This window comes from Neodiprion fabricii, chromosome 6 (genome assembly GCF_021155785.1).
Source record: "Neodiprion fabricii isolate iyNeoFabr1 chromosome 6, iyNeoFabr1.1, whole genome shotgun sequence".
Classification (NCBI taxonomy): Eukaryota; Metazoa; Arthropoda; class Insecta; order Hymenoptera; family Diprionidae; genus Neodiprion; species Neodiprion fabricii.
The window spans coordinates 18,185,635-18,257,723 of NC_060244.1; the positions used below are offsets into that span (position 1 = coordinate 18,185,635).

General features: G+C 39.6%; 4 protein-coding genes across 7 annotated transcripts; 3 read left to right on the top strand and 1 right to left on the bottom strand.

Annotated features, from left to right (window-relative positions):
* Positions 1-12,479: 12,479 nt before the first annotated feature.
* Positions 12,480-17,999, top strand: LOC124185237 (probable methylmalonate-semialdehyde dehydrogenase [acylating], mitochondrial). Of its 2 annotated transcripts, XM_046575790.1 has the most exons (7): positions 12,480-12,621; positions 13,727-13,808; positions 14,141-14,340; positions 14,419-14,497; positions 14,601-14,968; positions 15,815-16,522; positions 17,250-17,999. In XM_046575790.1, the coding sequence occupies exons 1-7, from the start codon at positions 12,589-12,591 to the stop codon at positions 17,349-17,351; spliced, it is 1,572 nt and encodes a 523-aa protein (XP_046431746.1). In that variant the 5' UTR covers positions 12,480-12,588; the 3' UTR covers positions 17,352-17,999. The 2 variants fall into 2 exon arrangements, with proteins under 2 accessions (XP_046431746.1, XP_046431747.1); XM_046575791.1 differs by lacking the exon at positions 13,727-13,808 and having other exon boundaries at positions 12,502-12,621.
* A 273-nt stretch (positions 18,000-18,272) lies between these two features.
* Positions 18,273-24,821, top strand: LOC124185239. The gene is made up of 3 exons (XM_046575793.1): positions 18,273-18,369; positions 19,295-20,058; positions 22,498-24,821. The coding sequence occupies exons 2-3, from the start codon at positions 19,324-19,326 to the stop codon at positions 22,708-22,710; spliced, it is 948 nt and encodes a 315-aa protein (XP_046431749.1). The 5' UTR covers positions 18,273-18,369; positions 19,295-19,323; the 3' UTR covers positions 22,711-24,821.
* A 1,930-nt stretch (positions 24,822-26,751) lies between these two features.
* Positions 26,752-44,958, top strand: LOC124185235 (pyruvate carboxylase, mitochondrial). Of its 2 annotated transcripts, XM_046575786.1 has the most exons (14): positions 26,752-26,894; positions 36,699-36,949; positions 37,788-38,107; positions 38,196-38,346; positions 38,424-38,635; positions 38,711-38,913; positions 39,057-39,318; positions 39,395-39,713; positions 40,232-40,282; positions 40,413-40,880; positions 41,249-41,638; positions 41,719-42,154; positions 42,277-42,673; positions 42,882-44,958. In XM_046575786.1, exons 2-14 carry the CDS (start codon positions 36,814-36,816, stop codon positions 43,128-43,130), a joined length of 3,594 nt encoding a protein of 1,197 aa, XP_046431742.1. In that variant the 5' UTR covers positions 26,752-26,894; positions 36,699-36,813; the 3' UTR covers positions 43,131-44,958. The 2 variants fall into 2 exon arrangements, with proteins under 2 accessions (XP_046431742.1, XP_046431743.1); XM_046575787.1 differs by lacking the exon at positions 40,232-40,282.
* On the bottom strand, positions 44,298-50,949 carry LOC124185236 (zinc finger protein 84-like). 2 transcript variants are annotated; one of them, XM_046575788.1, is made up of 3 exons: positions 50,600-50,949; positions 50,005-50,226; positions 44,298-49,324 (listed from the first exon to the last, which is right to left on the bottom strand). In XM_046575788.1, exons 1-3 carry the CDS (start codon positions 50,609-50,611, stop codon positions 47,735-47,737), a joined length of 1,824 nt encoding a protein of 607 aa, XP_046431744.1. In that variant the 5' UTR covers positions 50,612-50,949; the 3' UTR covers positions 44,298-47,734. The 2 variants fall into 2 exon arrangements, with proteins under 2 accessions (XP_046431744.1, XP_046431745.1); XM_046575789.1 differs by lacking the exon at positions 50,600-50,949 and having other exon boundaries at positions 49,967-50,135.
* Between the last annotated feature and the right edge of the window lie 21,140 nt (positions 50,950-72,089).

A 72,089-nucleotide genomic window follows, 5' to 3' on the forward strand; every position in this document is an offset into this window, starting at 1 on the left:
TTCCTTCCTTCCTCAATTTGTTGATTTCTCATTTCGCTACTTGTATACGACTCGCGTTGCTTTCGGACTTCGTCGTTAAATCCGCTAACAATTCGATGCAAATACCAGGCTGATACCTGTGCCTACATTCGCCAACCGTTTCCGGTTCTGCAATCAATTAGAGAAATTTCTCTTGCCTCAACTGCACTCCGCCGTTTGTTTATAAGGCTTGCCGCTACGTTTCTTGTAACATTTTCGGCCTTCCTTCGTTTGATTCGTATTGGAAAGTTCACATGGCTTTGGGCCAAAACTGTGTACCTACATTGGAAAAAGTATCCTGCAAAATATTTGTCAATTTTTTTTTAAAACCGTACGTACGAAAATAATTCAACGCACATCTTAAACTAGATGACGAAATTTATTATTTCAAAATCTATCTTTGGATGTTTGAGATTAAGAAAGATATCGAGTTTTTCGTTAGACTCTTAGGTCAAATTTACAGAGAATTTTTAAGTGATTTCAAACAGAGTAATTATACCTCAGTGGCTTTGAAAAAAAAAAAATTATCTCTGAAGCGTGTCCATTGTTAATTCACAAATTTTTCAGGTATACTAACACGTTATTTTTCCCCTCATTCTTGGCTCCTGGTTCTTCAGTGTCATTCATTTCTGTTGATTTTTTTCTTAAAGTAAAAAAATAATCCGCCGACCACGTCTAATTGTAAAGCAAGCAAGGCTTCTTCAATATTTTATTCTCTCACAGTTTTTACGTCACTATTTAAAAAAACCTTGTCCTCTCTCTTTTTTGAAACTTTCTTCCATCTTTCAAATTCATCTCCACAAAAGCGACAATATCGTATATTCGTCTTCTCATTTAGAGAAAGTAATATTTCTACAATTAATTGAAACCCACGATACTTGGCCGAAACCTCGCTTATATACCGATCCTTATACGTCGTGTGGTTAAATTTTCATTTCCTTCCCTCCTTTGCTCCTGCAAAAAATATCGGTCCTCGGATAATATCCGCTGGTACGCGATAACCAGGACGAGAACGAACAGGTTGAGCGTGTGCTTTGGATATAATTTATTGTACATAAATAATTTATGACAACAGCTGCTGGAATATGTAATCAATATAAGTTGGATCCTGCTGACAGTCAGCTAAAGCGTTTGCCCGAACGGTAAATATTATCACGTGCGTATACATGTTGGTGAAAAAAATTAACGATAATAACGTATGAATAGAAATTTGTTCGGATAATTACGATTAATTAATCACCTGAGAATATTAGAATAACATTTAGAATATTGAAAGTGATATTTCATTTCAATGAAGTTATTACCGAAACGGCGACAACTGAATAATTTATAAGTTGTACCCAAATGACTTTTTTCCATTATTTTTTCACTCTCCTATAAATATTACTTAATAGCTGGTCGATTAATAAGCGTTTTTTTTCTTTTCCCCCCTTCCAGTCCCGGAATAAATTGTCCCAGCTTCGTTATATCCATTGAATAAATAATTCCACAGGGTGTGTAACTCGTCGAATGAAAAAGAAACGAATAATAATCGGCTAAAAATAAACTCGTAGATTCATTTGCGCGCGTACGAAGGATGATTTTTCAAGTCACGTTTTCACTCGTCAAAAGACTCGAATCGAATATCAAACCTACGAGTTATTTACACCGATTCTAAACCGCCGATGCATCAACGTGAGAATTGTCTCCCGATGATTTTACCCCTTATTCCACTTTCTTCATCCCCATTTTCCGCACGATTCTCGCTTTCCTTCACGCCAAGAATATCCCGGTGCCGCGTAAATTCCTACGGAATGATGACGGAGCGTAGTAAACAATACAACGCGGACGAAATGGAAAGTCCGGCACCGTTTCTGCCGTTACAATTGAAAGTAGGCGGTTTACGCTGTGCTCTATGAAGGTATGCACAGTACATACCTACATACAAATACAGTACCGTGCCATTTGCACTCTAGTGAAAATCTGTAGTAACACGTGGTAACTCGTGAAAAAACCGTAGCTTTTATGGTTTTAAAAGTTGCGGCAAAAGTGTCTTCAACAAGGTTCGAAAGAGGGCGTTTGAAGTGGCGTAAGACATTTTTAAAAATTTTTCTTCCCGTCTATGGTGGTTGGTTCCAATGGGGATGCTGAATTGAAAATAATGTGATTTGACGTGCTTGGGATTGACGAAGACGGCAAAAGAAATAGAACGGGAGAAACTGTGATACGAAAGACTGAAAGATTGAAAATATGGAAAAGCTTTTCGAAATAGTTGTAATGAAGCTTATTGTTCGTACAATCTCTCGAGAATGGTCGTTTCTCTTTAGTTCGTATTTGATTGATCGATTTCAAAGCGAGTATGCGATTTGTCGTAACTTTAACTGATAATCTGTCAAAGTGAAAATGTAAAATCGGTTTATTTTGAACACTTAAACTACACGTGTTTTAATCGGGAAATAAACGATTGGGGTATTTATCACTTAGTGACTTAAACAATTAATTGAAGTAACTAAATAACGTGTCATTATGCACTCGTGCTTAGGAAAATAACGTACGAAACACTTGGCCAATGTATCCTTGTGTCCATTTTTACACATAATCGAACAATAAAATACATACGCCATAATTGCAGTTGTGGACTTTTCTGTCATTGGGGCAGTTAATTATCGCACATGCAACGCGATAGTGAATCAATGACCGAGATGAAATTTCTGTTACTAGAAAAATATAGTCAAATATTACTAAAAAACATATGGCAAATGATGATTCATCGTAAATGTACGTACATGCATTGTCTTGTTTCTAACAATGTGTTGTCCGTTGATTACTATATGAAACTACATTGCGCTTAAGGCAATTTCAACTCTTATTGTCAACCAATCGAATGATTCCGCAATACTCATAGTTGAGATTACCTTCGGTACCATACTTTGTTTTCCCGTATTCCGAATAAACTTTATCCACCGATTGTGAAACAGCAAAGGAAATTTCTCGCTCACTTCCCAGTTTTCGTCCAACTTAATAAACTTATACTGGAAAGTCTCGGAGAAATGAAAAAATGTATCAATCAACTGCCTAGAAATATGTATTCATTTGCCGGACTTTACAATATAATTTGCAATAACTTCGGTGTGAAAATATCCTGCAGGCTGTAAAACTATTTCCCAGTGATAAGTAAGTAAATTAAAAATTTGTTGCGATGAAGGTAGAAAATTTCCGGCCATTTTTTGGTAAAACAAAAATCATGCTGTATGATTTCACGCTCTTCGTTGTATTGCGGCAGTGTGGGGGATTAAAAAAAAAGGAGGAGGAACACAGCCAAGGATTGATTCGTCTCCGAGAAAAGATTAACGCACATTCGTCCGGGACTCCATCAGCTTTCGAAAGTCACGAGGAGCTTTATTTATGCCCATTGCTATAATACCGCGAAGTGAGCGATCCGTTAAATTGGCGGATATGACCGAAGAACGGCCATTTCCGGTGAAGGTGAAGGCCTGCCGGTTCAGTAAACGAAGGAGGTGCGTTAGAGCTATCTCTTGGAACGAAAAGAGGAGAATGCATGGCTCGTTAGTCTGTCGCGACTTGCACGATCGGCGTAAGTCGTGATTTCATCATTTCTGAGATGTTGTTCAGCCGGCAAGATTTCGAGCCAGCCAAGTTTTCCACTTTTCTCACTTCGTCTCAGACACAGGCGTGTTTTTCTTCTTCGCACGCAGGCTGCATAGAACGACCGACAAGAAGTTACAAATAAGTTTTCAACCTGAGAAATTTTTATCGTAACCAGTTAGTCGTTCGTAAAAATACTGCCCAGTAAATTGGAGAAACGAATACGAGCATAACGTTATACGTTAGGCAGTTCTGAAATTGAAAATATCAGTTCATATTACGCTGAAAATATTTTTCCCTTGGAAAATTATACTGGATTTAGAATTGTGCAACGTCACGAGAATGGTTGGGAAAAACCAGATAAAGAACTAAAAATACTTTATCCTGCTTAAATTTTATCAACCATTATACACGCAGGGAACTGATGAAAAAAATTACTCCAGCTTGCAGATGACGGTTCGAGTAATGTTTGAATTAAGCTGTTTATTCATGTCCACCATTCGGGTAAGTGTAAAAATAGCTTTACAGAATTTCTTTACATACAATATAATACAGGCAAATCATCGCATGACGCGATGTTATTTCAACGAAAATAAATCAAGGGTATCCTAATGCATATTTATATAATCCATTGTACGTGTTTAATCCAATCACGCGGTATTACTCAATGCGGTCAATTTGCCGACACGGTAAATATGAGGATCTAGATTAAGTGTGTGGGAAAAGTGATTCGCTCGACCAGCCTCGAGACTTTTTTTTATAACAATTTATACGAGTACGGCAAACAATTTCTTCCACGTATATTAGCAACAATTTTACTGTTTTTATATTCCAGGATTTTTGTCAGATCTTGTCAAAATGTCAATAGTTTTTCTATTCTGGGGTAAACGATCTGCCGTAACAATTCTTAAATTTTTCGCTGTGATCGAATGCTCTATGTTCAGGCGCTGATTGTCAAGCTGAAAAGTCAGTCTTAAGAAACTGGGAATTCCGTGTCATTCACGAGTCTCCAAAGTTCCTTCTATTCTCCGTGTACGGTGCCGCGGTTAGATACGAAAGAAATTTCTAAGTATACCTATCCGTACTGAAAGCTTGTTTCATTAGCTTTTTTCCTCGTCATTTAAAGCCTCTTACCATTTACAAATGTGCAAGTTACTACTAAAATTTTAACGAGAAATGGATTCACTCCGAATCCAATTCTCAGCTCGTAACGTTTTACATATTATAAATGTTGCATAATTCTTTCGGCAAATTCGTTGGCTGATTTCTTAATCGTAGAAACATGTACCAAGCTTCGCTATTGTCGCTACATTTCATCCGCGAACAATATTTTCTGCAACAATCTGAACAGAGTTATTCGAACCTACGTGACGTTCTGCAATCAGCCCGAGTTTGGTAACGTTCGTTAGCGTGTTCGGTTATCTGGAAATACGACGGGATTACGTTATACGTAGGTGTAGTCTCACCCGATAGCGTTCTCCGGCAGATAAGACGCAAGTAGTCCACGTACATCTGGTCAGCCGGATCGCGTATGAGCACAAAACAGGGCGTAGAGCCTGCCACAGAGGCTCGTGAAGTGTCTAACGAGGCATTTACTTCCCGACCATATAGTCGAAATGTATTTTTCCCTCTCATCGCGCATCCAGACGCATCTGGTTCCCATCAATTTCCTTTAGCTGTAGCTTCTGTCTTGTAAAATAGGAACTAAGAATTGCGGTCGATATTTCAAGCTACAAATTTTTGTTTCCTCGCGTATAAAAATGTTTACGTATACGTGTATCCGCTGCCCATGCGTTGAAATTATTTCCGATCTAGGTGGTGTATAAATACGTGTGCCACGTCACAAATACCTGTGCTTACTCGCTATCTGCAACCTTCGTTGAAACAAATCGACTCTTATCGAGCTAACATCCGGCTGTCCGGCAAAACTTCCATCATTTACCGTGTTTCAGAGCTGGAAGTCGGCTACCTGCGCGTCTGTTGAATCTCAAAAATCGTGGCTCGAGTTACTTCGAGTCTCTGAAAAGTCGCCTTACTCCAGAGTCGGACGATGCCTGGTGATTCGGTGTCGTGATTAAAAATTCTGACTCCAACTGCGGCCGTGAGTCAACGATGATACGCGTGCTGCTGTAATTGCTCATCGGAATGGAGAAAAAGAGGAGAGCGAGAAATCGATTCGAATTATTACCCGTACAGTTACGAATGATATTTCGATACTTTGTGGCTATTCGTTTCTGCTCTGTATAACGACTCGAAATAATCGTCCCACATATTTTTCGGCGGTCGTCTGTTTCCGCGTTGTTATGCTTCGGATAACCGGAACCGTGATTTCCGGCAATTGTACCTGCAACAACAACAAAGCGTGGTTGTGACCTACAACGAAATTTATGCTGCATCCATACGCAACCCAGAGTCAGTGCATTGGGTTTCGATTATTTTATCAAGTCAGAATTGAATGGATATAATTTCACTTCCTTGTTGATTCCGAGTAATCATTTTGTTGTAGATAATTCGTAAATAACGAGCGTTGGTTTTTTTCCGTAAAGAAATAAAAGAGAATTTCATAATTATTCCACCGATTTCACGAGTCCTGGCTTTTACCAGCTGACTAAGACGAGTTTCTTTTCATCTGTAATCGCGGTGATAGATCTTTCCGCGGTGTGGAAAAACCTGACGTAAGTTCAATTCGCTAATGTTTCCCGCACCATAACTTCAAGGAATGCTTGACTTGGGTAAAACTGAATAAGCGTTATGTGCAAACGATCGGACAAATTTCTATACAGTTATACAAAGAACGCACAGTTTCTTTTCGGCATAGCTCGGGAAGATTCGATAGATCTGAAAATGTTCAAATGAGAGTGATTATTTTAAGGTCAAGGACGGAACCGGAGTAGCTTGAAAATGTAAAAAAAAAAACAAAAAAAGAAACCGACTCGCGTATACCAGTTGCGTGGAATACGTTACAAACGACCGTGACGTGTAGTTACAGGTGTGCGTTCCGTACGTTACGGATTTGAAGGCGGCGCAAAAACACGTGTCTACAGGACCTACTTAACCACCTGTAAATATAGCAACGATCGGGGAACAATGCTGGAGTTGACAATAATTCCGAGTCAGGTTGTAGATGCCCGGTTCGGTTTATAGAGTCGCGCTCGTTCGACCTTACAGAGCTCTGTACAGAGGTAATAGCCGATCGGATTGTCTGTCTGTATTTCTGGTACGTGTGACGAGCCAAGCCCGACTAGCCGTATCATTACGTAAATATTTTTAGAACGCGGAACAGGGAAACGCACCGGCGAAGGTTACACGCGACCACCGCGTAAGAACACCGACACAGGACATTGAACGTTAAGCCGGCTAATGATTCCTGCAGCCTTTACCTGCCCCGTTTTGGAAACAATCGTTCCATACATTTGCATAATTCGAGTCCAGCTTCGAGGCTTTATCTTTCGTTATACGTCTAACTGGCGGCCAGACGCGGCTCCGCCCTCGAATATTTTCAAACAGTTCTTGCGGCCAAGGTATTAGACGTGGTCGTACGCTCTCGCAAATTTTTTGCAGAGCTCGTCGGGACCTTGAAAACTTTTGAACGGAACTTTCATCTATCTGTGAGAGTTTAGTCGGCGTTCGCACGAGTGTGTGATCCCCTTCGGAATTGGCTTGCGAATATCGTCATGTCTCAAAAGTTATAACGATCAGGTTGTAACGAGATGTAGCCTGAAATCTTGCCAGACGTTTTAGCTATCCGCAGGAAAAAAAAGAATCGAAATCGGTTCGGTGGTAACGGAGTTACACGCCGAACATACGGACAAAGAGACGGAGAGACGTTGAGTCGTATACGGGAGTGGATTTCTAACGACTGCGCGCTCCGTCGTCTGCTAAAACTTAACGCGCACGCGAGAAAATCTGAATATCGTTGTTTGCCAGGGCGACCAACCGTTATAAATTCGGACGACAGTTCGGCGCGATGCATGTAACATGAAAAATTATTTTAACTCGCGTTTACGACGATTGGTCGTCCTGGCAAAGATCACTAGATAAAGAATCTCGTATTGTAGCGCGTGCGCGTCAAATTTTAGCGGAAGACGGACGATCCAGTCGTCAGGAATTTATTCTGCATGGATATGTAGAGGAGAGGAGAAGACGAGGAAGAAGATATGTAGAGAGGGAGAGGAGACACTCCGAGGCATATTGTACACCTTGAATATTCCTGAAGTGCCTAAGCGTGCTTTGCGTTCGCTATTCGTTCAATATTTGCCAGGATTTCCGATACCCCGGAGAAAATTGATGACGTGAAAAATTTCCAGAACAAAACTCGGATATATTTTCATTACCAACGTACCGGAGATGCGCCGATGGCGTCTATTGCCTGCATCTGATACAGGTAGGTATTTTACCTGGCGACACACGTGGGACGATGATTATAATCGTATTTTGATTTGTTTGTTATATTGTTATACCATATGTACGCAAGTTGAGCCGTAACTGCATCGAGACTTTCAACAGGCAGCTACGGCGCACGTCTCCATTAAATTGCTTACACACGTTCGAACGATCGCCGCGACGATTCAAAGCGGCTGCAGACGTAGTCGTCTCGTCGGTCGGGTATATTTCGTTTTGAGAATGCTAACGAGTCGAGTTGAAGCGACGCGAAGCACGGCCATAAGAGCAGGTAAAGCATGCGCAACTTACATGTATACCTCTGCTTGGAGGAACGAATGTAAATGTGTTGCGGAGGATCCAGCGTGCGCGTCGGAATACTCAAATACAATATACCTGTAGCTTCTTAAAGCGGCTGGATTGTAATGTCATTTTTACCAACATGGCCGGTTGTATAACATCGCTTATTCGGACGGACGAGAAGAAGCGGCGAGCCAAGAAATTGATTCAAATTTTACGAGTCGTTCGTTGTAATCAGGATCGACTCTTATCTTCAAAAAATCAACTCACTGCCGGAAGATAAAGTTATAATTAGCGAGTTTCGAGAATTTCCTCTCGAGTTGTACAATATTTACAGATTTTCTTTAAATTTTAGTCCGCGTGCGTTGAATTCTACGTAAAATCTGGGGAAAGTTACGTTTCTCCGTCAAAATTTGTATTTAATGTGATGAATATAATTTTTTCCAGATAAACAGAAAGAAACTTACATATAGCTGTAGTTTTGAGAAAATGGGTATAAATTTTGATGCAACATTTAGCCACAATTTTCTAGTAAAAATTTTCAAACGAAAACTTTTGAGGATTTTCTGGAGAGATTTTTTATATATATTCGAATTGCGTTTTTTTTTCTTTTAACAGCGAAACGGAATTGATTCAAAGTAAATGAAATACCCTTAAGTGAGTGTAATAATACGGTGGGTGAAATATGTAAGGAGGAGAATTTGAGGTGGGGTTATGCTATCCGGTACGACTGCTTGAGGCACTGTAACGAGTTTTGTAACGCGCGTATTGCCGCGTGGAATATTAAGCCAGATTACGTATGCGTGGAGTTTTACTTTATGCGTAGGTTACACTATGCGTGTATGACTACTGTAAATGCCAGGTAGTGTGTGTAATCGACACAAGCCTATCTGACTTTTATATATATATATATATTTTATACATGCATGTATATATATATATATATATATATATATATCAGCGACGTATAGACTTTGTACAAAATGAAAAGAGTCAGAGAGAGAGCGAGAGAATGGGAGAAACAAAAAAGGAGAGAAAGAAAGAAAGAAAGAAAAGACGACTCTCTATACCTATACATCGGTTAACGTTATAGGTGACACAACTTTCACAGTCATCTCCTTCACGCATCACCGCGTGTTTATAGATACAAGGTATGTATAGCACACGAGTGCCGAGAGACGTATGCAGATAAGGTGTAAAATTTTATCGTTTATCATACCCGCGACAATTTGACGTCGATTTAAGAAGCGAAAAATCAATTGCTTCTGAAATATCTTATTATTTATGATTTTTGCGGTGATACCGTGCACCTGAAACTGAAAATCTAGTACGAATGCGGATGCGAAAACGGATCTCACGTTCAATTGAAATCTGTAATGTCCAAGAGAGAAGGGATCCTATTCGAAATTTCATTTGATGCGAAATATTTAGAAACCGGATAGATAAATTCGTCTGTCTACTAGATCGTGGCAGGAGGTATATATAACGAGTTGTTTTTCTTAACGTTTGGAAAATGAAAGTGAGAGAGATCTCTGGCTAATTTTATATGTTTTTAGGACAACGTTGAACCTCATGGCGCAGTGTTTCTTGTTGGTTCAAGGTGGCTTGGCTTTTTAAAGTTGTATATATATATAATGCGCGTGATGCGCCGAAGACCGAGGCAAAAACGGAACGATATTTCACTGCCAGACTATACGGGGAATTGCCCGTGGCGTAAACAGGCGAAAACAGAGCTGTGTGCGCCGATTCGTAACTTCCAGATATAAAATTAAAGAGAAAAAGTTTAAATAAACATTCAAATCTGCGGCTCGTGTGGTCTGGACGCGAGGTTAATATTCCGGACTAATCGTAAGGAGTAACCGCATCGTGTTACAAAATGCATTGCGTGCATTAAACATTATTTATGCACACATGTATATCACATAGTCCGAGAAGTAAATGATTACGTCTTATCGCAATTATTCAAGATATTCCACATCGGTGAGCGATATAATTACTTTGTAATTCGTTCTCCCTCTCTCTCTCTCTTTCTTATTTCTCTCTCTCTCTTTCTCTTTCTCTCTCTTTCTCTGCTGGCCAATCGTTCGCAGGCCTTGAACACGCATGATAAACGCACTTGTGATATGAAAGTAGAAAGAATGAAAATGAATAATGAAAAGAAATAAATAAGTCGAATGAAACACGCTTGAACTTTAATCTCTCCCGAATGTATGCGCATGACGTTAATTTTCCAAATATCGACCCGCGTGTACTGCGTAATCTCATTTCACGATTTCTACCGAATTATAATTTGTACAATATTGGCCGCATCATGCGGGCATCGCGGGAGGCGTTAAACGCCGAATTACCAGTAAATAACAGCTGTTTCGTTATTTCGGCTCTATCAATCCCAAGGCGAGTCATTCAAGTCATTGGTCAAATATTCATCTACATGTGCGAAAAAAATTGTTATTCATAAACGAACTGAAGAGAATCGAAGTTGTTTCAAAAATCGGCAAAGCTTCGAGCGCAAAAGTCACCGCAAAAAACCTTTCTGCTGCAGCGCGTATTTCGAATATAAGCTTTTATCAAATCTATTTACGTATTCATCTATTTTTCACGGATTTCATCGTTTATTGAAGCTTTCTATACGGTTTCCATTAATTCGTAGTACTCATTAATGTATAATTAAACTTGTTTGTATTCGAAAGAGACTTTTTCTCAGACGATAAAAACGTTTGTATAAAGTACAAAGTAGAAGAAAAAAACAGAGCCGGCTGAGAGCGGAAGTAAAAGCTCGTATAGGAGACGTATGCGAAACGGATTTAAAAGCAACTTTCATCGTCTCTCTTTCTGACAGATATTATAGATATATGTGCGCGTGTGTGTGTGTGTGTGTGTATACATATGTATACACGTATATTTATTTTTTTCGGTATTGCAATTATAACCTGCGGTTACAAAACCGTTAGTTGTCAAATCTTGCGTGGAAAAGTTTGTACATACACAACGATGCACCTCGCGATAACGTCTATCAGCGGGTTCTTATAACAAACGGCCGAAACGGGTGATAATTTACCTGGAATTAAGGAAATATTTAGAATCTTACATTAATTATCGCGCCGGAACGGCGCCAAAAGGAGTGTGACTTGTGCATTGATACACGGCTCGTTTGTAGGCTTGTATACACATAAGTGTGTACACGAATAAATTCTTTCGTATTTTGTTGACACGAGACTGGTTCTTAACGCTAAAAATGTCAGCGTAATTATAGCGAGAGAGATTGACGAGAAGAAAAATGTCGCGCATTTGATACAATGTTGCAGCAGCGTCGTTGATCGAAGTGCAATTTCGTATCAATATTACCAATTTTTGAAAAAGCTTCGATTTATGAAGCACGTGTCCCCATCTGCCGTTCATTTTATTAGATTGACGAGTAACCGACAATGATTCTTTAACCGGAGGCCTCCGGTTCCATAAAAATTTATCCCACGTATTAAAAGTCTCGCGAAGAATATTCTATAATATCTTTGCTCCGGAAGTACGGCACTACAGAAAATATTTATCCTGAAATCATAATCATAATCTTTCATACAGTAATTCTTTTCTACAGAATGCGGTTTTACAGAAAGTGATGCCTAACTTATTCTAATCTTTGGGCTTACACAGTCACCTTCTGCGTTCTTATCAGGGGATCGTTTTCTATCGTTTCAGATATTACTTAACTTACCATCACAGTGCCACGAATCACTTGAACGCAGTTTCTGGACAAGTGGTTCTCAACTTATTTAGATAACTTTCCTATAGAGAGAAACGCTGTAGGATTAAGTTTCTGTAGAATAGATCCTGTACAATATTCTCCGTAGGATTTTACCTCGGTAAGATAGATTTCTGTAGAACCGGTCCATCCCTCCGTAGATAACTCGACGGATAAGTTACCATCGTCGTTGCTAACAGGCACGAACGGATCTAGTAAGAAACGTTGTTTCGACACGAAGTGACATCATTCACCTCGCTTGAATTGCAGATGAAATTATTAGCAATTGAGATTTTCTACCGGCTAAAAGCGGTCACGGCAAGCATTGTTTAAAATGTGTAAATACGGTGTTGGAAATGTACTTGGTTTTGTCGAACCTCAATCGGTTATCAGCGGCAATACGCGGCGTTATCGGTCCTGAAAACATCGGCCGTTCGTGACGTCAGCCGAGCGACGTACAACCCGGTTAACACAAACAGTGCCGCGCATTGATTAGACCAACAAGGCCAACCTGCTGCTCGACTCTATTCCAGTTGATCAGGCTTCACCAGAGGAATCACATCGCCGCGATGTCACGCCTCGCCAAAATATCAATATGTGAGGTAATTCGAACATACGCACTGAAATTAAACTCGCGTGTGAGGAAACGATCTTTATTTTTGTACCCGTTGCATCGTACGCAGAGTCAGTGTCGAGCGACCAACGTGAAGGTGGCTGTAAGCCTTGCAGTCTGCAATTTCATTGCATCGTTTCGAATTAATTAAGACGTGTGCGTGTATTTGAATCGATGCAATTTGCTCGCCGAGATTCGATCTCTCTACGTTTGCTTTCAGCCCTGCGAAATACGCGAGTCCGCGTGTCCGTCGGACCGGGTTATTTTCGTAATATCTTGTTGCAATCGCGAACACGTCATTTTGCTCGGTCGGCTGGTCGGTTTTCGCGGTATTTTTTTCACCTTCAAAGTTGGCGCAACGTGTGTCCACTATTGCGATTTCAAGTTCAGGGACAGCGATTTCAGATTAGAGAATTCAACGTTGATAATTCAATTCTCGTACACGTATCTCGCTCACAAGCGTTATGTAATATAATTTCTTGACATATCAGTTCTTGTTTGAGGATTTTTTTTTTGATACCTCACTATCTCATCATATACTATAGGTTTTAGAGCTATTGCAAGGATTTGTTATCAGTAGAAGAAAACTAAACTTGCCAAGCATAATATGCAAGGTGAACATTTGATACCAACTTATAAAACTTGTAAACTTGCCAAATATAATATGCAAGGTGAACATCTGATACCAACCTATATAATGTATAAACTTACCAAGTATAATATGAATGGTGAAAATTTGATATCAAGTCATATCTGCGTAAAAAAAAATCAGCCGTATCAATACAAAGTCCGATTTCTAAAAATCGTTCTCATTTCTCGATCATCGTCAATATTCTGATAATAATTACCTCTATCGAATATGCAGAAACTGTTTTTAAGCATTTAGGGTTGACTTATGTTAGTCTCTTTTCTCCCGAGACTTTGATTCGTTTATCATTTCATCGCCTCGTGTTGTTTTGTTGAGATGCTCGAGCTTGCCGCTAAAGCTCTGAGTGATAGCGGCGATCTCATTTAACCCTTGTAGCAATAATTGATAAAGAGACGTATTCACCGTGAGTCTTTATTAATTTTACGTAACGATTTTTTTCTTTTAGCTAAAGAACAATGCCAGGTCTTTCAGCTCCGGCGGTTCCCTCGCGCCGGCCGTCAAAATGTACCTAAATGGGAAATTCGTTGGTAAGAATACGACGATGCGACTACCGCATCTATCAACGCATTTGTACGATCGTACTCACAGTATTCTGACCAATAATGATCGATTATCGACGGCTTTAGAGATCAACCAGACTGCAATGAATTAACACATTCCCACCGGCAGTTGTCGGTTACAATTATCGAATTCCCAATTACTGGCTAATTCCTCTCGCGATTCGATGAAGGGTAAATGGAACTGGTGTGAAAATATGTTTGGGCTAAGGTCCTTTCGTCAGTTAGATGTTCGACTTCATTGCAAACTACGGTTAGAACATGTAGGACTGTAATTTATAATAATTTTTTTTTTTTGGCAGACTCTAAGACGTCGGAATTCATCGATGTCCACAACCCGGCTACAAACGAGGTTGTCTGCAGGACACCAAAATCGATGAAAACCGAAATGGAGAGCGCCGTCGAGTCGGCGAAAGCCGCTTACGAAAAGTGGCGATGGAGTAGCGTCGTTACGCGTCAACAGGTCATGCTCAAGTACCAAGCCCTTATCAGAGCGAACATGGTCTGTCACCGTCTTTCGTATTTTCAACCTTCGATTTTAAATTAATCGCATATCTAACGAGAGAACAAATGTTCGCAGAAAAGAATCGCCGAGAACATTGTCGAGGAGAATGGAAAGACGATGGTCGACGCGGAGGGTGACGTGCTGCGTGGACTCCGTGAGTAAAACTTGGAGGTCGAAACTGCCCTCCCTCCTCCCTTTCAGAAAACAATTCATGCCCCCGAGAACGGCGACTCTATCAAGAAACCCCCGACTTTCAGAGGTCGTTGAGAACTGCGCCGGGATCCCGTCTCTCCTCCTGGGGGAAAGCATGCCGAACATAGCCACGGACATGGACACGATTTCGTACCGGCTTCCTTTGGGCGTGACTGCGGCGATCTGCCCGTTCAATTTCCCCGCGATGATTCCATTGTGGTCAATACCGGTTTCCGTCGCCTGCGGCAACGCGGTTATCATAAAACCGTCCGAGAGAGTTCCCGGGGCCACGATGATCCTCGCCGAGTTATTCGCCGAGGCCGGAGCACCGCCGGGCATCCTCAACATCATTCACGGACAACACGAGGCCGTTGATTTTATATGCGAACATCCGGACATCAAAGCCATCTCCTTTGTCGGCTCGGACCAGGCCGTGAGTACAGGGCGATGGTTTTGCACATAATGGCTCATTATGCTCAGAGGTTGTAAACTCTCGTTAACATATTCTTGAGCTCATTGATTCCTCCGTCACTCGATACATCGTGTAGACCTTGTATACTGGCTCTAATATGATCAGCCATGACTGCTTCGTTTGTTCAAGTTCGTTTTACTTGTTTCCAGCAATCTCTGTTATGTAAATTGGCAGAGAGATATACCGTATCAGATACACTGGTTTAACTAATCCCGCAATTTATGATAGTTTAGTGTCGGACTAAACGTATCGCAAGTAAACTTGTAATATGTCGCTGAAGCAACAGTCTTTCGTAACTCCAATAAAAAGCCGTCAGCGAAACTCACAATCAGATGCGATCCATACGTCTGACATCAGGTTATACTGAAAAGAATGACGTCAAAGTATGAGCTTAGTGTCACTTTAGCTACACTGCTGAAGCAACGTTTATTACGAAACTGATTCAAAAAATTATGTCAATTTAAGGCACGGGAATAATTTCATGCGTTCATGGATAATGTTGTCAAAATCAATGAAATTTACATAAGCAATTGACAAAACGTGGATATTTTTGTCAAGTAGAATGTGTGAAGAAATCGCCGTCCGATACAATTTTATAATATTCAACAACTCCTTGGTTATTGTTAGACTGTAAAAATATTGATGATAAAACAGACCGAAAATTTGTCGTTGCGGAAGTGCTATGGAACAGTTTTTGTGTAAAATTCGGATATTCAAAATCAGATGGTGTAAAATCGAGACCAAATTACAGTCTACAGATATTCCTACTGTTTTTTTTCTTTGCCTACAGCGTGAAATTCCTTTCAGGGTAAATACATCTACAAGAAGGGTTCCGCCCACGGTAAGCGGGTGCAGTGTAACCTCGGGGCAAAAAACCACTGCGTGGTGATGCCGGATGCCAATAAGAACAAAACGATAAGTCAGATCGTCGGGGCAGCTTTCGGAGCGGCGGGTCAACGTTGCATGGCCCTGTCGACGGCGATTTTCGTGGGGAAGTCGCAGGAGTGGATCGCCGACATCGTCAGCGCTGCTAAGGGCCTCAAAGTGAACGCCGGGCATGTTCCAGGCGCCGATCTGGGCCCGGTGATATCGCCGCAGAGCAAGCAGCGCATCCTCGACATCATCGACGCCGACCTGAAGAAGGGCGCCTCGCTTCCGCTCGACGGAAGAGGCGTCGAGGTGCCGGGATTCGAGAAGGGCAACTTCGTCGGGCCGACCGTCATCACCGGCGTCAAACTCGACATGCGTTGCTACAAGGAGGAGATATTCGGACCTGTTCTTGTCTGCATCAACGCCGACACTCTGGACCAGGCCATCGACATCATCAACGCCAATCCGTATGGAAATGGAACAGCCATTTTCACCACCAACGGCGCAACTGCCAGGAGCTTCACTCATCGGGCTGACGTCGGTCAGGTCGGCGTCAACGTTCCAATTCCGGTACCGCTTCCGATGTTCAGCTTCACCGGCAGCAGGGCTTCATTCCTTGGAGATAATAATTTCTATGGGAAATACGTGAGTACATGAGATGTTTATCTGCTTTCTAAACGTACTCTTCATACTGTCTTTCACATTGTTATGCTTCAAGGATCAAAACTAGTCTCGAAGTATTTCGAGTTTGATTTGAATATACAAAGATACACGATCTTTTGCTAGTATCCATATTTTGGCTTTGGACTATTGAATATTTTTTGATTCGTAATATTATTCAAAATGTTCGAAATTTCGACTACAAATCATGCAAGGGAGTTTGCATTACGCTGAATTAGAAATATCCTTTTCATTCGTTCAGAATTTTTATGTCTTCATAAATTATTAAAGCTTTCAGAGACTTGAGGAATATTTAAAACGGCTAATAACCGTGAAATTTATCTATGGATACAATTCATGTTTTTTAGTAACCTTCATTCCCTTACGAATAAAATTTCAGTTCTGCTTGGTAAATCAATTGTACAGCAAGTTTTGCTGAAAATGAATAATTTCTCTGGTATATGATGCAATAGAAGGATGAATTATTTATTTTTAGCAAAGGAATGAAAAAAGCGACAAACCTTTTAACCTGTCTCATAGGAAGCAATAAATCGTGAATCCTGCAATACATTTTACATCTGTTGTGAGTCTATGCTTGAGGTTGAAATGAAAATGAATAAAAAAAGGTCCTCGTGACTAATAATCACTATCGGTGAAATTTAGCGAAGCATCGCGAAAGGAAACGGAGATAACTGTGATAACGTTTTCGCAGGGAATTAACTTCCTCACGCAGACGAAGACGATCACGCAGCTCTGGCCCTCGGCGGATGCGACACACGTAACATCGGCGACCGCAATGCCCACGATAAATTGAATTCGAAAATAAAAAATTGAAGAGAAAACAAGGCGACGATCTTCCGAAAAGGCTGATACTGTTGGGTACCGAATAAATTTTTTTTCCGATATACGGAGCGACCGACGTTTGTGTAAAATGGATTAATAACGCCGTCTGCGTGCAGACAATTGATTTATATTTACTAACGTGGATTGAAACAGGCACAGGTGTGGATAGGCGCAGCACTTGGTACCGAGTCGAACCACAACTAGCTTTTAGCCGGTCTGAGGCTGGTAGGTATTAAATCGATTCCGCATAAAGTTTAATTCTTTAACCAACGTTGAAAGGAGGCGGAAGATAAATGTGCAGAAAAACCGTATTCCGAGTAGGAGATCTGAAGGTCCTTTGAAAATCAATTCATACGAAATAAAACCCCAGTGCTGTCACAGATATACCAAAGATATGCACGCAAAGTACGGCCACGGTATAGAACTAAGTTCATTCATTTTATCACACGATAAGGTCTTCCATTTAGGTATACATACACAATGTACGTACGTATGCATGTAGGTATAACACGGAGTTGCGTATCGCCGAAAAATAACTCACGGATTTGATTCTCCGATATTTCCCAATGATGTAAAAACGTATTTTTGTTACACTAATAAATTTGTTGCAATAACGTTATTAACGAGATATTGATTTTTTTCCTCTGACATTAAATTATCTTCGTATCTGGTGTTTACTAAAAATTCGTCGGTATCCGCATCCCAACCTTGCGGTCGGATTTTATTCAAGATCAATTGTAATTCTCTACAATCTATTAACTCTCATGTACGCAGCTTACGTTATAAATTGAAAAGCGTAAATATAAGGAGGCTTGCAGAGGCGCAAGCGCGTTCGATTCCTCCCTTGAAGATCGAGTCTGCGCATTTTCGTGGCAGAATTTTCTCAGGCGAGGTTCAGCCTGTCCCGGAGAAGCACGTTCGTTTTGAGGACCAGTGTGGAAAATTTTTTTTACGAAGAAGAATCTCGCCACTCTTTGTTGAGACATACTGTAAGTTGTTCTTTCGATACACAATTCTTCATTTCGAGATTCGCACCGAGAACTTTGCCCCAATCCTTGCATTTATTATCAAAATAGCATTCAGCTATCGCTCTGTCAGTTTTGCGACGAATATCTCTTACGCCTAGAGTCAGCCGACTAAGGAAGAACCTCGTCGAATCTTACTTTTCGGTTGTTTTCATTTATCTCACGGAATGGGCTCAGAGAGATACGCGTTGCTAGATTGCAGTGTAGAAACCAACGAGCATTAATCTCTGCCTGAAATTTATCTCTCACATAAAAACTGACGAGATTATCACGCTTTTCGTTTTTCAAAAGTTTAAATCGATAGAAGAAGAAACACGTCTTACCTGCATTTCGTGACAGCTGATGTACGGTTCAAGGACTTTGGAGACACATCGCCTATACTCGATAAAATTATGAGAGCGCAATCTTGTGACAAGTATTTACCCTCGATGGTTTTACGCGTAAGAGAAAACAGTTTCTTACCTCGTCGAAGGCCGTATGTTCGGGAAATCTGAATCCTGGAACTTCTTTTGCCGAACGTAATAAAGCAAGAAAAAATTTCATCTCATCGGGTACAGAAATTAGACAAATTGGCAATTTGCGTCCTTACCCCATAGCAGGTGCATCCGTGACACGGATGGGTATTTTTTCGCATGACCGCGATAAGCATCGGGGGCGCAGTTATTCGTTCTTCGTAAAACGGCGGTTAGGAAATAGAAGTGTCAACTCCGAATGAAAGGATGTATTGTTCGCGGAGCTGCTATGAATTGCAAATTTGTATTTGAACCCGGTTTCAGAGTGTGCAACACGTCCGCGCACACAAAGTCTATGAGGATAATGGCTGGGCACTCAGTTTCGCGATATACCTGTGCAACATCGATTAAAACCGATGGGGTGAAATTATCCGCAGGTGAAGCGGGTCGCAGACAGAAGCGAAATATGTACAAGACAGTGCGAAAGGGCGACGCGTCTCTTCAGTACACCATCCTACCACAGACCGATCAGTTCAATGCCGCCGCGGGATTTTCCCCCGCAGCCTCGAGCAAGGCGAGACCAATGGTCCTGAGGTGCACGATGGCGCTTGTCGTTGCGCTGATAATCCTCTCCTGCATCGCGACCCCCTTTCTCATCAATCAGAAGGACCACAACCTGTTCGCGAGCACGATGCTGAGCATGGGAAGAGTCGAGGTCAGTATCCGCAAAAACGGGACCAAGACTGACGCCGAGGACGTCGTCACGGACAAGCAGGAAGTTAAGCTCGACGACGAGCTTTCGGCGACCTCGGCGAAGCCGGAGGGAAATGGCCTCCTCGGGACTTCCGCGCCGAGTTCAACTCCCCTGAGCTTGACGACGACCACGACCTTCTTCTCGACCCAGCAGCAGACGTTCTCGGCTTCGTCGACCACCTCCAGGTCATCCGCGAACCCCTCGTCCTCGACCGAGGTCCCCAGGAAGCTGCCCCGGGTCACCCTGAAGCTTAGAGAAAACGAAACCATACCGCAGATGTACATGAAGGCAGGCATCGCCTCCTACAAGAAGGGCAACATCACGACCAGCGTTCTCGCACATGGACTCAGCCTCGAAGGACTCATCTTCAAGACTCCGGAGGGCACGATCAAACCCTGGCCGCAAAAATGGTCCTTTGCCGATCCGTCATCTTACTTTCAATGGAAGGTGAGTGCTTTTCCTTGTTTTCATGATCGACTGGTATAGGTATTGCTGTTTCCCCTCATGTGGGAAGGTTTTCGACAGAGTCTAAAGAAAATTAGGATGTTTTGTCCGTTTTTCATAACGGTGGATCAGATTTATGATGCAGGAACAAAGTTTGTTGAAGCAAAAAATCATGAAATCAGGATACAGGAAATGAAACCACCGATGAAGCTCTATCGTGGAAAATTTGGAAACCTCAAATTCGAATAAAGAGTGTTTGCTCTTTAATAACTTCAAAACAATTAAATATTTCTATTTTTTCACACACCACAATGGTGTTCTTTGTCTGATTTTTCAGAGATTAAAGCTGTGTTTGATTGTACGCAATGTTTCTTAATTTAGCACAAGTTTAATAATTGCAATCTACACAGTGACCTTATTAATTCGTTTTTGTAGTTGTTTGAAAACATGAGAAAAGAATTCGTCTCGCATGATCTGTGGGGAATTTGTTAACAACATAAAATTTACAATTTATCAGAGTGGAAGAAACGGTAGGTTTGTTGAACCGAAGCAATCGTAAAATGATTCAATCATTCTGAAATGATTAATTAAGGGGTACCACCACTCTAGCGGCCAAAGAAAGGCCTAACTTTGACGATTTATTTTGAGAGTATAGAAAATGGAGAAGGCCTTGTTTTCAGAGGGTTTAGTTTACATATATTGAAGTGTGAAAAAAATTATTCTTATCATCATTCTGCTGCAAAATGGCAACGACAGAGCTAATCTTCGAAATCACCTTTTTTTAAAACACCTTCACGGGAGGATGGATTTCTCGTAAAGTATAAGATCTGAAACAAAAAACAAAAAACAATTAATAATTTATATACTATTGCCTATGGAAGTGCGCAGGATTTTTAAAAATTAAATTTTGTCGAAATAAATCGATTTTCGCCAAAAAATAAGCAGTAAATCGTTTATAAAAAAAATGTTGGCATTAAATAAAAAAATGGCTTCGCACTTTCACAGAGAATGTAATTGCGAAGATATTGTCAAAATTTCAAACCGATCCATGCAACGGTGTTCAAGTAATTTGTCCTCTCAGTTTGAAAAATGTGGTTTCGTGAAAAATGCGTTAAAAGTTTTACGAGCACTCAGTGCGCACTTCAAGGTACTGTGATAAAATCGAGAATGGAACTTGAAAAAAAAAAAATAAATTTCACCATGAGACCAACTGGGTATGGTTTTTATGACCCTAGACTATTGTTTAACCAAAAAAAAAATCGAATTTTCCAAAATGCTAGAGTGGGGTTACCTCTTAACAATGACGCTTGCCAGGAAGCAGAAAACAGACGGCAGGATACTTGACAGGAACGAGCTTTTATCGATATACTCTCGGACAAGTTTATTGGATATACTGATAATATCATAAATCAATTTCAGTATAAGAAAATCTTGTAAGAAGCGAACGTTATATTATGCATAAGCTGCTGATAAAGTTCGGTAAAACGAATGATGATTCGCAACTCCTGAGTTGTTAATTTTGCGATAAGATTAAGATTTATTTGCAACGGAAGAAGCATCAAATTGTTTGGACCGCCAAGTAAAACCGTATAACCCTTCACTTGTCCGTGATCTGGTTACAATTTCCACGGATTCTAAAACATTTTAACATAGTTATAAACGATCTCTAAGCATTTTTACAAAAAAAAAAAAAAAAACAAAGAAGATAATACGGATGAATAAATGGAAAAAATTCAAATGAAAAACTTGACTATTCCGTGAAAATGTGTCACGAAATTTTGCAAACTTTCAGGACTTTCAGTTGCAAAGTCGCGGGAGACTTAAACTTTTGACAAACTGATTATCCGGACGGTTTATTCTACTCGCTATCAGTATCAAATTTATGAAGAAAACTTCCGTTACCGTTTCACATCGCGCTAATTACCTAATCCTGAATTTTCCACTGCTGGATTTGGATGAATTTGACATGGCATCAAATTTTTTAAACTCGAACTGGAACATTGCCTGATATTCTCGACCCTTAAAATATCTGTCACTTTTGCCTCGTGCAAAAAAATCAAAGTAGTTGGATCTTATCCCGTTCTTATCCGGCGATATTCGGTAACCGCGAGCACTGCAAATAAGTGTCCGGACAAACGGTGTATGTACCTGATTCCAACTGGAACTTGAATGCGAATCGTGGGTTTGTTTGGGGGCGAGAATCCGCCTTCAGGATCGGAGACGAAACGAAGCTCTTGTCAGATATATCGGTTCATTGAACGAGGGAGCGAATCGAGGCGTGGAATCTGAATGCTCCTGATCGTGCATGGCTAGGTCCAACTTGGGTGTATCGATCATGTTGCGGCAGAGAAAAGCATAGCATTAAGTCGTGGCGGGTCGATAGTACGTACATGAAATTGAAGTAACAACCTGCAGTTGCTTATGGTGCTGACTCTGTTTCAGGGAATCCGACAAGTTCCAAGGATGGTGTACTTCATCCTAGGCGGACTGGCGGCCCTCGCCATTCTCAGCATAATCCTGATGACCTACGTCCAGTGGAGGGCGTCGCGACGCCTTCAACGAAGGAACGTCGAGGTCCTGGAGATCGAGAGCCAAGAGGAGGACGAATCGACGCTCCTCGGTCCGGAGACTCGCGAGGGTGTCGATAAGGAGTAAATCGTGCGAAGTTTGGCTAGATTCATTTGATTTGCATATTTTTACAGACCCAGGCACAGACAGACACACACACACACCCACACACACACACACACACATCGGTCAGAGTGAGGGTCTTCCACGCGCCTTGGTCTACAAGGGTCTCCGCGACGGTGTGCATGATGTACGTTACGTTCATCCCGGTTCCAATGTTATGTGCGACAATTCGTTTGTCGAGTTGCAAATTAAGGCGGTATATATATGTACGGGTGTAGATGACTGAAGATACTTGTGAATTTTGGGAATTTATATCACGAATATCAATTATTCAATTCGGTTCGGGATCGTTTCATTCAAAAGTATGTAGATCGAACTTGTACAACATATTTTTTTTTTATTATATTCAATCAATAGTAAGCATTGTTATTCACAATAACGTTGCCCGTTTCGTTTAATGATATGTTTTGCGGTGCCGACGATATCTCAAAAATGACTTTGACCGATTCACTACAAACTTGGCGAGAGTATTCAGGACAGGAGAGTTTATGCTATTTTTTAGCAAGCCATTTTGTTGGAGAAAAATAAATGTGTCAAAGGATATACTGACTGAGAAGACTGTAGCTTTAAATTGGAAATAAATTGGCTGAGCCGTTTTTGAGATATCGTGGGCATCGCTGAAACATGTGATCGACAGAAATGGTTGGCGTTATAGTTGATAAAAATGCTGCCTATTAAGTGATTTTAATAAAAAGAAAAATGCAAACGAACCTTGACCCACATAGTTTTGAATAGAACAAACTCCGATCGAATTGAATAATTGGCTGTCGACCTGTAAATGCTCAAATTTCGGCCAAACTTTCAGCCGTCTAATCGTATATAATGTGCAACCTCTAAAGTAAGATGCAGCGGTAACAGGGCGAAGACAAATCACTACGTACCGCTTGAAAAGCGAGAAAAAATGAATAAAAATAAATAAATATAAATTGACGTACTATTAACGTAATCTAAGAAAACGGTTCTTTATGCTCAACTGTTTTTTACGTACGTACATTACTACTATCGTATACATACTTATATGTAACATATATTTAACATGCATAGGACGTTATTGTCCAGCTTAATCAAAGCTAATATCTTTTCGAGCGACTCCGGCTATCAGCCCTGATACTTATAATAACGTTGCAATACGTGTAATCTTTGAGGTGTGTTTTCTCGCTTACGCATTTGAAATATTGAACTACACAGATGGTGACGACAGTATTATTATTTTCAAATACCAGTTCCGTAACTTGTGTTAATTAGTACGATCGGTTTTTCCTGGGACTTATCACATTGTCGAGTCAAGAGTTCCTTAAACGAGGTGACAATTTGTTCATAATATGCGCAGGAATTTTTGTGGTATATATTATCGTGGAATTCGATTGTTTTCTTATTGGTACTGAACATTGAATGAAAATAATGAAAATAAAAATGAAAACCGATGATGAAAGATAGAGAGAATGAGACGGAGAGATATCGCGAGATTGAGATAACGGCTGTATGTAATTATGCATCGCCGGGTGTGCGAATGAAACGATTTAAAAATTTAAGGTCTAACACAATAAAGTCTAAAAATTAAATTTGTAATATGTATTTCGTGATATTGTGTCAATGAGTTATAAATTTCAAAATGAACCATCAGGATTCAGTTGTTTCTATTCGGTAGCTTTAGCAGCTCATATAATATACATATACATATATCTAGATGGTTTCAGCTCGGTAGAGAATAAGTTTTTGACTTTTCCCTTTTGTTGCGTTATTGCTTGAACGCGGTGAACTTTATCCGTCGTCCTTATTCTCGAGACGGAAATGATGCGAAGAATGATACGAAGATGTAAAAAAAAAAAAAAAGGCAATTCGTCTAAGCGAAATCCTTGAATCAGGCGAGAACTGGTTATAGCTGGACGCGGTCAAGTTCACCAAAACCTTTTATATCGTATTAATTACTTCATAGTGTAAATTTTCGTACAAAATGATGTTCGATGCGTTTTCCGAAAGAAGAAAAAATTCCATGGTAGCAAACAAGCAGAGGGAAAAAAAAAAAAAATAATAAACAATTATCAAAGTGAAACGCAAAACAATAACAAAACAAAGTAATTAGAAAGAGGACAAAAAACAAAAATACAAAAAAACAAAAAACAAATACGATATAATTAAAATCATCAAAAAAAATAAAAAGAGAAAGAATAAAGAAAAAATACGGTTATAGTTTCTATTTTGAATATTATATTTTTTTAACTTGATTAATTTTTGACTTCCAAGAGTGATTAATAAAAGTGAATAACATAATAACAATTGTTGTAATATTAATTATAATAACAAATCAACAAATTATTGTATATATCCCGCGAGTCAAGGGAACGTAACGGAGCGTCAAAATTACCCGGATCCGGTTTTAGGTATGATATAAATAACAGTTTACTTTTTGTATGATGCATTGAATGAACGTAAGAATTTCGAGCGTTGTAAACCAACCACTGTAAGACAATTGGGAACAGACAAAAAACGAAATTGATTATCTTCTTAAGGTTTAACAAACAATACGAAATCGCCCGGTATAGTTTAGCCACCTAGGTAGGTATGAAAAATTTTTCATCAAAGACGCGAAAGTGTTCGCTGATTGTTGTTTTGAAAAACAGAAGTGAGAGGATCCGCATCGACTAGAATTGTTTCAAGTAGTTCATAAATAAACGTAATGATATATGAGGCAATCCAACTTAACGAGTAAATCTGAGTACGTAATTATCAAAAATGTTCAAATTAATTGTCCGGCTAAAAACTTTGACATTCGCGGTCAATGACACGTCGATAAAAAAAATTGACTGCAGTGACTGAGAATTATTAATCCGAGTACGTGTCGATGAAAGTCAGACCTCTGTTACGTTGCTTCGATGCCCTATTAGCTAGCTTAGGTAGGCAAAATAATAATTATTATATTATACATGTACATACATGATTGAAATCGCGTGTCATAATAATTATGCATATAAGTATAATATATATATATAGTTATATAGTTATCGATTACGGTGTTTATTAATGAAAGCTAAGAAACAAAAAAACTGAACTGTTGGATGATGATATAGCTCATAAATAGTTAGGGCCTTACTGTGAAAAAAAAAATATTATTAAATAAAACGTTGATAAATATTGAAAAGGGTGAGAAATTTTCTCTGATTACGTTAATTTTTTATCCCATATTCGAAATAACCTAATATATCGATCAATAATTGACCATTAAAAATAACAACTTTTTTTCGTTGTTGTTTTCTCTTTTTTCTGGCGAGCTATAACGATGTGAATTTTAAAGGGCATCCGCTGGAATAACAGGTGAAAGCTTTAAAGCTTTACCCCAATGAAAATTGTTATATTTTCGTGATTTCTTTTAACACTCGTAGCAATGCAATTACCTACCTTTCACTAAATACGAATAAATTTGAGAATTGTGAAAAAGTCAACAAGGCCAATGAGCTTTTTTGTATTTTGTTTTCAAAAGATGATCGTCAGATTTACAATTTTCATAGCTCATAAAATTTCAAACAAACCAGTGTTACAGTTTTCTGCAAGTTAATAAATTTCTACTCCCTCATAAGTGTTTTGAGCATGTTTTATCTTGACAATCTTTTTGTTACTTCTGCTGCAGTCGCAACTTTCTCCTCAGTGCAACTATACAAACTTAATACGAAAGAAGATGATTAAACTGTAACAACGTCACGATCACAAGAGGTTTATAATAATTTATGATATAGATACTCGTTAAAAACCAAATTCGTTCTATTTCTAGTGCCATAAAGCCACGAAGCGCAGACAGGCGTAAAAAATGGAATCAAATTTCGAAGAAAATGACGAAATCTGAAAACTTCAGTCCGTTCCGTCGAAGCAAATTTTTCACACAGCAAGCTACCGTACCGACGGTTTTGAAGATTCATACCGTTTTGGATGTGCTGGTTCCGACTACGAGCCGCTGTGGCGTTTACATCGATTCGAAAAGCGTCAACAGCAAGCCTCGAAGCCAAGCGTCTCTGAAACACGCTGTTGTAACTATCTACCAGCGGTGTAGAGTACAGGTCGAATACGCATGTGTCTCTCAGTACGGTTTGGGACACGGGCCGGCTTCAACCGGACGCTTCTACTGCTCCTTGCTCCATCATCGGCAGCTTAGTTGTGTGAGTAGAAATTTTTGAGTCAACTTTTTACATCCGCCCAGCGATTAGTAGGGATTCCGAAGGCACCGATGCCCCGAAAAATTCATGAAACAGCAACGCCTATTTGAAACCATTCGCTCAATACAGGTACAGATAATGTTGGAAATCTCGAATGCGGTGCTGTCTTCTCTGTAGAATCGTATTATTAATGGGTTTCAAAGTGCCGTTGAACGATTCATTAAAAATTCGAACAAAATTACACTTATATATTAGGGCTGTTCTATCTCTCCTTTATTTCTTTTGATACCGTCTTAGCTTCTCTGCATTGCCTCGTTATTTGTTTAATTTTTTTTTTTTTTTATTTCATTAAGTTACGTAAAACCCGCACAACTGTTCAGCATTCGTGTGATTGATTGAAAAAACATATTTCGTAATCGTTTGTTCAAAGTGACGTGTCTCGAAATCCGAGCCAACAGCGCGTCGTTGTAAGATATATGAATACAACGACGGAATTCTATTTACTTAGGCGTATACGCAGGCCGATTAGCACTGGGTAAAGAAAAAAAAAAAAAAGAGAGAGAGAGAGAGAGAAGGGTGGAGGCAGAGTTCAAAATTAAGGAAATACCACTAACCGTTAATGCGCCACTATCAGTCTGTTCGTCCAAAGCGAGAGAATTTTCATCTCGGCATAAGTTCACGGCGATAATGAAAGTTATAACAATTGGTACGCAGCAATTAGCATTTGTAATTATTACCGTATGTTAAAAGTGTTGATCAGGTTAGTTCATTGAAGAGGCGACGTTTGTTTATTTCATTGCTTATATGGGTTATAGCGGCTTTCACAGAATTCCAGCACCCGTGCCAATATAATAATTAAATAGTAATTATCTCGGTTTAATCGGCTGTTGTTCTGGCAAACGTTGATTACTTCATCCCGTGACGCACATTAATTTACCAGACGCGTGCGTGTAAAATCAATTCCACGACGCCCTCGTGCTTTTGTGCGAAACTCTGCAGGTACTTGAGCCAATTTCTGACTACGCATTATTTCCGCATTGTATGTGATGCAAATGATTTACAGTAGTTTGAAGCATCGTCTTCGATTTAAGTCTGTGCGAGTAAATCTTCGGGGACCAGATATTGGGACGTTTACACAACTTGCAAAAATTTTTCATTATACTACGTTCGATCATTTCTACCAAAAACACAGATTCATATGAATTTGTAAAGAATTACTGTACTGTCAGCTCTCGAGGATTTTTATACTAGCACGAGTCTGTAGGAACTACCCTTAATTGACTTGAAATTCGTCTCTTGGAAATAACTTTGACACTTGCAAAATACTTATCCGTGGTACAATAGAGTGCAAAGTTCAAATGTCCGACGTCATGACACTCCTGAATATTTTATCTCAGCCCTTAACTGTAACCTTCGGTATTGGAAGCCAGAAATTCAACGGAACGAAGCCTGCGACAGGTTTAATGGCGTCCTGTCTGCGTCAACAAACCGAATAGGAGTCGTTATTGAATCTACGTCATCGGCTATCGGAACTATCGAGTGTTGAATCCCCGTTGAATCTTGCCTAGCATCAGCTATGACGATCGGAGTTGGAAAAGCGGGGAGAATCCGGCATCATTTTACTTGGAGAAATATGGTGTAGTAATAATTGGTGGTTGGAGTGCAGTTTTGTTATACTTGCAATTAGGGCGCATACCAATGTCGAAGTAAAATATTAGATTACTAATATTTAAATGCAATTAAATTTACATTACTTTTGATCAGTTTTCTACGGCACTGAAATTTTTCGAACGATTGAAAAAATTAATATCTTGCATAACAGTTTAGACCTTCGTTTATTCCTTATCGATAAAAGGTCATAGTTGAAACGCAAGTTAAATATCTTTGTATTGATGCGTATGTCATTTGGAGTCGATAAATTTATACCACGAGTCGTCTCTTTTCGAAGAAAATCAACAAACTATTTAATAATTAATACGCATCGTCTTAGCCAAGTTTTCCAAAGTCTCTGAAAACTACTCTGCAACTTTCCTGTATGCGTATTATGAATTTTCCCAGTCAATCGTTATCTTCTCATTTTACAATCGACTTTTTATCTCCACTCTCATGATGTAACAGAGGGGGATTTACTTGACAATTTCAGGGAAGGAAAATAAAAAAGTCTTTCTCGTATTTATATCTACAGTAATAAAAGCATAACCGCAGCAAAGTTGTGGCTGAGTTGTGCGAGTCGCACGCAATGATCTGGTTATATTTACTATCGTAATTTCGTTGATATTGACGGCGTCTAATGCGAGCGTGATAAGGGTTGTATAACGTTGTAAGATGGACGGTTCAGCAACCGAACACTCCGAGATTAGTGTAATCTTTATCTGACATTGAGATTTTTGACAGTTGTCGGTGGTGGAAGCTCCCTGAAAATTTTGCTCAACTATTCTTGTTGATTTTTGAAATCTGCGAGACTTACAGTTTGCAGAAATATCATGAAGCAGTAAAAGGAATATAGAACTGAACCGTGATAAAGAAAATTTTCGACTTTCAAAGTTCTGGAAATTCGTATGGAAAATAGTTTCTACTCGTGCTATCTACGACGGTTATTTCTGTATTCATTTTTTTCTACTCAGTACATTCGTGTTCAATTTCTATGCGCAGGTAACCATCCTTGCGACATTCACTCGACAATGTACAGAATCTCTATTCTTGTCAGGAAGATTATGAAGAATACAGTAAATCGACGTAGAACATGTCCTTGAATGGTAAAATTTTCTATTTAACGATCTATTCGTTATATAATTGGCAAAAAACAGCAATGACTAGTGATAAAAAGAACTGTACATTGACTTGATAAATTATACATGTATATACGCGTAAAGAAAGCAGCTGATTAATCGTGTCGCTATACTCTATTAATAATACTAGATAATATCTCTGAGTGGGATTATCAGGCCAGACGATTATGTGGTAAAAAAGGTCATTTACGTCAAAGACTTCAATACAGATCCGTACGTGAGTAATGTAATAGTCCTGTAATACGGTGGCCATTAAAAAATTATTTATGCTCCAAGTTGAAAAATCTTAAGTTTGCCTTGAAAAACAAAGATCCTAAAAGTTTCAATACTCTATCTCATTATTAAGGGGTGCCGGTGGTTAAAAAAAAAAATTGTCATTCTTGTTTTTATTTTATTTTTTTCCTCATAAAATAAGATTTCATTTTTTACGGACATTGATAATTTAAAATTTTATAACCAATCAAAAAAAAAATAAAAATCAAACGGTACACAAATAATCTGTGATTAAAAATATCTTATACACAAATATTTTCAATATTTTATGATGGAATAACCAACATAGCATCAGAAAAAAAAAAAAAAAAAAAATATAGCCTAGAAATTAGTCCATAAAATTTTTTAAGGAAGCCTAGAATAAAAAATTAAGAAATCAAATTACTAATAACAAATAAATCATGTGTGCACAGACGGTGTACGTTTTTCAATTGATTTTTTCCCAAGCTCTGTTATTAATTCTTACATTAGTTAAAGGTTTTCTTGATAGTTAATCAATGGGATGCGGTAAAGATAGTTATAAATAAAATTACCTTATTACAAAAATGAACAAACCATCAGTACAAAATTACAGATACGATCAATTCGATTTTTTTCGCAAATTGTCTTATAACTGTCTGTTTTCTAGAGTCTGGAAATTTTTGTACAAGTTAGATACTGCAGTACTCAAGGTAGATAGAGAACTGAAGTTTAAACGGTAGTCGTTGACGTAGTTTTCAGTTGACGGTGCCAGATGTCGAATCGGGCAAAAGTATTGAACAACAGGTTAGAAAACGTACACCGTTAAATACACCTGTGCACACATGATTTGCTTTTTGTTACTATTGTGATTTGTTATTTTTTTATTTTAGGCTTCTTTAAAATTTTTTGTACACCAATTTCTCGGCTATATTTTTTCGGCTTTTATTTTTCTCGGCAGGAAAATTGAAAACGTTTGTGTGAAAAAGATTTTTAATCCCAGATTTATTTTCCTACCGTTTGATTTTTTATTTTTATTTTTTTTTTTGATTTGTTGTAAAATCCAAAAAGATCAAGGTCTAAAAAAAAATGAAATCTCATTTTGTAAGGAAGAAAATGTATTTTAATAAAATCTTTCGGCACCCCTTAATAGTGAAATAGAGCATTGAAACTTTCAGGGTTTTCTTTTTTTAAGGTGAAATTAAGATTTTTCAACTAGGAGCATAAACATTTTTTTTAACGGCCACTCGAATATATGTATGTATAATTTATACAAAATCGCACGTGTAGCCTAATATTCTGTAAGCTTGTCACGAGTGAATTTATATGCTCAGCTTATGCTGGAGGTGAATTAAAGGCAGGTAATGATTTTACAAGCTTCGAAGTGGCGCCAAATGAAGATGTAGGCGCGATGATAAACGGGACTAAATTCAGAAATTTCTGTCTCATACAGAAATAGAGAAAGAAAAAAAATCTTACGTACAACAGTGGAATAGACTTGTAAACATAGGCTGCACATGAGTTGTGCAATGTAGCTAGATAAATACTCCCTCAGCTATATGCTGCGATATGATAAGTGCCTTGGCATTTTCTGAATAATTTTCAGCTCGGTAATATAAACAGAACTTTCTTTATCAAAATTAATGTGCTTACTTTAACCACTGTGAAAAAGCTGAACGTCTATGAAGACTCACTGGTTTTGATAACGAGATTTCAACACTTGTACATCAGGGTACGATTTTTTGAAAGTTTAACTTAGAAAAGCTTCGGGAATAATGGCAAAAAAATAAAAATAAAAAATCCCACGAGTTTGAATTTATCGCAAGCTTTTCAATACTCCGAAAATTGTATTATATAAATGCAGAAGAATACAATTTTAAAATCAAGCAGTGTTAAAAATGATCGATGTGCGCTCGTAATTTTTTAAATTCTGCCTTTTACCGTTTGGTTGCAATATAGATTTGCGAAAACATGACACGTGTGTCGCGGGCCGTCGTTCTACGGCTTAACGCCGATTAAGAATGTTATATGAATATCTTGATAAGGCACTCAAGAAGGACGTCGTAGATCGTGGGATAATTTGTTACACTCAGGATTGCTTATCTAGCGATTAAAGTGACCTGCGCAATTTTTGCCTTATTTTCAAATAAGGGTGCGATATCCTAACTTCTCAAACTATTCACGTTGCCTGTCAAGAAAAGAGTTCTTTCAGTCTACATTCGTCGAAATTTTATGGGGTGTTACAGATCCTTCCAGCTCGAAAGAGTCTGCATAAATAGTTGTTGTTACGTTCGATCTTATACTTAAAATGAAGCCTGCAAAATTGAATAACGCCGAACCAGCATCGATCATTATATAACAACGCTAAGCACCGTCTCCCATTTTTAAATTCAGTGGATGTTCAGAGTATGGATATAACGTGTATCGTTAGCGTACGAAGGTGAAAATGCCTGAACCATCTCGTGTGTAACACGTGGGAATAATTGTTAGGTTTATTTTCAGTCTTGGAAGGTAAAAGACAGGATAAATCATCTTGGTACGTGCGAATAAAAGACTGGCTTTTTATGAACCAGAAAATAAAGGAGCTTCCAATGTATAATATAGCCGAAAACCTTGTTTGGTTGAAAAATTAGAGTAGCTGAATATTTTAAGTACGTCAATATTTAGAGTGACACTAGAGGCGTCGAGTTTCACTGTCTTCTTGGTAAAACACGTGTAAAGTAGCTCGATATGGATTTTCCCAACACGACAGCTCGTTCCGAGGAAAGAATAGGGAAAGAGGAAACCGGCTGCCTGTTTCGCAACGCGTGTTGGCTTAACCCAGATATTGCACTTGATAATTAATTAACTAGGGTTGCGCGGTATCGAAAATTTCATACCGATTTTCCGTATCGATTTTGTAGCCGGTATTTTCGGTTTACCAAAATACTGCTCATATCGGTGATTGCCGAGATATTGTTCTGCCGGTGAATATTGGAATACTGAATTACCGACAAAATGCCAAAATATCGGTAAAACATTGAAGTAAACGTGAATCAAAAACTGAGGCGTATAAAATTAGAAACTGAAGTGAATAAATTTTTCACCACCGCATTAAGGAGGTACGAAAAATATGTTTACCACGCGGCTGCTGATCTTCTCGGAATAATCAGCGAATGATTCGATAAAATCGTTTTTGGATCAAGTTGGTATACAACGATGGCGAGTCTTGTCGCTGATGTAATAACATTTTCAAGCTCTTATCGCTTTTATCGCTCGGGTGATTGAGCTCGACGCATATTTCTAGCGTTATAAGACGACCGTATCAATTCGAGTATACCTACTTGCGTTTAAGCATACATGTACAGGGTACGTAATTCGTCAGTGTTAATATCTCTGCGGTTAAAGTCATTCACACCTCTCCTCATTGCACAAATTACGAGCAATTTAATCGTTCGGCTAATCTTTCACGAGTTCTTCAAAAACGTAAGTAATGACTGTTGACGCGTAATCCTTGACTTTGCCAATCGCGTGATAGTTAAGCATCGAACTCTTATCATTTTTCACGTGGCCACTAACTATATCTCAAATAATCTGCACTAGAAATCAATAAATTCACTGTATCCTGCGTGTTATAATTGTTATGTCGAGATACCGGTTAAAACCATTCAAAATCATGTATACAACCTTATCGCGTACCTACCACAAGTCATGCGAAACTCATACGCCTACCTAACAGATTTCACGGTAGAAGTGGTGTTATTTCGAAGGTAATTTGTGTGCCAATCGTCCCTGGTATCTTATATTTTCCAATGCTAAATCTGCTATCAGATCACCATGGGAGCGATATTCGAGGGATTTCGAACAGTTTTCGTATAACGTAGATTTTCGACAAGGGGAAGATCGTATTTGTGCCTGCATTTCAAATTTCAATATAACGTTCTTTCAAGTATATTTCCAGACAGCTGTGAATTACGAGGCGTCATTTAATCCTTCAACCAATTAGCAATAATGAAAACCCAGGTGTTTCTACACAGAGAACAAAGCTGACTAGAGATCATGAAGTAATGGTTAACACGAAACGAGAATGATTCAGATGGGTAGATTACCAAACGCAGTGTTTGTATTGCTATTTTAAGGAAAATATGTCGTTCGAATCTTTAGTCAATACTATAAGATATCTGATACCTAAGTTTAACGACCGACTAATGTTAGTTGATTACACGTTCACGATTCGGAATTGTTATTCTAGTTCGACTTTCAAATATTGCATAACAGCTCCGGCACTCGGAGACGGTTTGTTCGCCTTCGCATGGACTGTCGGTGTTTTATGAGACTTGAAGTTGATTTTTCAAACCTTGCTGTTGACTCAGCATAATTGAAGGAGAAGGAGATAATTGAGGAGAGACATGCACCAGGACATCTAACCTCGATCATTTTAACGTAGGAGATTTTGACAAAAACTTCGTTAACGCGAAAATTTGATTTTTCGTACTTACTCTAAAGAATTAAGCTTGCCCAGATAATAACGACCATATGACCTAATCTGTGCTCATTATATTTGTTAAATTTTCCGGTCCCCTTATAGCAGACACATATCAATCAGGAGAAAATGTGCAGATTGTCATATTGTATGGTATAGGAATCGCAACGTGGCTTGGAAAACTCGGTATAAAAATAGTTGGACCTTCAACAGACCAATTGATCCAATTTATTTAATACAGTTGGACTATGATTTTGCCCAACAAAGGACATGCCTACCACGAGCGATTGCTTATTTCTAGCTTAATCGACGCTTGGTAGTCATAAATCGTAATTAAATGATACCGCAAAACAGCAGGGTTCGCGAAGAAATCGCAAAAGTGCAACCACGCATCACGATTCCGCTCCACTCTCTACGAGATTTTGCTTTCCGATCGCTGCAGCGTTTGAAACCACATATGCTCTCTTCAATCACATTTCTTTTTTTTCCATATTTGGTTTCCAGTAGTCACGTCGATACGCAATGAGATCTTAATTGGTATTCAGCTAATGATTGAAGAGGCCTTAATCACGCTATTTCAGTTGCGGATCCCGATTTGAGCATAATGTTGATATGTCGTGTCAACCACACTTGAACCAGTTAAACACATTTCAGTTCTCAATGAGCTATCGAGCACAGAGGTTGATCTCACGGCCTTGGCACATGCTCAGACGGATGTCAAGCGTATCTACAACTCCAAATAATTCGCATGATATTCCAAGATGGACTACCGTTGACATCCGATGTAAAATTAGTAATCTCGCGTCTCGATAGACGGCGGAAGAAATTTTGTTAGGGTGAAGAAAAACATTATGGGAACATTATGGGTTTTGACTTTCGATACAGATGCGACGGTCCGATTTGAAAATTATAGAAACGATAGCAAAAACCGATCTCTTAGAATGGCAGACCTTGTATTGCTCACCTTTAGATCGGCGATTTTGTCATCAATTGCACAATGTTGTACTACGACTCTCTGCTACATGTGTCTAAAAAAATTTACTCATTCTATTCTTAAAATTGGCTCGGTGAGCAGGAAACTATTCCTAGGGTCATCACGTGAGCTATTCTACAGTTGAGGGTCTGAGTCTTGTTGATATAGATAGTATTCTGAATTCTTCACCAGTACGTTTGCCTTAAAATTTAACGCGTTATTCCGCGGATATTTATTTATTCCTTTTTCGAAATTATAGATAATTTTTTTTTTTTTTTTTGTCATTCACAATAAAAAACTAAAAACGTTGACGATCATCAAATCTGTCAAAATCAATAAATGTATTTACCGTTGAAAACTTATTCGTTAACAAGCATTGTTCTTCTTTTGTAAATGTAAGTTAGTGAATAAACAATATATCGAAGAAGAAATTGGTTCCATTCGCATCAATTATCGTTCCACGAAATCACTTAAACTTTGTAGTTTTATCATACGTTGTACAAATACCGTGTGTTAAGAAGTAACGCTGCTAACTCATGCAGTGCCAGTTATGCTATTGCAATGTCGGAGGAAATCGCAGCAGCGAAATAGTGGGTAAACGAAATTATAATTAATGAGAATTTCGCACGCCATGACGGTCATGCATGCGAAAGCGTAATTAAAATTCTCCCAATGAACGCGATTCGATTGAGTTCGAAGAATATGTCTGTACTGCAAAACTGTCTCAAGGTAATGTTTAACAAATCGCGCATCCGTCTGGTCAAAGTTCGAGTTGTGTAAGAATCGGCGACCCGATCGGCTGCGTTTCTGCAAATTTTGTAATACAACCAAGACGGATGGAAATCGCCGAGCGTATATTGAGAACCGTTCATTTAAAGTGCTGGCATAACAACGTCATAAGTATCTTTTCTGTCATAGGTTGTACGATATTTCATATATTATACGTATAACCGCTCGATATCTAATCGCGACGATCACGTGATCATGCTGCAGGTTGCACTATCTGTACAGAATGTTTCAACTCTTGCTTTTCGGCAACTACTTACAGTCGAAATTTTTTCACTGATGAAACGGAGATTTAAGTACAAAAAATAAGAATCTTTAATAATCCAGCCGACTTGAAAGTGGGACGGTGAATGTGAGTGGCAATGCATGTAGAATCAACGTTTCTTGCGACGATAAAATTTAAACGATAACTGGGATACAGTGGATAACCCGAATATTTCATAGGTTCAACGAACCAGTCGCATGATTTCACTTGAACGTCAACGATGACTGTGTGAATAATCGAGCTCAAAAATACAGCCGGATACATACAATAATATGCAATAATTGTATGATTATTTTTTCAGGAGGTTACGAGTCCCGATTCGAGAACGAGAATTTTGGGACGCTGCAGAGATCAGGAAGCGGTTCCAAGGGGAAACCGTACTCCAAACGCCGATAAATATACAGAGATAATCGAAAATGTATTCGGCAAGAAGAGCGACGCGGGCTCTCTCCAGGCACCGGGTTATCCTCCAGACCTGGAACGTGGCTAAAAACAATTTCGCCACAGATGTCGAGTACAAGCCAATAAGAAGCGTCCTTGTAGCGAACCGAGGTACGTGCGAGATTATGCGACTCGCATTTTAATAAATCAGAATAAATGTATGCCGCGATTGTTTATTCCAAAACGACTATACAAATCTAAGTGTCGAACGTAATGCGTTGGTGCTAAATACAAAGCTTAAAGTCTTTCAATGGTCACACATATACACACGTTAAGCGGAAAGACGAACTTTGATCATGTAGCAATCAGTGGTGGGTCAACGCAACGCGATAGGAGGAAAGTTATAGTTTTAAGTTTTTAATGGTCTTAGAATGCCGGATGAAGAACGTTCGCTTCACCCTTGGCGTAACGCGACTTGTGAAAAAGGACCATTGCGATATCCCAGACACATTTATCTCTCTGCGGCAAAAGATGAAATTCCAAAGTGATACGTGTGGTAATCGTAGTTCATTGAGTAACATGCAGATGTCAAGTTCGTTGATTGGAATTTTTCACCCCACTTTAGTAGCGCTTCAATGCGCTGCAGTTACGAAATAACGCAAAACACGTCGATATCATTTCATGAATTTCAATCACTGCGTGGGATTCTCCGATATTGAGCTAGAACTATTTTACAAATTTCTCACGATGCCGGTGCATCGAGTCATTCAATTAAGAGCACGAGACCACAGTTACCACTGGTTTTACAAATGCTTCTTCACGTGGCTACAATGATCGAGTACGTTATCGTTGGATTCCACTACATCACTTCTGTTTGTGTCTCAATCGTTGAACCGTACACATTGCGATCATGTCCAAACTCCGTTTTGTGCATTGTACGGCTTGAAATCTATCGTAAACCATACAAAACCCCTTTGACGAGTACCTTATTCCAAATTCGTGACCATAGGTGAAATCGCCATCCGAGTATTCCGGGCGTGTAACGAGCTGGGCATCCGTTCGGTCGCCATATACTCGGAGCAGGACAAAATGCACATGCACCGACAGAAGGCCGACGAGGGTTACCTGGTGGGTCGAGGCTTACCGCCGGTTCAGGCGTACCTCAACATCCCTGAGATAATCCGCGTCGCCAAGGAAAATGACGTCGATGCGATCCATCCAGGGTACGGTTTTCTCTCGGAAAGATCGGATTTTGCGCAGGCGGTAGTCGATGCCGGCATCCGGTTTATCGGCCCGAGTCCAAAGGTGGTCCAGCAGATGGGTGACAAGGTAACGCACGATATACGTGACGATCCTTCCGATGTAGCATCGAAAGCAATATCTCAGCAGTCTTTTAATATCCAGTAAATCCGACCAGGTCGCCGCCAGACAAGCAGCGATCAGCGCGGGAGTTCCCATCGTCCCAGGAACTGATGGACCCGTCACGACGGCCGACGAGGCTCAAGACTTCTGCAACAAGCACGGACTTCCGGTTATATTCAAGGCTGCATACGGTGGTGGTGGTAGAGGTAGGTCTCGCCGAATGATCAATAGTTGTCTCACAACTGCCGGCTGACTTTAACGTCCTGGAAATATTTTATTTCAGGAATGAGAGTTGTCAAACGGATGGAAGAAGTGCGAGAAAGTTTCCAACGTGCGTCATCCGAGGCTCAGGCTGCCTTCGGAAACGGAGCGATGTTCATCGAGAAGTTTATCGAGAGGCCTCGTCATATAGAAGTTCAACTGTTGGGTGACCATGCGGGGAACGTCGTTCACCTTTACGAACGAGACTGTTCAGTTCAGCGTCGTCATCAGAAGGTGGGTGGAGTTTGGTCCTCAATTGCAGGTGTATGAAAAGTCTGACCAAATACTTTCTTCTGTCGCTTGTGTCAGGTCGTCGAAATTGCACCGGCACCCTCACTGGACCCGAAGGTTCGTGACAAGATGACGGAGCACGCGGTGAAGCTGGCAAAACACGTTGGATACGCGAACGCGGGAACGGTTGAGTTTCTTGCTGATGAATCCGGAAATTTCTACTTCATTGAAGTTAACGCAAGGCTCCAGGTGGAGCACACTGTCACCGAGGAAATCACTGGGTAATTATGAGGTTTCGAACCCTACGTGAAGTGATCTCTTAACTCTTAGTTAAGGATCCGGAGTTAGGTAGAGGAATTTTAAATCCTTGAGAGTCTGGTCACTGTGTCTGAAGATCGAACTGACCCCGCTTTTTTACTTCCAGAATTGATCTTGTCCAGTCTCAAATTCACATCGCCGAGGGCATGACTCTGCCCGAACTTGGCATGACGCAGGAGAAAATCGTGCCTCAAGGATTCGCGATTCAGTGCCGAGTCACTACCGAGGATCCAGCCAAGAACTTTCAGCCGGACACTGGGAGAATCGAGGTGTTCCGATCCGGAGAGGGAATGGGTATCCGGTTGGACAGTGCCTCGGCGTTCGCTGGGGCTATCGTATCGCCTTACTATGATTCCCTGCTGGTCAAGGTGAGAGCGGGCAGTCCTTAAGGTGCTCTGCGCATTCTCGAGGCTTTTTTAAAATCGGGCTTTTCCCGGGTTTTAGGTGATAGCCCACGCTGGAGACCTTCAGTCGTCCTGCGCGAAGATGAACCGTGCACTGAGGGAGTTCAGAGTCCGTGGAGTCAAGACGAACATTCCGTTTCTGTTGAACGTACTGGAGAACCAGAAGTTCCTTAACGGGAACGTGGACACCTACTTCATAGACGAAAATCCGCAGCTATTCCAATTCCAGCCCAGTCAGAATCGGGCGCAGAAGCTTCTCAACTACTTGGGAACTGTGCTCGTAAATGGGCCGAGCACCCCGCTTGCCACGTCGTTAAAGCCAGCCGAAATCAAACCACAAATACCTCAAATCGCTCGAGGTACGAATGAATGTTGGAAATGAACAGACCTTAGGTATTGGTGGATAACGTAGTTCGGGATGGATTGCCTCTTCTTCACGTTCGGCACATTGAATCACAATGGCCCAGGTTCGCATCGGGAATCATACTCACATTGTCAGTTTCGTTTCTAAGTTAATTAATGCAACAAATACATTAACTGCAATCGTTAGCCGCAATTCGGTACGATAAATACAAAAAATGTTATCTTTGCACGCATTCGAAACACGAGGCATGAACTTTATTTATTTGCAAATTTTAACGACACCTGACGTAAACAATGCTGGGTCGTTTATGAGTTTCAATTTGTATAGCCATTGGATGCCCAAGTCATACCGTAACTATCTCATACGATCATTGATCTGAACACTCGCTCATGTTACGTATACCCACCCAACTTACATCTTAAACTTATTAATCTATTTTCATTTTTATACCTTACACTATCATTTATTTATCGCATGCCTTTTATCCGTTTTGTTTGACAATTGTTTTTTTAGACTTTGCTAAGCTTGCCGCCGCTGAAGAGACGATGGATCCAGATGCTCCAGGTAGGTTTGCACAATTCTTAGGTATGAATTAAACAACCTAAAGCATACTACGTCAATATCCACTTTCACCGCTCGTTTCAAATCTTCTGAATTCACCTTCAGATATTCTAAATGGTGATCTAATTTGTAGGAATATTGGAACCACCACAAGGCCTGCGTAAAATTCTCAAAGAGGAAGGACCAGAAGCTTTTGCAAAGGCGGTTCGGGCCAAAAAAGAGTTACTGTTGATGGACACTACCTTCCGGGACGCTCATCAGTCGCTGCTAGCAACGCGTGTTCGCTCGCACGACTTGTTGCAAATTTCTCCGTTCGTTTCCCACAAATTTAGCAACTTGTACGCGCTTGAGAATTGGGGTGGTGCTACATTCGATGTAGCTTTGAGGTTCCTGCACGAATGTCCTTGGGAGCGGCTCGAAGACATGCGAAAAACCATTCCAAACATTCCGTTCCAGATGTTACTCCGCGGAGCAAACGCAGTGGGGTACACGAACTACCCTGACAACGTCGTCTTCAAGTTCTGTGAGCTGGCCGTGCAGACTGGCATGGATATATTCAGGGTCTTCGACTCCTTGAATTATTTGCCAAACCTGATTCTGGGTAAGCACAGCGATGATGAATTTAATTCGTACTGAAGATCCATTGATATTGGTAGGGTAGATGCGCCGTAGTGACCACCGATTAGAAGTGTTTGAATTTTTTTTAGTACCGAAAATCGATTCAATTATTCATGAAATCACAAGCACATCTTCTACAGTAAATGTTCACGGTACTTTTGACCACTCAATTGTACAAAAATTAAAATTTACAGCGATCAAAGCAAACTTAACACTATTGTGCCATTTGTGGTCAGGACTCCACTTACATGTAGTTGATATACCCAGAAATTGATCAATTGACGGTTACATACGGTATTAAAGTGGCAAAACATGGTACTTTCATTCTAGTAAATGGTAAAATCTTTACAGGTATGGAGGCGGCTGGAAAAGCTGGTGGAGTTGTAGAGGCTGCAATTTCTTACACCGGTGATGTTAGCGATCCTAAACGCACAAAGTACGACCTGAAGTACTATACAAACTTAGCTGATGAGCTGGTGAAGGCTGGAACCCACGTTCTATCGATCAAAGACATGGCTGGTCTCTTGAAACCTAAGGCTGCTAGTTTACTGATAGATGCTATCAGGCAGAAACAACCCGACGTACCCATCCACATTCACACACACGATACAGCTGGTGCCGGAGTCGCGTCGATGTTGGCTTGTGCCGAGGCTGGAGCCGACGTCGTCGACATTGCCGTCGACAGCATGTCCGGAATGACGAGTCAGCCGTCGATGGGAGCCGTCGTTGCCTCGCTTCAAGGTGTGCTTGACTTCGGTTCAGCTTGATGGTGATTTTTCGATGGATCAGTAGAAGGTTTTAACTTGGAAAATGTATTGCAGGAACGCCATTGGACACTGGGATAAAACTTACTGATATATCTGAGTACTCGGCCTACTGGGAACAGACGCGTACCCTTTACGCACCCTTCGAATGTACGACCACGATGAAGTCCGGAAACGCTGATGTTTACCTAAACGAAATACCCGGAGGCCAGTACACCAATTTACAATTCCAAGCGTACTCTCTTGGACTTGGCGAATTCTTCGAGGACGTTAAAAAGGCCTACAGAGAAGCCAACCTCCTTCTCGGCGACATTATCAAAGTCACACCGAGCTCGAAGGTCGTTGGTGACTTTGCCCAGTTTATGGTACAAAACAAATTGTCCGCGGCTGAGGTGCTTGAAAAAGCTGAAGAGCTATCTTTTCCGAAATCCGTCGTCGAGTTCCTTCAGGGTGCCATTGGTGAGCCTTACGGAGGATTCCCAGAGCCTCTCAGGTAAGTAGCAACTTTAATACAGATAACAATATAAGCGTTGTCTCGCTCTATCCGATTTTCCCTAACTTTTTCGTCTATGCAACAGTCAGATTTAATACATCCAAGTTCAATTCATCCTACAGATCTAAAGTCCTGAAAGCGATGCCGCGCATCGAGGGAAGACCGGGGGCGAGTTTACCCCCGTTGGACTTCGCTGCTCTAAAGACTCAGCTCAAAGAATCTCACCCTCACGCAACCGACAAGGATGTGATGTCAGCAGCTCTGTATCCGCAAGTAACCGAGGATTACCTCAACTTCAAAGAATTGTTTGGTCCGGTGGACAAGTTGGATACGAGAATATTCCTGACTGGGCCGAAAGTTGGGGAAGAATTTGAAGTTACAATAGCGAGGGGTAAGACTCTTGGTATCAAAACTTTGGCGATGGCTGAGGACCTCACGGCAAACGGAGAACGTGAAGTATTCTTCGAGATGAACGGACAACTGAGATCGGTATTCATTAGGGATAAGGAGGCTGTGAAGGTATGTAAAAGCCACTCTCTTACCGTAATTTAATTATTATATACATTGCCGTGCCCTCAACTCGCGGTAAGTCAGAGCTAAGTGAACCTACCTTACTTTCACGATATTCTTCCATGGTGTCTTACCATTATACTCGCTAATTAATACTTTGTCTTTAGAATATTTGTAGAAAACTGCAGTGACGTCACTCTCTGTTTTATAATTTCAGGAACTACACATTCACCCTAAAGCATCGAAGTCAGACAAGAGTCAGGTTGGAGCTCCGATGCCAGGAACCGTGATCGATATAAGGGTGAAGGTTGGAGACACTGTTGAGAAGGGGGCTCCTTTGGTGGTACTTTCGGCTATGAAGATGGAAATGGTTGTGCAAGCACCAAAGGCTGGAAAGATCAAGTCGCTTGACATAAGTCAGGGTATGAAACTAGAAGGGGATGATCTTTTGCTGACTATGGAATAAACGCCGACTGTGAAAGGTCAGACTATCTGTTTAAGAGTCAAGTCAGTTCTTTGCTGTCGCAGCAGAAAAACTACAAATGGACGATTAGACTATATCACATTATTAACATTTCACAACAACTGCAAAGTACTGAATTTCAGTTACCGACATAAGTGAAGAAATGAAAGGAAAAAGAAATGATACAAGTAAACAAAACTTCGAACAATGGACAAAAAAATCGAAACATCCCAAAAGTACACTTTGAAATACGAAAAACTGCGTTGAGTCCGAACGAAAATTGATATTTTTCTCAAAGTTCCTGTAATCAGGGGCGCAAGCTGCGGATATCAATTACAGTCATCGTGACATCAAGTAATTTTAATAGGTCGTAAACGTAGATCAAACATTTTGGGATTACAAATAATAATAACATACTTAAAGCCAATATATGTATGCATAGTTGGAGGCCTTATATTATAGTTCCGGAGATATTGTGTGACTTAGAATGGATCCAAACACATCGATAAACGAATGCATAATAACGGAGTGATTATCAAAATTCAAATTCAGCATGGTGGCTGAAATGTTTACAAATTTTGAACCTTAAGAACCTTTATAATGTAATAAGCCGATGGAATATAGAGGCAATTGTAATCTCAAATATTTTTAGAACTTTTAATGTTAACGAAAAAGAATAAGATTCATCAAACAAAAATAACGTAATAAAACATCCAGCCGATGATAAAATCACGTATCGTTTAGAATAATAATTACATGGCATTAGTCGTAAAACGGACACGCAACACAGCGAGTTGTCATGTCTCATCAAATATCGCTTTACTATATACGGATGGTATGTCAATACAAAAATATTAGAAACACCAGGATTTTGTAGCTGAGTCAGTTTTTTTTCTTTCTTTTCTTTTTGGTGTTCAGGATTCCTACATTCTAGCAAACATCGTCACGTGATGTTCATATTTCGTACAATTTTTCTCATCAGATTAGATTTTTTCTATGAAATATATCTGTAAATAAATCCGTTTCACTCACAGTTACTTTTACGCATAATAACTAGGTTGTGGATCGATCGATAATTGCGCTGTCTAACTATCGAATTATGATTATTTTTTGTTTTAACTAGTAATTGGGATTATATGAATGCCTAACTGTTTTTTTTTTTTCTTAGAGTCTCGATTTTTGTTCTTATAAAAAATCCAGATGAAATACACACGTCCTTGGGACAATGTAATCGAATTGTACAGATATGTATGTCATGTAAGTACACTTTATTTATTTGGTGAGAAACGATATTGTATCCAGCAATACTGTATAACACGTTCAAATTATCGCCGCAGACTCTAGCAAAGTTCCTATATAAACAGGTGCCCAATTCTTTTGTTATTTTGTTATTGTAAATAATCTTCTGTTTTTTATTGTTGCATTAGGTCTATATCTTTTGAATGAATCAATATTACATCATGTACGTTAATTATATTTGTAAGTATGCTGGGTCGTTGATTTGTACATAGATGTAATAACTGTATCATGGGTTGCCTACAATACGTATGATGCAAGAGAAAATGTTATTTCAATTGAAAATACTTGGAAATGAACATCACATATAATGTTGTTAGATATCTAATATTATGTATTATATTATATATAATATATATATAAGTATATAGTGGTTTTGATATTTTGCCTGGAGCAATTCTATTATCTGCAGCATCACGCAGCTATATTCATTCGTAAATTAGTATATTGTACAAGTCATGTAAACGGGAGGAAAAAGAAATTGAGAATGAAAGTGAAGAAGGAAACGCTTCCAATAAAATTATATTTTCAGTAATTTCTGTGAACCTGTAAGTACCAAACCGCATAATCAAGAAAGGGACATTTTGTAAGAAACCGTGTGAATTGTAACTTCAATCTATGCAGAAGTTTACATCAAATCACGGTATCAAAAAAGTTTATCCATTGTTGAATATGGGTTTTTTCAATCACTTGAGCTCGAGTTTCGAATCTTTTTTCATGTTGAATCCAGTTTTCCCGCAGTTTTATAGCGCAATTTTTGTTTGAAAGAACGAATAGGTGCTCAACTTCAGGGCATCTGCGTGATTATATATAATGACGTCAAAAATATCACAGAACAAGATGAATTTGAAGAATGAAAAGCTTCGAGAAACTTTATTTGTAACCTTGAAAATATTTATTCACTTTTTTTTTTGTTCTTTTTTGTACAATTATAATTATAAATAGTTACTAAACGCTAAAGTAACGAGGTTCAACAGTGCAACGGACAGTTTTATTAAATTATAATGTGTAACACTTCGAAGCACTTCGGTATAAAAATTTCTATATTCTTACAAAGTTGGAAAGAGAAAGCAAACGAAACAGATATCTTTGCTTAGTCACGTATTAAGGGGGTATTGTAGTCTAGAAATTTGGAAAGATCAATTTTCATTTTATGCATATTATTACAGGTACATCTTTTAAGAATATTTTTGCCCAAGCTGATGTCGAATTTCCAAAAATTGAGAAAGTTATGGGCACTTGAATAAAGAAAATTGATTTTATTTCCGTTTCAGATTAATGGAAGCATTGCAATCATATCAACCGTTTCAAACTGTATTTTTTCACAGTTACATTTAGAGGCCCATAACTTTCCAGTTTTATTATATATATATATATATACATATACAAACATTTTGGCTAAGTTTTTGAAAAATCAATTGAAAGACTAAAAAAAATGGATGGTAAATATATATACGTATATTTTTTTTTTTTATCAAACCCGAAATTTAGGCCTCTAGACTAGAATAACCCCTTAAACAAAACCGATATGAATAAGTTACCAAATCTGTGTGTAAGATAAATTTTGCTTATGTTTATCTTTGATCATTATTTTCTCTCATAATTTTAATTGTTCTACAAAATATGAGTGGCGATAGTTATATAGAACAGTGTGAAAAAAGTTTTAGATACTTGTGTATCTATTTTACACTGTTTACCTAGTTTACACTGCTGGTCTCTGATGAGAAAATTGTAGTGTAGAAAAATGGTAAACGCAAAAGTCAACATTGTTTATACTAGTGTAGATATCAAACGCGTTGCCCCAGAATATCAAGGGGAGCCTGAAAACTTTGACCTAACTCACGTCGGTAAGAAAATTCAAAAGCAATCTGAAAGTAGACTGACAAATAAACAACAACCAAACGCGTAGAGCGAACAGAAGAACTATCTCCGCCAACGAATCTATCTACAAAACCAAGTCCTCAAAGAAATGAGTCAATCATCTCCGAGGCTATCTTTGGAGTAGATGTACGGAGTACCAATGATTGTTCCACATCAAACTTTCTTCACCAACTTTCGTAAGATCGTAGATGTGGCATCCAAAACGTACGACGGCTACAGAGCAGACGAAAAAATAACTCGAAAGAGTTATTGTCCGAGAAAAGGTCGTCTACTATGCTACCGCTCTATCACATCTAAAGCTGATAGAGGTAAAGAGTAAGCAAGGACTTGAAACTCTCACAAGCGCACAAAAGGATATTCGTAAAGCCGTACACGACCACAAATTCAACGTCCCTCTGGCGCTGCATGCATACCTACACGAAATCGAAACTTACAGAGATAAGCTTGGGAAGGAAACATGTCTAGCTATACCTCCCTTGCCAACTACAGTAATCCAAAATTTCGGTAGATATCATGCTCAAAAAGTGACTGACACGCACAACCTATTCGAGGAAGTACCATCGCTTGGTATTGCCGGCGACATGTTTATGGAACCTATACCTAACATTTGAGTAAGAAAACCTGCAAACTCAGAATTCATGCCGAACTCAGCAGGCAAATTCTTTCCAATTGGTCCTAAAGTACCAGAGATTGGTTAGTGCCTTACCAGTTTCGGGATAACCACTACCACATTCGCTGAGTATGTGCTCGGAACAAGATTCAATCTTAAGTATTTGATACACGTATCAGATACAATAAGAAAATTCCAAACGTACAGAATCGACAACATTGCCTTTAAGAACGTAGGCATGATGGGGTCTGAAGCATAGGTCATTCGAACAAGACCAAATGAAAAAGGAGACACCAAACGATGGTACAAAAGGAACGTTCAACCCACGTCTGCCGCAACCAGCGCGACTACAGAAGTGGGTGCATCTTATTGTTTCGGCTTCCAACTATACAAGGAAGAGGGACCAAGAGAAACACACAAAGCAAAAGTCGCAAACTGGAGCTGCATCATAGGCACGGGAAAGAGACCATTTCAAATGCCAGATGATTGGTATAACAACCGAAATAAACGAAGAAACTTACCAGATGGTATCGGAACTGGGAGGTTCAGAGCCGTGACGATGATATAAGATATTGTTCTCACAAACGTGGTATGTTGAATATATAAAACTAGCAGATGATAAATCACAAGCAAAGATGACTTTATATCGACCGTAGTGGCTTAGATGCTAGCACTTGTGACTGTGGAATGGGAGGACTTGGGTTTAATCCCTGGCCTGTCAATTAAGTCTTGAATGGGAACTTACAAAAACGTAAGACCGGTCACACCGTTCAGTCGTTACATTTGTCACATCAGCTAACACAATTGCAAACATTATTAGTTACTCAGTTAGATGAAGATGAAGGTGATTTCTTAAATTGGAGAAATGCATAAATCGTTTTTTACACTTGTCACACTCGAATGACTTTTGATTGGCGTGCGATAGCATGTGATTCTTCAAGTAATCTTTACGAGAAAATTGCTTGTGGCAAATGATGCATATGAATCGTTTGAGTCCAGAGTGTACTAGCTTGTGTCTGTCCAAGTCTGACAATCGAGAGAACTCTTTCCCACATGTATCGCACTTGAAAAGTGTGCCTAAGTGCAGCCGCATGTGTGCTTTCAAATGTTCGGGTCGTGACAGTTGTTTATGACATATATTACACCTGTTTTCTTCCTTGTCTCTACCGTCAAACGAAGAAAACTTTTGATCCCCATGACTGCGAACGTGTTCTTTTAACCGAACCTTTCTGTTGAAACGCTTCTCGCAAACCGCGCACTCGAATCTTTTATCCCGCCAATTATGCGCGCACACATCGTTTTCAAAATTGTAAGTACTGGCGAACTGTACACTACAGAGGTCGCAGTTGCTCGATCTTTCCCTGCACTCAAATGTACTCGAATCCACCTGCAGCATTGTCTCTTCTTTCACCGCCTGACACCCTGCGCAATTTGGGCTCTGATGATGAGGGCAGATTTTATGTGAGGCGATATGTCTCTTCAAATGGTCTTTCCTTGCAAAATGCTTTCTGCAAATGTGACACTCGTGGCATCTCGTGTCACTCTCACGACTCGGTGTGTGTCCTTCCAGGTGCAAGGGTAATGGGAAACTCTTTCTCAAATTTAAACAAGAATTGTCGTCGCCCATATTTATTTCAAAGCCGATGTTCTCGTGGCTTTCTTGGTTTGTCGGTATCGATTCGACATGAGAAAGCATGTGCTTTTTCAGGTTGTCTTTTCTGGAGAACTTTTTTTGGCACGTGGGGCAATCGAACAATTTCTTATCCAGATGTGTAAGTTTGTGTCTATCCAAGTCGGAAGGTCGAGAGAATTCTTTTTGGCATATCTCACATCTGAAACATGTACCCAAGTGGAGTCTCATGTGAGCTCTGAGATGCGAAGCGCGTGAGAATCTTTTGCTACACTTGTCGCACTCGAACAGTGTGCCCAAATGCTGACGCATGTGGGTCCTTAGGTGCTGAGGACGAGAAAGCTGTTTATGGCATATCGTGCACCTGTTCAAGCCGTTGTCGAAAGCAAAAAACTCGCCATCTGAACATTGCGAATGACTGAGTATGTGCTGCTTTAGATGATCCTGTCGGGAAAATTGCTTCTGGCAAGTATTGCATTGGAATGGCTTTACGCCTGTGTGTATCAACTTGTGCCTGGCTAAGTCTGACACACGGGAAAACTCCTTGTGACAAACATCACACTGGAAACGGCCCGTGGTACCTAGATGCAAGTCTACGATATGTCTATCCAGTGAAACTCGACTCGAAAATTGAACCTGACATATTGCACAGCGGTATGGGCTCTGATTTCTTTCATTCAGCTTCCAATCTTCTTCGGTGCTCCCCTCGTTGAACGGACCTTGCGTTTCTGCCAGAGCGATGTATTGTACGGCTGATTTTGTCATAGCGTCTTTTTCCACCTGTAATTGAGATAAATCATGTTAGCTTGGTCTCCTTTCACTTGTTTTATCTTTTCTACATTTACTCAGTATTTACCGCTGGGCGCTGTGTGGTATATGAATAGATTTTAATTTTTTTAGTAGTACTGGAACTGAAGCCAATTTGTGAAAGTAAAAAGAAGTTTTCCAATGGACGCAAGTTTTTGGGTTATTTTAGTATTTATGGCAAGAGGTTAAAGTTATTAACATTACGTCAACAAAGTATAACCAATAAAATCACTACTTCGCAACTTTAGAGTGACTTTCAAGAGAAGTTGAAATAAAAATATTAGTATGTTTTGTTTTTTAACAGTTTACTAAATTTTCAACTATCTCTAAAGTTCTAAAACAGTCATGCTTTTTAAAAATTCTTTCATTACATTAACGACATGATCTTCAATCTCATTCGGTAGCAACGAGTTTGAAATTGCCAGATTGAAAGTGTAGCATCGTAAACATATCGTTTACTTTCATCCTGTATCTTACAAACACACATCGAGTGAGAGGTTCAAAGGATAAAATTTGGAGAATGATCTTCCATGCATGGTAAAGTATAAATATTTAAGCAGTGATATGAATTATGATTTGAAGATCGTTTGCTGACAGAGTAAACTGATCTCTTACTAAAGAATTCTGGGAATCCTGGGTCAGCTGTTACTCACTAAATCTGTAAGATTCGTGTTTGTGAATTTTTGTTGAATCACATTGGCAGCGGTGGCATCTTCCGTCTTTATCGAATCCTTGCTCTTGATTTTAATGTTTGCATTCGCGAGGGTATCGACATACTCGAGAAATCCTCTCAAAGTTGACGCGGCATCCTTATCGGACTGCTCTTCTGCCATACGTGCCAATCCATCAATGCTTTCGAACAAAACATTGCAGCCCTGGACGGAAGGATCGAAGGTTAAATGATAAATAGATTATCCATTAGTCTTAACAAGAAAAGTTTCACCTTTGTGTACGTAAATTGTCTATAAATTTCCAGCACGACTAGAATATTCTAAACTCCGGCTCTTCGCTGTTACAATGATATCAAGGAAGAAAATGACGATTTCTTGATATTTTAAAAGGCTTTCTGATATTTGTGGAATTTTTTCAGGATTGTAAGATCACAGTTGAGAATTATGTGATTGTTCGATCGTTCTCATTTATACAAGCGAATCTAACCTAACTTAACATGACCCAATCTAACTTTCACAGAAGCTGTGCAGGTCACAATGATATGTCAAATAAAGTCAAAAAGAATTGTTTACCTACCTCACGTTCCATTTTCGGCGTATATTGAAAATAGTAGAGCTTTTTCAATCCGCATGCTTCGGCAACAAATCATAATATTCTTCCACCTTATGATCTAAGTTGCATAATTCTAATTTATGTATCGTTGCACGGCTCCTAATCACGAATTAACGTTCAACGGAGTCAGTCTCAAGTAAGGCTTCACCTGTTTGAATTACAAGCTTATTTTACAAAAGTCACTGATCTCTAATATTAGTGACAATAGTTGAGTAAATATATATTCTTGTATGTAAGCAAACGCGGGCAAATAACCGTTACATGTATGAACAGAGAGAAACCTGCATGAATACTATGAGTTTAGACGGTAAGGAAGGACACTGACCACACGTCCGCAACAGGGTGTGCGCTCTTTGTTACTTTCTAACTTCATCGCCGGATGTCGAAAACCCGCCATGCTGCATTAGACAAATTTAAAAAATTCGAATGTCTTTTGCAGTCAACGTTTAATAGCGGTCGTGGACAAGAGCGTTTACCGAAGAATGTGAAGACAGTTGCCCTAATGGTCTTTGGTGTGACAACCGAAAATCGTCGTGCACTTGCGCTCCCTGAGATGTTCCAACAATAGAGTTGAGAACTTGTTGCAGAACATCAGAGATTTACGAATTTCGAGATGATGCTGGCTGCATTCACCTTCCGAGTAACACAGTCTTCGCAATGGTAAACCCAAGCCAGTACTTAGCCCGTGTGTACTGACCGACTTGTCGGCGATGAAAGAGATTGATGGAAATAAATTTCTTCCAAAATTGGTGGCAAAACAGTGATTCAATTGAAGTATGGGTACCCGAGAGAAGAGTGTATAAATAGATCAAACATAATAATAGATCAGACATAATAATGATGCAGAGACCGAAAGGTATATAGTTATATGCGGTCGACGTACGATATTAATATATATGATCCATTTACGACGAATACGTGATGCATACTGTAAATATTGTACTTTTCCAGAACACGAACTAGATTCCCTACAATAATACGTCTATGATATGAAAATAGAAGAATTATTCATTTCGAAATGAGATTCTATTCGACAGGCGCTCGATGTATTCCGTAACATCGATATTCATAATTATTCCAACAACTTTTCTTTTGCTCTCTCGATCTTGAAATTTCGTAAGCACAGAATCGAAACGCTGTTTTTTTATCATCCAACTGTCGCAGAACGGCGGCGTTATTAGCTGACCCGTTAACTGAAGAATATACCCTTTAGTCAGCGGCTGACCATCGAAGGGCCTAGCCGCTTGAGTATGGAATCGGCAAGGAAGATAAAGTGCGTATTTCTTGTCTGGAATGTAAAGACATATCATATAATCATACATCATACATCGTACATAACACATCATATCATACATAGTATTGAAGTTCGAACCAAAGCTTGGATGTTCGGATGTTCAGAAAGTGACGTCATCCCAAATTTTTTTTCGTCTTGACGTCATCGATCTGAAATCAGCTAGCCGAATTCCTCAGTCTGGAGACAAACGCGCAGTAGAGCGGACGTAAGAGAATCGCGCTTCGCAGATTTCGAGTACCGTGTTCTTTACCTCCTAGATCCTGCGCTCCGAGTCCGCTTTCTCGTGCAACTCGAGTTCCAGGACAAGCGTTGCGTAGTTTCTTTGCTCCAGGTCCGCTACCTGGTGGAACTCGACATCAGGGACATGCGGTCCAAAGTTCTGGCTGTCCACGTCCTTGACCTAGTGACTTTTGACCTTCAGGACTAATTTTTCGTAGTTCTGACTGTCCTGGTTCTCCACCTGGTGGATTTTGACATCCAGGAAAAAGGAGGTATGACCCGAGGTGGACAAGGAGGAGGACGCGAAGGACGAGGAGAACCAGATGGACGAGGAAGACGAGGATTTGTGCTCGGTGAGTTCACGATTTTGACAATATTTAATGGCAATTGTAATTGTATTGTATTTGAAATTTTTCAAACTTGTCATGTTTACAATAAATTATTTCAATTCAGTTTTCGCGCAAGCACAAATTCAATAACTATAAATGTACTAATAAAATTTACTATATCCTTAATTAATCAATTAATTATACTCATCCTTACACAATATTTTTAATGTGTTCTTATACTGAAAATATTTATTACTATTCAAGGTATAACCCAAGGTGGTTGGCGGTGGTTGGAGGTGGCCGGAGGTGGACGAGGAGGAGGACGAGGAAGACGAGGATTTTTGCTCGGTGAGTTTATCATTTACATAATATTTAATGGCAATTGTAATATATTTCATCTAAAATTTTTCAAAATTGTCATGTTTGCAATAAATTATTTCGATCCATTTTTTGCGCAAGCACAAATTCAGTAGCTATAAATGCGCTGATAAAATTTATTATATTATTGATTAATTAATTATTTATACTCATCCGTACACAATATTTTTGATGTGTTCCTATACTGAGAATATTCATTACTATTCCAGGTATAACCCGTGGTGGTTATCGGTGGTTGTTGGAGGTGGGCGGCGGTGGTTGAAGGTGGTCGGAGGCGGACGAGGAGGAGGACGAGGAAGACAAGGAGATGAAGGTGAACGAGGATTTGTGCTCGGTGAGTAAAACACTTTTATAATACTTGATGGCGATTGTAATTATATTTTATCTAAAATATCTCAAACTTGTCATGTTTATATTAAATTATTTCAATTCTTTTTGCGCGCAAGCACATATTCAGCTATTAATGTAGCTATCAATGCGCTAATAAAATTTACTAGAGTATTAATTAATTAATTGATTATATTAATCCTTACACAATATTTTTAATGTGTTCCTGTACTAAGAATATTTATTACTATTCCAGGTATAACCCGAGGTGGTTGACGGTGGTTGGAGGTGGTCGAGCTGGACGAGGTGGAGGACGAGGATTCGTGCTGGGTGAGTTTAACATTTTTATAATATCTGATGAAGTAAGATCAGCATCAGGAGTAGGAATAGGATTAGGACCAGTAGGCGGAGTAGGAGTACGATCAGGAATAGGATCAGGAGTGGGAGTAGGAGTAGGATCAGAAGTGGGATCAGGAGTAGGAGTAGGATCATGGGAAGATGTAGAAATAGGAGTAGAAGTAGGAGTAGTAGTAGGAATAGTACTCGGAGTGGGAATAGGAGTAGAAGTAGGAATAGTAGGAGTTAGAGTAGGATTAGGATTAGGAGTAGGAGTAGCTGGAGTAGGAATAGGAATAGTCGTCGTAGTAGGAGTTGAAGTTGGAGTAGGAGTAGTAGTAGGCGGGGCGGGGGCATGGAGGGGTGGGGAGGGGCGGGAAGGGAATATTATCATATCAAGTTATCAGTAATAAGCAATTGCGGGTAAAATATTAGCTTACTTTTGTAAGTATTTATGAATATAGCCTCTATGAATATTCATTGTTGATATATAAGGTCTGGCAACGTACCTACTTTCTGTAAGAGATGTTGAAGATTTTCAACATAATTATGTTTCAGTTCTGTGCCCCACCTAGTGATCCACTAGTACATATCCTCCGACGTGACATCGCTGTGCTACGTATAAAGAAGAAAAGATTTATTAAGATGCAGATTGCTCCTCTCTTCTTGCCATTGTGCTTTCAGCCATTGTTGTGCTGTGTGTTTAAAATTAAGGACAGTATATGTATAATATAGAATAACAGGTACAGCTACGAATATAGCACTACAATAAATTTTATAGAAATGAGCTCTCATTGAGATTTCTCTGTATTTATAACTCGACGCGAGAAGGCAAAAATCAATGTAATGCCATCCGTAAGGTAATTGGACTCGTATTTGCACTACGAGAACTCGTTGGGCATTTTGCTGTGAAGTTTGAAAAATTGTTGTACAAGAAATTAAATAACCAAAAAAATGGATAAAAAATATTATCTCTAATAGTGAATGTAGCTAATACAGCCTTAACCGTATACTGATTATGTTAATGATCTATTGTGACTAGATCGGAATTAGATAAGCTCTCTAAATACCCTTTTCTAGTCTATTAATTTATATCATGTGTATGTAAATGTATATTTCTTCAGTTTATACAATCACTGCACTAGGATTACCCTTGCCACGTTTTATGGTGCGCTTGTGTAATTTGTATATTATTAACCTTACGTTTTACTCTATTTGCGACAAGTTGTGAGTGTTTCTAATTTCTTGGCAATTATTTATGTACATTTATGTGTATATATGTATATGTATACTTACGCATGTGTATATACACATATATACACATGTTTAAAACTAGATTTTGACAATAAACACAGAGGTTTTAGTATATTCACATACGGATTTCTGTGTATAGATATACTTGAACTAAAATATCCTTATCTCTAATACGGAGTTCTTCGTAATTCGCATTTGTTTTTGTAACCCAATGTCCTACATACGATGGCAAAAATCTAGATCCAACTTAACTGAGTCTCAAAGCCCTGTTGACATAAGAGCAGCTATTCGATAGAAATTATAGTTTATAGTTTACACAGCCCATTGCATGATATTTCATTATAAATACATATGTTTCAATGTATTCAGAAATAATTTATCAAATATACAGAGGTCATGTGCGAATAATAAATGAATTCGTCCGCAGTTTGATGTATTCATTAGAGCTTTAACAATAAATTTAAGCTTTGTTACTTCTGTTATTTTATTATGGATAATCAAAAACATTTCCGACTATTCGTGCTGTGGAAGCATGGGGATTAAACCAAATGTAGCAAAGGATTAGAAACAGTGTATTTAGAGTACAGGTATTTTTCTAATCGTGCAAACACGTGCCGCTAGCTTAGTTTTGACATATCTAGAATACCACGCCTTGCGAATCAGCTTTCCAGACAGAGATGAATGATGAATTTTAAGGACTGCATTATCGTTGTTGAATACTCTATGCCTCATGGGAAACGAAAATCTGTAACGATAAAATTGATGCACCGGATCATCGTCGACTTTAACTTGTGAAATGTCCTACCATTTTCGAACACCTCCTACCTCCCCCTGCCACCTCCGACCATCAATGGCCACTTTCGATCACCCCCTATCACCTTCTGCCAGCGCCGACCACCTCCTACCATTTCCGAACACCTCCAACCATCCTATTTACCTATATTACTAGATTAGCTATGATATGGAAAAAGAAGAATTATTCATTTCAAAATGGGATTCTATTCGACGCGCGCTCGATGTATTCCATAACATTAATATTCATAATTATTCCAACAATTTTTCATTTGCTCTCTCGATCTTGAATTTTCATAGGCATAGAATCGAAACGCTGTTTTAGCTGGTCGAGAGTGAAGTATCTGCGTTGGATGGAGGAGCAGAATTTATTTTTCGAAAAGTATTCGGATGCAAAAAAATTCGGAGTAACTGTAATACATCACGGATGCGCTAATTTTGAACGAGATGAAATGGATGCTTCGTATATGAGACAGTATTTAACGCTGCGTAGTGATTTAAAGACCTAAAAAGGTGATAGGGAGAGAAAGAACGGAGCTTCTTAACACTTCGAGTGTATTTTAACACACATTTGAAAGATACGAGCAAAATTTTTCATCATCCAACTGTCGCAGAACGGCAGCGTTATCAGCTGACCCGTTAACCGAAGGATACATCTTCAGTCAACGGCTGACCATCGAAGGGCCTGGCCGCTTGTGTCTGGAATCGGCAGGAGAGATGAAGTGTGTATTTCTTGTATGAAATGTGAAAACTAACATCATTATACATCATATCATATCATCATACACCATACATCATACACCGTACATCATACATCATACATCATACATCATACATCATACATCATACATCATGATACCTTGTATTACAGTTCAAAACCAAAGTTTGAATTTTCGGATGTTCGGAAAGTGACGTCACCAATCTAAAATCGGCTAGCCGAGTTCCTCAGTCGGGTAACAACCGCGCAGTAGAGCGGACGGTTGAGAGTCGCGCTCCGCAAACTTCGAGTACCGGGTTCTCAACATCTCGGATCCCGCGCTTCGGGTCCGCTACGCGGTGAAACTCGACTTCCAGGATAAGCGCTCCGTGGTTCCTCGTTCATGTTTACAATAAATTATTTCAATTCGTTTTTCGCGCAATCCCAAATTCAGTAGCTGTCGGTGCGCTAATAAAATTTCTCGACTTCCAGGATAAGCGCTCCGTGGTTCCTCGTTCATGTTTACAATAAATTATTTCAATTCGCTTTTCGCGCAATCCCAAATTCAGTAGCTGTCGGTGCGCTAATAAAATTTCTCGACTTCCAGGATAAGCGCTCCGTGGTTCCTCGTTCATGTTTACAATAAATTATTTCAATTCGCTTTTCGCGCAATCCCAAATTCAGTAGCTGTCGGTGCGCTAATAAAATTTCTCGACTTCCAGGATAAGCGCTCCGTGGTTCCTCGTTCATGTTTACAATAAATTATTTCAATTCGCTTTTCGCGCAATCCCAAATTCAGTAGCTGTCGGTGCGCTAATAAAATTTCTCGACTTCCAGGATAAGCGCTCCGTGGTTCCTCGTTCATGTTTACAATAAATTATTTCAATTCGCTTTTCGCGCAATCCCAAATTCAGTAGCTGTCGGTGCGCTAATAAAATTTCTCGACTTCCAGGATAAGCACTCCGTGGTTCCTCGTTCATGTTTACAATAAATTATTTCAATTCGCTTTTCGCGCAATCCCAAATTCAGTAGCTGTCGGTGCGCTAATAAAATTTCTCGACTTCCAGTATAAGCGCTCCGTGGTTCCTCGTTCATGTTTACAATAAATTATTTCAATTCGCTTTTCGCGCAATCCCAAATTCAGTAGCTGTCGGTGCGCTAATAAAATTTCTCGACTTCCAGGATAAGCGCTCCGTGGTTCCTCGTTCATGTTTACAATAAATTATTTCAATTCGCTTTTCGCGCAATCCCAAATTCAGTAGCTGTCGGTGCGCTAATAAAATTTCTCGACTTCCAGGATAAGCGCTCCATGGTTCCTCGTTCATGTTTACAATAAATTATTTCAATTCGCTTTTCGCGCAATCCCAAATTCAGTAGCTGTCGGTGCGCTAATAAAATTTCTCGACTTCCAGGATAAGCGCTCCGTGGTTCCTCGTTCATGTTTACAATAAATTATTTCAATTCGCTTTTCGCGCAATCCCAAATTCAGTAGCTGTCGGTGCGCTAATAAAATTTCTCGACTTCCAGGATAAGCGCTCCGTGGTTCCTCGTTCATGTTTACAATAAATTATTTCAATTCGCTTTTCGCGCAATCCCAAATTCAGTAGCTGTCGGTGCGCTAATAAAATTTCTCGACTTCCAGTATAAGCGCTCCGTGGTTCCTCGTTCATGTTTACAATAAATTATTTCAATTCGCTTTTCGCGCAATCCCAAATTCAGTAGCTGTCGGTGCGCTAATAAAATTTCTCGACTTCCAGGATAAGCGCTCCGTGGTTCCTCGTTCATGTTTACAATAAATTATTTCAATTCGTTTTTCGCGCAATCCCAAATTCAGTAGCTGTCGGTGCGCTAATAAAATTTCTCGACTTCCAGGATAAGCGCTCCGTGGTTCCTCGTTCATGTTTACAATAAATTATTTCAATTCGCTTTTCGCGCAATCCCAAATTCAGTAGCTGTCGGTGCGCTAATAAAATTTCTCGACTTCCAGGATAAGCGCTCCGTGGTTCCTCGTTCATGTTTACAATAAATTATTTCAATTCGCTTTTCGCGCAATCCCAAATTCAGTAGCTGTCGGTGCGCTAATAAAATTTCTCGACTTCCAGGATAAGCACTCCGTGGTTCCTCGTTCATGTTTACAATAAATTATTTCAATTCGCTTTTCGCGCAATCCCAAATTCAGTAGCTGTCGGTGCGCTAATAAAATTTCTCGACTTCCAGGATAAGCGCTCCGTGGTTCCTCGTTCATGTTTACAATAAATTATTTCAATTCGCTTTTCGCGCAATCCCAAATTCAGTAGCTGTCGGTGCGCTGATAAAATTTCTCGACTTCCAGGATAAGCGCTCCGTGGTTCCTCGTTCATGTTTACAATAAATTATTTCAATTCGTTTTTCGCGCAATCCCAAATTCAGTAGCTGTCGGTGCGCTAATAAAATTTCTCGACTTCCAGGATAAGCGCTCCGTGGTTCCTTGTTCATGTTTACAATAAATTATTTCAATTCGCTTTTCGCGCAATCCCAAATTCAGTAGCTGTCGGTCCGCTAATAAAATTTCTATAACTTCACAATCTTCTCATAATCTTTTTGGTAAAGTATGTCGATAAAAAAATCATATCAAACCTTACACATTATTTTTGATTTGTTCTCACGCTGAAAAAATTTATTAGTAATCGAGGTATAACTTGAGGTGGTTGAAGGTGGTCGGAGGTGGACGAGGAGGAGGACGAGGAGGACGAGGATTCGTGCTGGGTGAGTAAAACACTTTCATAATATTTGACGGCAATTGTAATTATATTTCGTCTGAAATATTACAAACTTGTCACGCTTACAATAAATGATTTCAATTCATTTTTCGTGCAAGCACATATTCAGTAGCTATGAATAATCTTATACGATTCATTATATTAATAATTAATTACTTAATATTCTTATAATATTTAACAGCAATTGTCATTATATTTCATCTGAAATATTACGAACTTGTCACGTTTACATTAAATTATTTTAATTCATGTTTCGTGCAAGCACATATTCAGTAGCTATGAATAATCTTGTACAATTTATTATATTATTAATTAATTGATTAATCACATTAATTCTTACACAATATTTTTGATGTGTTCCTATACTAAAAATATTTATTACTGTTCCAGGTATCACCCGAGGTGGTCGGAGGTGGACGAGGAGGAGGACGAGCTGGACGAGGAGGAGGACCAGGTGGACGAGGAGGAGGCGGGGTGGGTCGTGGGAGAGGACCTCTCCTCTCCACAGAGGAGGGGAGGGGAAGGGGGAGGGAAGAGGGAGTGGTGGGCGGGGTGGGGGAAGGGATGGGAAGGGAAGGGGTGGGAAGGGGAGGGTGGCGGGGAGGGAGGGAGGGAGGGCGGGTAGGCGGGTGGGAGGGAGAGAGTGGAGGACGGATGTTAATGCAAGCCCGTTACAGTTAATAGAGCAGTACACCCCCCCCCCCCCCTCCCGCCCTCCAGCCCTCCCTCCCTCCCTCCCTCCCTCCCTCCCTCCCTCCCTCCCGCCCTCCCTCCCTCCCTCCCCGCCACCCTCCCCTCCCCACCCCTTCCCTTCCCATCCCTTCCCCCACCCCGCCCACCACTCCCTCTTCCCTCCCCCTTCCCCTCCCCTCCTCTGTGGAGAGGAGAGGTCCTCTCCCACGACCCACCCCGCCTCCTCCTCGTCCACCTGGTCCTCCTCCTCGTCCAGCTCGTCCTCCTCCTCGTCCACCTCCGACCACCTCGGGTGATACCTGGAACAGTAATAAATATTTTTAGTATAGGAACACATCAAAAATATTGTGTAAGAATTAATGTGATTAATCAATTAATTAATAATATAATAAATTGTACAAGATTATTCATAGCTACTGAATATGTGCTTGCACGAAACATGAATTGAAATAATTTAATGTAAACGTGACAAGTTCGTAATATTTCAGATGAAATATAATGACAATTGCTGTTAAATATTATAAGAATATTAAGTAATTAATTATTAATATAATGAATCGTATAAGATTATTCATAGCTACTGAATATGTGCTTGCACGAAAAATGAATTGAAATCATTTATTGTAAGCGTGACAAGTTTGTAATATTTCAGACGAAATATAATTACAATTGCCATCAAATATTATGAAAGTGTTTTACTCACCCAGCACGAATCCTCGTCCTCCTCGTCCTCCTCCTCGTCCACCTCCGACCACCTTCAACCACCTCAAGTTATACCTCGATTACTAATAAATTTTTTCAGCGTGAGAACAAATCAAAAATAATGTGTAAGGTTTGATATGATTTTTTTATCGACATACTTTACCAAAAAGATTATGAGAAGATTGTGAAGTTATAGAAATTTTATTAGCGGACCGACAGCTACTGAATTTGGGATTGCGCGAAAAGCGAATTGAAATAATTTATTGTAAACATGAACGAGGAACCACGGAGCGCTTATCCTGGAAGTCGAGAAATTTTATTAGCGCACCGACAGCTACTGAATTTGGGATTGCGCGAAAAACGAATTGAAATAATTTATTGTAAACATGAACGAGGAACCACGGAGCGCTTATCCTGGAAGTCGAGAAATTTTATTAGCGCACCGACAGCTACTGAATTTGGGATTGCGCGAAAAGCGAATTGAAATAATTTATTGTAAACATGAACGAGGAACCACGGAGCGCTTATCCTGGAAGTCGAGAAATTTTATTAGCGCACCGACAGCTACTGAATTTGGGATTGCGCGAAAAGCGAATTGAAATAATTTATTGTAAACATGAACGAGGAACCACGGAGCGCTTATCCTGGAAGTCGAGAAATTTTATTAGCGCACCGACAGCTACTGAATTTGGGATTGCGCGAAAAACGAATTGAAATAATTTATTGTAAACATGAACGAGGAACCACGGAGCGCTTATCCTGGAAGTCGAGAAATTTTATTAGCGCACCGACAGCTACTGAATTTGGGATTGCGCGAAAAGCGAATTGAAATAATTTATTGTAAACATGAACGAGGAACCACGGAGCGCTTATCCTGGAAGTCGAGAAATTTTATTAGCGCACCGACAGCTACTGAATTTGGGATTGCGCGAAAAACGAATTGAAATAATTTATTGTAAACATGAACGAGGAACCACGGAGCGCTTATCCTGGAAGTCGAGAAATTTTATTAGCGCACCGACAGCTACTGAATTTGGGATTGCGCGAAAAGCGAATTGAAATAATTTATTGTAAACATGAACGAGGAACCACGGAGCGCTTATCCTGGAAGTCGAGAAATTTTATTAGCGCACCGACAGCTACTGAATTTGGGATTGCGCGAAAAACGAATTGAAATAATTTATTGTAAACATGAACGAGGAACCACGGAGCGCTTATCCTGGAAGTCGAGAAATTTTATTAGCGCACCGACAGCTACTGAATTTGGGATTGCGCGAAAAACGAATTGAAATAATTTATTGTAAACATGAACGAGGAACCACGGAGCGCTTATCCTGGAAGTCGAGAAATTTTATCAGCGCACCGACAGCTACTGAATTTGGGATTGCGCGAAAAGCGAATTGAAATAATTTATTGTAAACATGAACGAGGAACCACGGAGCGCTTATCCTGGAAGTCGAGAAATTTTATCAGCGCACCGACAGCTACTGAATTTGGGATTGCGCGAAAAACGAATTGAAATGATTTATTGTAAACATGAACGAGGAACCACGGAGCGCTTATCCTGGAAGTCGAGAAATTTTATCAGCGCACCGACAGCTACTGAATTTGGGATTGCGCGAAAAGCGAATTGAAATAATTTATTGTAAACATGAACGAGGAACCACGGAGCGCTTATCCTGGAAGTCGAGAAATTTTATTAGCGCACCGACAGCTACTGAATTTGGGATTGCGCGAAAAACGAATTGAAATAATTTATTGTAAACATGAACGAGGAACCACGGAGCGCTTATCCTGGAAGTCGAGAAATTTTATTAGCGCACCGACAGCTACTGAATTTGGGATTGCGCGAAAAGCGAATTGAAATAATTTATTGTAAACATGAACGAGGAACCACGGAGCGCTTATCCTGGAAGTCGAGAAATTTTATCAGCGCACCGACAGCTACTGAATTTGGGATTGCGCGAAAAACGAATTGAAATAATTTATTGTAAACATGAACGAGGAACCACGGAGCGCTTATCCTGGAAGTCGAGAAATTTTATTAGCGCACCGACAGCTACTGAATTTGGGATTGCGCGAAAAGCGAATTGAAATAATTTATTGTAAACATGAACGAGGAACCACGGAGCGCTTATCCTGGAAGTCGAGAAATTTTATTAGCGCACCGACAGCTACTGAATTTGGGATTGCGCGAAAAGCGAATTGAAATAATTTATTGTAAACATGAACGAGGAACCACGGAGCGCTTATCCTGGAAGTCGAGAAATTTTATTAGCGCACCGACAGCTACTGAATTTGGGATTGCGCGAAAAGCGAATTGAAATAATTTATTGTAAACATGAACGAGGAACCACGGAGCGCTTATCCTGGAAGTCGAGAAATTTTATTAGCGCACCGACAGCTACTGAATTTGGGATTGCGCGAAAAGCGAATTGAAATAATTTATTGTAAACATGAACGAGGAACCACGGAGCGCTTATCCTGGAAGTCGAGAAATTTTATTAGCGCACCGACAGCTACTGAATTTGGGATTGCGCGAAAAACGAATTGAAATAATTTATTGTAAACATGAACGAGGAACCACGGAGCGCTTATCCTGGAAGTCGAGAAATTTTATCAGCGCACCGACAGCTACTGAATTTGGGATTGCGCGAAAAGCGAATTGAAATAATTTATTGTAAACATGAACGAGGAACCACGGAGCGCTTATCCTGGAAGTCGAGAAATTTTATTAGCGCACCGACAGCTACTGAATTTGGGATTGCGCGAAAAGCGAATTGAAATAATTTATTGTAAACATGAACGAGGAACCACGGAGCGCTTATCCTGGAAGTCGAGAAATTTTATTAGCGCACCGACAGCTACTGAATTTGGGATTGCGCGAAAAGCGAATTGAAATAATTTATTGTAAACATGAACGAGGAACCACGGAGCGCTTATCCTGGAAGTCGAGAAATTTTATTAGCGCACCGACAGCTACTGAATTTGGGATTGCGCGAAAAGCGAATTGAAATAATTTATTGTAAACATGAACGAGGAACCACGGAGCGCTTATCCTGGAAGTCGAGAAATTTTATTAGCGCACCGACAGCTACTGAATTTGGGATTGCGCGAAAAACGAATTGAAATAATTTATTGTAAACATGAACGAGGAACCACGGAGCGCTTATCCTGGAAGTCGAGAAATTTTATTAGCGCACCGACAGCTACTGAATTTGGGATTGCGCGAAAAACGAATTGAAATAATTTATTGTAAACATGAACGAGGAACCACGGAGCGCTTATCCTGGAAGTCGAGAAATTTTATTAGCGCACCGACAGCTACTGAATTTGGGATTGCGCGAAAAACGAATTGAAATAATTTATTGTAAACATGAACGAGGAACCACGGAGCGCTTATCCTGGAAGTCGAGAAATTTTATTAGCGCACCGACAGCTACTGAATTTGGGATTGCGCGAAAAGCGAATTGAAATAATTTATTGTAAACATGAACGAGGAACCACGGAGCGCTTATCCTGGAAGTCGAGAAATTTTATTAGCGCACCGACAGCTACTGAATTTGGGATTGCGCGAAAAACGAATTGAAATAATTTATTGTAAACATGAACGAGGAACCACGGAGCGCTTATCCTGGAAGTCGAGAAATTTTATTAGCGCACCGACAGCTACTGAATTTGGGATTGCGCGAAAAACGAATTGAAATAATTTATTGTAAACATGAACGAGGAACCACGGAGCGCTTATCCTGGAAGTCGAGAAATTTTATTAGCGCACCGACAGCTACTGAATTTGGGATTGCGCGAAAAGCGAATTGAAATAATTTATTGTAAACATGAACGAGGAACCACGGAGCGCTTATCCTGGAAGTCGAGAAATTTTATTAGCGCACCGACAGCTACTGAATTTGGGATTGCGCGAAAAACGAATTGAAATAATTCATTGTAAACATGAACGAGGAACCACGGAGCGCTTATCCTGGAAGTCGAGAAATTTTATTAGCGCACCGACAGCTACTGAATTTGGGATTGCGCGAAAAGCGAATTGAAATAATTTATTGTAAACATGAACGAGGAACCACGGAGCGCTTATCCTGGAAGTCGAGAAATTTTATTAGCGCACCGACAGCTACTGAATTTGGGATTGCGCGAAAAGCGAATTGAAATAATTTATTGTAAACATGAACGAGGAACCACGGAGCGCTTATCCTGGAAGTCGAGAAATTTTATCAGCGCACCGACAGCTACTGAATTTGGGATTGCGCGAAAAACGAATTGAAATAATTTATTGTAAACATGAACGAGGAACCACGGAGCGCTTATCCTGGAAGTCGAGAAATTTTATTAGCGCACCGACAGCTACTGAATTTGGGATTGCGCGAAAAGCGAATTGAAATAATTTATTGTAAACATGAACGAGGAACCACGGAGTGCTTATCCTGGAAGTCGAGAAATTTTATTAGCGCACCGACAGCTACTGAATTTGGGATTGCGCGAAAAGCGAATTGAAATAATTTATTGTAAACATGAACGAGGAACCACGGAGCGCTTATCCTGGAAGTCGAGAAATTTTATTAGCGCACCGACAGCTACTGAATTTGGGATTGCGCGAAAAGCGAATTGAAATAATTTATTGTAAACATGAACGAGGAACCACGGAGCGCTTATCCTGGAAGTCGAGAAATTTTATTAGCGCACCGACAGCTACTGAATTTGGGATTGCGCGAAAAGCGAATTGAAATAATTTATTGTAAACATGAACGAGGAACCACGGAGCGCTTATACTGGAAGTCGAGAAATTTTATTAGCGCACCGACAGCTACTGAATTTGGGATTGCGCGAAAAGCGAATTGAAATAATTTATTGTAAACATGAACGAGGAACCACGGAGCGCTTATCCTGGAAGTCGAGAAATTTTATTAGCGCACCGACAGCTACTGAATTTGGGATTGCGCGAAAAGCGAATTGAAATAATTTATTGTAAACATGAACGAGGAACCACGGAGCGCTTATCCTGGAAGTCGAGAAATTTTATTAGCGCACCGACAGCTACTGAATTTGGGATTGCGCGAAAAACGAATTGAAATAATTTATTGTAAACATGAACGAGGAACCACGGAGCGCTTATCCTGGAAGTCGAGTTTCACCGCGTAGCGGACCCGAAGCGCGGGATCCGAGATGTTGAGAACCCGGTACTCGAAGTTTGCGGAGCGCGACTCTCAACCGTCCGCTCTACTGCGCGGTTGTTACCCGACTGAGGAACTCGGCTAGCCGATTTTAGATTGGTGACGTCACTTTCCGAACATCCGAAAATTCAAACTTTGGTTTTGAACTGTAATACAAGGTATCATGATGTATGATGTATGATGTATGATGTATGATGTATGATGTATGATGTACGGTGTATGATGTATGGTGTATGATGATATGATATGATGTATAATGATGTTAGTTTTCACATTTCATACAAGAAATACACACTTCATCTCTCCTGCCGATTCCAGACACAAGCGGCCAGGCCCTTCGATGGTCAGCCGTTGACTGAAGATGTATCCTTCGGTTAACGGGTCAGCTGATAACGCTGCCGTTCTGCGACAGTTGGATGATGAAAAATTTTGCTCGTATCTTTCAAATGTGTGTTAAAATACACTCGAAGTGTTAAGAAGCTCCGTTCTTTCTCTCCCTATCACCTTTTTAGGTCTTTAAATCACTACGCAGCGTTAAATACTGTCTCATATACGAAGCATCCATTTCATCTCGTTCAAAATTAGCGCATCCGTGATGTATTACAGTTACTCCGAATTTTTTTGCATCCGAATACTTTTCGAAAAATAAATTCTGCTCCTCCATCCAACGCAGATACTTCACTCTCGACCAGCTAAAACAGCGTTTCGATTCTATGCCTATGAAAATTCAAGATCGAGAGAGCAAATGAAAAGTTGTTGGAATAATTATGAATATTAATGTTATGGAATACATCGAGCGCGCGTCGAATAGAATCCCATTTTGAAATGAATAATTCTTCTTTTTCCATATCATAGCTAATCTAGTAATATAGGTAAATAGGATGGTTGGAGGTGTTCGGAAATGGTAGGAGGTGGTCGGCGCTGGCAGAAGGTGATAGGGGGTGATCGAAAGTGGCCATTGATGGTCGGAGGTGGCAGGGGGAGGTAGGAGGTGTTCGAAAATGGTAGGACATTTCACAAGTTAAAGTCGACGATGATCCGGTGCATCAATTTTATCGTTACAGATTTTCGTTTCCCATGAGGCATAGAGTATTCAACAACGATAATGCAGTCCTTAAAATTCATCATTCATCTCTGTCTGGAAAGCTGATTCGCAAGGCGTGGTATTCTAGATATGTCAAAACTAAGCTAGCGGCACGTGTTTGCACGATTAGAAAAATACCTGTACTCTAAATACACTGTTTCTAATCCTTTGCTACATTTGGTTTAATCCCCATGCTTCCACAGCACGAATAGTCGGAAATGTTTTTGATTATCCATAATAAAATAACAGAAGTAACAAAGCTTAAATTTATTGTTAAAGCTCTAATGAATACATCAAACTGCGGACGAATTCATTTATTATTCGCACATGACCTCTGTATATTTGATAAATTATTTCTGAATACATTGAAACATATGTATTTATAATGAAATATCATGCAATGGGCTGTGTAAACTATAAACTATAATTTCTATCGAATAGCTGCTCTTATGTCAACAGGGCTTTGAGACTCAGTTAAGTTGGATCTAGATTTTTGCCATCGTATGTAGGACATTGGGTTACAAAAACAAATGCGAATTACGAAGAACTCCGTATTAGAGATAAGGATATTTTAGTTCAAGTATATCTATACACAGAAATCCGTATGTGAATATACTAAAACCTCTGTGTTTATTGTCAAAATCTAGTTTTAAACATGTGTATATATGTGTATATACACATGCGTAAGTATACATATACATATATACACATAAATGTACATAAATAATTGCCAAGAAATTAGAAACACTCACAACTTGTCGCAAATAGAGTAAAACGTAAGGTTAATAATATACAAATTACACAAGCGCACCATAAAACGTGGCAAGGGTAATCCTAGTGCAGTGATTGTATAAACTGAAGAAATATACATTTACATACACATGATACAAATTAATAGACTAGAAAAGGGTATTTAGAGAGCTTATCTAATTCCGATCTAGTCACAATAGATCATTAACATAATCAGTATACGGTTAAGGCTGTATTAGCTACATTCACTATTAGAGATAATATTTTTTATCCATTTTTTTGGTTATTTAATTTCTTGTACAACAATTTTTCAAACTTCACAGCAAAATGCCCAACGAGTTCTCGTAGTGCAAATACGAGTCCAATTACCTTACGGATGGCATTACATTGATTTTTGCCTTCTCGCGTCGAGTTATAAATACAGAGAAATCTCAATGAGAGCTCATTTCTATAAAATTTATTGTAGTGCTATATTCGTAGCTGTACCTGTTATTCTATATTATACATATACTGTCCTTAATTTTAAACACACAGCACAACAATGGCTGAAAGCACAATGGCAAGAAGAGAGGAGCAATCTGCATCTTAATAAATCTTTTCTTCTTTATACGTAGCACAGCGATGTCACGTCGGAGGATATGTACTAGTGGATCACTAGGTGGGGCACAGAACTGAAACATAATTATGTTGAAAATCTTCAACATCTCTTACAGAAAGTAGGTACGTTGCCAGACCTTATATATCAACAATGAATATTCATAGAGGCTATATTCATAAATACTTACAAAAGTAAGCTAATATTTTACCCGCAATTGCTTATTACTGATAACTTGATATGATAATATTCCCTTCCCGCCCCTCCCCACCCCTCCATGCCCCCGCCCCGCCTACTACTACTCCTACTCCAACTTCAACTCCTACTACGACGACTATTCCTATTCCTACTCCAGCTACTCCTACTCCTAATCCTAATCCTACTCTAACTCCTACTATTCCTACTTCTACTCCTATTCCCACTCCGAGTACTATTCCTACTACTACTCCTACTTCTACTCCTATTTCTACATCTTCCCATGATCCTACTCCTACTCCTGATCCCACTTCTGATCCTACTCCTACTCCCACTCCTGATCCTATTCCTGATCGTACTCCTACTCCGCCTACTGGTCCTAATCCTATTCCTACTCCTGATGCTGATCTTACTTCATCAGATATTATAAAAATGTTAAACTCACCCAGCACGAATCCTCGTCCTCCACCTCGTCCAGCTCGACCACCTCCAACCACCGTCAACCACCTCGGGTTATACCTGGAATAGTAATAAATATTCTTAGTACAGGAACACATTAAAAATATTGTGTAAGGATTAATATAATCAATTAATTAATTAATACTCTAGTAAATTTTATTAGCGCATTGATAGCTACATTAATAGCTGAATATGTGCTTGCGCGCAAAAAGAATTGAAATAATTTAATATAAACATGACAAGTTTGAGATATTTTAGATAAAATATAATTACAATCGCCATCAAGTATTATAAAAGTGTTTTACTCACCGAGCACAAATCCTCGTTCACCTTCATCTCCTTGTCTTCCTCGTCCTCCTCCTCGTCCGCCTCCGACCACCTTCAACCACCGCCGCCCACCTCCAACAACCACCGATAACCACCACGGGTTATACCTGGAATAGTAATGAATATTCTCAGTATAGGAACACATCAAAAATATTGTGTACGGATGAGTATAAATAATTAATTAATCAATAATATAATAAATTTTATCAGCGCATTTATAGCTACTGAATTTGTGCTTGCGCAAAAAATGGATCGAAATAATTTATTGCAAACATGACAATTTTGAAAAATTTTAGATGAAATATATTACAATTGCCATTAAATATTATGTAAATGATAAACTCACCGAGCAAAAATCCTCGTCTTCCTCGTCCTCCTCCTCGTCCACCTCCGGCCACCTCCAACCACCGCCAACCACCTTGGGTTATACCTTGAATAGTAATAAATATTTTCAGTATAAGAACACATTAAAAATATTGTGTAAGGATGAGTATAATTAATTGATTAATTAAGGATATAGTAAATTTTATTAGTACATTTATAGTTATTGAATTTGTGCTTGCGCGAAAACTGAATTGAAATAATTTATTGTAAACATGACAAGTTTGAAAAATTTCAAATACAATACAATTACAATTGCCATTAAATATTGTCAAAATCGTGAACTCACCGAGCACAAATCCTCGTCTTCCTCGTCCATCTGGTTCTCCTCGTCCTTCGCGTCCTCCTCCTTGTCCACCTCGGGTCATACCTCCTTTTTCCTGGATGTCAAAATCCACCAGGTGGAGAACCAGGACAGTCAGAACTACGAAAAATTAGTCCTGAAGGTCAAAAGTCACTAGGTCAAGGACGTGGACAGCCAGAACTTTGGACCGCATGTCCCTGATGTCGAGTTCCACCAGGTAGCGGACCTGGAGCAAAGAAACTACGCAACGCTTGTCCTGGAACTCGAGTTGCACGAGAAAGCGGACTCGGAGCGCAGGATCTAGGAGGTAAAGAACACGGTACTCGAAATCTGCGAAGCGCGATTCTCTTACGTCCGCTCTACTGCGCGTTTGTCTCCAGACTGAGGAATTCGGCTAGCTGATTTCAGATCGATGACGTCAAGACGAAAAAAAATTTGGGATGACGTCACTTTCTGAACATCCGAACATCCAAGCTTTGGTTCGAACTTCAATACTATGTATGATATGATGTGTTATGTACGATGTATGATGTATGATTATATGATATGTCTTTACATTCCAGACAAGAAATACGCACTTTATCTTCCTTGCCGATTCCATACTCAAGCGGCTAGGCCCTTCGATGGTCAGCCGCTGACTAAAGGGTATATTCTTCAGTTAACGGGTCAGCTAATAACGCCGCCGTTCTGCGACAGTTGGATGATAAAAAAACAGCGTTTCGATTCTGTGCTTACGAAATTTCAAGATCGAGAGAGCAAAAGAAAAGTTGTTGGAATAATTATGAATATCGATGTTACGGAATACATCGAGCGCCTGTCGAATAGAATCTCATTTCGAAATGAATAATTCTTCTATTTTCATATCATAGACGTATTATTGTAGGGAATCTAGTTCGTGTTCTGGAAAAGTACAATATTTACAGTATGCATCACGTATTCGTCGTAAATGGATCATATATATTAATATCGTACGTCGACCGCATATAACTATATACCTTTCGGTCTCTGCATCATTATTATGTCTGATCTATTATTATGTTTGATCTATTTATACACTCTTCTCTCGGGTACCCATACTTCAATTGAATCACTGTTGATATTTCGCATACAGTATTGTACAAAATACCATATTGCTAGAATGTCCTCTGATTACAACACTCTATGGCAATCTTTACTATATATTTTGAGTAGCGGTTTCTATAAATTTCTCTCAGTGCATGAATTGACAATAATCAGTATTTAGCATTTTAACAATTGAGAAGAAAAATATGGTTTGATAAGAATCTAAATATTATGCAGAAGGTGAAATAAATTTCCAAAAAGATGCACTGCCGAAAGCGAATGTTAACACCTTATCAAAGTTTGAAAGAAAATCACAAGACTTTTATTCTTCATTCCAGTTAATTTACAACGAACCTCACGATAGATTCATTCTCATTAATCATTTTTATTTATTGACATTGAATTTTTTTAATCTGTAAGTTTAAATGTGCTCAACAAATCCAAAGAAAAAGAGAAAGAATGTTCTTCATATGCATATCTTCAAAAGGATCGAAACTAAAAATGAAGTAGTTCAAAATTTTTCTTACCAACGTTTTGCACGCGGTAGGCTTTGGTTATAAAGAACTTCTTTTACCGGCTTCATCGATCATTTGGTTGATAATACGTGAAACTGCTAATACCCCAAAACCTGCCAAAACCCGCCGAATTGTTACGAAAAATAACCCGGGGCTGTGAGTTTTTATTTATCTTCAGTCAACGCGAACTATGTGTAACTACGTTACTTACCATGGTATGGCTGCTAAGCGGCCTGTCTGACCGACCGCTGGTAACTTGCGATTTTCACATCAGTTGGTATGTGCACACAGTAATTTTATCGGTCATCAGGAAGCCGGAGTCGAATAGCAACTGTAGTACCACCTGTCCTGTCTTTTCCCTAATCGTTATCACCCTGACGATTCGAGCCACGATATTAAGGCCACAGGGGAGAACAATGGAATAAATTAAAAGTAGATTGCAGAGAAACTTTTTTACACGAATTACCAGCCGTCGCTTATACGTTTCTAATCTTTATGATCGTATCCAAACACTTTTTTGTGATTGCTCGTGACTTTGATGGAGCTTGGAAAAATTCGATTTCTCTGAAATAGAATCATCATTTCCGTTTAGAGTTATTAAAAGAGATCACGTACTCAAGGCGTTTTGCTATGAAATCATCAAATTAACTGTGACAAATTGCTGATTGCATATTTTCACCTATGTGCTCCCTTTGTTTTTTAACTTCGTAAGAAATGGTTTGTCGTTACTTCATTGCGCAGAATACTACAAGAATGCGACGCATCAATTATACATAGTTACAAGATCTTCATACTGCAATTGCAACGTCGCGCTTT

Coding starts and splice junctions, on each gene's coding strand:
- LOC124185237 (XM_046575790.1), top strand. CDS start 12,589: ATGTCACGCCTCGCCAAAATATCAATATGTGAG. Junction 14,341..14,418: donor CCCTTATCAGAGCGAACATG/GTCTGTCACCGT, acceptor AAATGTTCGCAG/AAAAGAATCGCCGAGAACAT. Junction 16,523..17,249: donor ATAATTTCTATGGGAAATAC/GTGAGTACATGA, acceptor ACGTTTTCGCAG/GGAATTAACTTCCTCACGCA.
- LOC124185239 (XM_046575793.1), top strand. CDS start 19,324: ATGTACAAGACAGTGCGAAAGGGCGACGCGTCTCTTCAGTACACCATC. Junction 20,059..22,497: donor CATCTTACTTTCAATGGAAG/GTGAGTGCTTTT, acceptor ACTCTGTTTCAG/GGAATCCGACAAGTTCCAAG.
- LOC124185235 (XM_046575786.1), top strand. CDS start 36,814: ATGTATTCGGCAAGAAGAGCGACGCGGGCTCTCTCCAGGCACCGGGTT. Junction 38,636..38,710: donor TTCAGCGTCGTCATCAGAAG/GTGGGTGGAGTT, acceptor CGCTTGTGTCAG/GTCGTCGAAATTGCACCGGC. Junction 39,319..39,394: donor ATGATTCCCTGCTGGTCAAG/GTGAGAGCGGGC, acceptor CCCGGGTTTTAG/GTGATAGCCCACGCTGGAGA.
- LOC124185236 (XM_046575788.1), bottom strand. Junction 49,325..50,004: donor ACACGAATCTTACAGATTTA/GTGAGTAACAGC, acceptor TCTCAATTACAG/GTGGAAAAAGACGCTATGAC.